Source organism: Schistocerca cancellata, unplaced genomic scaffold (assembly GCF_023864275.1).
Source record: "Schistocerca cancellata isolate TAMUIC-IGC-003103 unplaced genomic scaffold, iqSchCanc2.1 HiC_scaffold_1075, whole genome shotgun sequence".
Taxonomy (NCBI): Eukaryota; Metazoa; Arthropoda; class Insecta; order Orthoptera; family Acrididae; genus Schistocerca; species Schistocerca cancellata.
In genome coordinates, this window is record NW_026047074.1 from 583,916 (window position 1) to 656,004 (window position 72,089).

General features: G+C 44.4%; 1 protein-coding gene across 1 annotated transcript; it reads left to right on the forward strand.

The window, feature by feature from the left end:
• Positions 1–34,077: 34,077 nt before the first annotated feature.
• LOC126151608 (uncharacterized PE-PGRS family protein PE_PGRS54-like) lies at positions 34,078–57,848 on the forward strand (the record flags this gene model as incomplete). Its single annotated transcript, XM_049915953.1, has 2 exons — positions 34,078–34,104; positions 56,984–57,848. Coding segments are annotated over exons 1-2 (892 nt in total), but the record flags the coding sequence as incomplete, so codon positions are not given.
• Between the last annotated feature and the right edge of the window lie 14,241 nt (positions 57,849–72,089).

A 72,089-nucleotide genomic window follows, 5' to 3' on the forward strand; every position in this document is an offset into this window, starting at 1 on the left:
TCGTAAATTACGCACTATTCTCGAGGTGCTAGAAACATGTAAACCACTGTCTGGTGTACTTTGGTTATATATATATTCAAGAATTAACAATGACTGGAAGTACTGCACAGTCACCTACAGGGTGATCAAAAAGTCAGTATAAATTTGAAAACTGAATAAATCACGGAAAAATGTAGATAGAGAGGTACAAATTCGCACACATACTTGGAGTTACATGGATTTTATTAGAACCAAAAAAAATACAAAAGTTAAAAAAATGTCCGACAGATGGCGCTTCATCTGATCAGAATAGCAATAATTAGCATAACAAAGTAAAACAAAGCAAAGATGATGTTCTTTACAGGAAATGCTCAATATGCCACCATCATTCCTCAACAATAGCTGTAGTCGAGGAATAATGTTGTGAACAGCACTGTAAAGCATGTCCCGAGTTACGGTGAGGCATTGGCGTCGGATGTTGTCTTTCAGCATCCCTAGAGATGTCGGTCGATCACGATACACTAGCGACTTCATTTAACCCTAAAGCCAATAATCGCACGGACTGAGATCTGGGGACCTGGGAGGCCAAGCATGACGTAGGTGGCGGCTGAGTACACGATCACCACCAAACAACGCGCGCTAGAGATCTTTCACGTAACTAGCAATATGGGGTGGTTCTAATAAAACCCCATGTCATTCCAAGCATGTGTGTCAATTTTTACCTATCTACATTATTCCGTGGTTTATTAAGTTTTCAAATTTATACTGACTTTTTGATCACCCATACTACATTCGCAATGGTACTCGCAAAGTAGAGGAGGTGTGCTTTAGCGATGATAGTGAAACTGGGAAGCATGATTTTGCAGCATTGGTCGGTTTTGACTTTATTCAATTGCTGAAATTGTTTGTACTATCAACTGTGGTGCTTACTATTACAGTACATCGGCGGTGTCTCTTCCATCCAATCTGTCCACTGGTACACTGTTGATTACCACATAATAATTGACTAACATCACTTGATTGAGATGGAGAAAGTGTCTTGGTAGAGGGGAACATCTTCTGGGTAACGCTCAGTGATCGCGCAAATGACTGCAATATGAGGAATCATTCGAAATGGAACTTTGAGCCATCATCTATTCTGTCACTGTGCCAGATGACTTTAAATGTAGAGGCTGTCAATCACGTTTGGACAGCAGTTTGGAAAGGATCCACAATGCTGCAAAACTCTTTCAGTTTTCTTTTGTTGTGACTGTCTTATTCAAAATCATCCAGTGTGTGTGTGTGTGTGTGTGTGTGTGTGTGTGTGTGTGTAGTGGAACAAGGCAGGCGTCACCCTACTCCCCACCTGTTGCCGATGTATCCAAGATGGCGGCGATGACGTCATCCAATATGGCGGCGATGACGTTATCCAAGATAGCGGATTTTGGTGGGAACTTTGAAATTTGGTGGGAAGAAGAAGGTCAATTGGGAATTTCGGTGTATATTCGGTCAATTTATGCCTATTCCCTCGTCATTTTTCGCATTTCTATCGATTTTATGTCAGATCTATCCATATGATCATGACATAACCTCTGGTTCCATGTTTTGAAATTGCTTGTAAATGTAGCACAGCTGCCAACACCTAGCCCAAATGCAGTGATCAAGACCGCGCGGGATTAGTCGAGCGGTCTGAGGCACTGCAGTCATGGACTGTGCAGCTGGTCCTGGCGGAGATTCGAGTGCTCCCTTGGGCATGGGTGTGTGTGTGTGTTTGTCCTTAGGATAATTTAGGTTAAGTAGTGTGTAATCTTAGGGATTGATGACCTTAGCAGTTAAGTCTCATAAGATTTCACACACATTTGAACATTTTTTTTAGAGTGATAAGGAGGCGTAATATAGCACTGTACTCGAATGTATCCAGTCACCTCCACATTCGGAGAGCGTTTGCTCTGTTTTCTGTATGTCTGTGTATATGCATGCCTCGCAAAAGGCTCCCAGGACCCTAAGTAGACCCGAGTTAGTGTTTGAATGTGGATCTGCCACACATTATATCCAGAGCAATGTTGAGATGCGGATCCACAATTTGCGTCGCACGGGATAGGGTTTGAGGGTGGAGTCGCCACGCACAATGTACAAAGTGCTGTCTTGGTGCAGATCCACAATATACCACATCCAAGTTTGCGTATGGGTGTGGATCTGTCACAGACTATATACATCCACACCTATGTTCGGAGGTGGATCTACCACATATCACATCTGTGATAGAGTTCACGGTGACCAAACATGTGTTATGTCTGGACACGTATTCTATGTTCGAAGTTTGGTCCACAACCTTGGGGGGAGGGGGTGGGGGGGGGGGGAAGCTGGGTCCTGGGGGCCGTCTGTGAGGCATGAATCTACACAGACATACAGAAAACAGAGCAAACGCACTCTGAATGTGGAGGTGACTGTACGTAGTCTAGTACAGTGCTATATTACGCCTCCCAATCAGTGCATTTGGGCTAGGTGTTGGCAGTTGTGAGGTTATGTCATAATCGCAAGGATAGATCTGACATAAAATCGGTAGAATTGCGAAAAATAACGAGGGAATAGGTATAAATTTACCGAATATAAACCGAAATGCGGGGTAATTGAGGAAGTACTTGGGTTTCTTCTGGTTCGCACAGAACAATTTGTACATGGGAACAAGTATGTGGAAAAAAGAATTATCTGAGAAAAGTCGACTTCAAAATGAAGGGAATCAGGGAGGCAGTCAATTTTTTCCATCGAGGCTGCATTATATTGTATGTCTATTGTGGTAGTTTATTATAGTGAAACCGGGAAGAAAGATGTATGTCATCCGCTTGAAATATATTTCTTACATTGGAGTATTAACAGCACTACATTCCATACTACTGATAGGCTGGAGAAGCAGGCGAGGTACTCTAATAATAAGCATCACAGTTGATAGTGTGAATAATTTTAGCAATTTTACAGCAATTTTACAGCAATTTCAACACCAACCAATGATCTGACAGCACATTTTCCAATTTCAGTATCATAGCTAAAGCTATAATGTTATTGTAGCCCACTTTAAATGCAGAACGTTGTAGCCTTAGGAGTGTATGTGTTTATGTTCTCTCTTACCGATACCTTCCAGAAACCGATACTAGACTCTAGCACATTAGTTTAGAGTTGATAAAAATGGCTCTAAGCACTACAAGACTTAAGATCTGAGGTCATCAGTCCCCTAGAACTTAGAACTACTTAAACATAACTAACCTAAGGAAATCTCACACATCCATGCCCCTGGCAGGATTCGAACCTGCGACCGCAGCAGCTGCATGGTTCCAGGCTGAAGCTCCTAGAACCGTATGGCCACTGCGGCTGGCTTTAGAGTTGATAGCTTGGTTTATTTAGGTAAAAATGCATCGAACTCCATCCATCTGGATCTCCATCGCGGATCAAAATCATTCGTTTCTTGTTCTTCTTAACTGTGTAGTATTACAACATGACCTCTGGAAATCTGTTACTATACATCGATAAGGAGTGCTAAGCTCCTTGACATGGGTGCATCTCGAGAAATATTGTGCACTTGGCCTGGCGAGGACTTGGTACGCTCCATTCATTCTTGAGATGTGGAATGTAGCGACCTATTTCTGGTAGGATGCAGATTAAATCAGTAGAAGTGCTGCAGGGTGGGTTGGTCAACGACAGTGCGAGAGGGTCTTTCACAATATGATTTTACCCTAATACAACGATAATGCTCTGTGACATCACCATAAATTGTGCACTATCCTCAGGGTGTTAGAAATATGTAGAGCATTTTCTGATATACTGTGATGATGTATGTGCTCGAGAATTAACATTGAATGGACGTATTGCACAGTCATCTGTCTACATTTGCTGTGATACTCATAATCTGGAGAAAGGGCGCTTTAGCTATGATACTGAAATTGGGAAATGTGCTGTCGGATCACTGGTTGGTGTTTAAATTGCTGTAAAGTTGCTAAAATGGTTCACACTATCAACTATGATGCTTATTATTAGAGTACATCGATGTTGTCTTTTCCATCCCATCTTTCCACTGTACACTATTGGTTACCACATAATGATTGACTGACATCGCTTGTTTGAGATGGAGAGAGAGTTTTGCCAGCTGGGCTACACCATCTGGGGTGGATAGCACCGAAACAGTGATCACGTACATGTCTGCAATATGAGGAATCAGTCGAAATGGAATGTAGAGTTATCAGCTATTCCGTCAGTGTGAGAGACGAATCTAAATGTAGAGCTCGAGAATCGCCTTTTGACTATAGTTTGGAGACTCTACACACTGCAAACGCTCTTTTCCTAAGTCCTCATGTTGTAACTGTCTTTTATTTAAAATCAGCCGATGTGTGGCATGTTATGGTATCTGCTGTAACAACATGATTTACACTGTGCAATGTCTAGTTTCCTGTAAAAGGCTGTGGATCAGAACTTCTTAATGTCAGTTTAGAATCTGGCACAGGCTTCGAAGCCGTGGCGGAAAAACAAAATGTTTGGCAATGTACAAAAGCGTGTTGGAAAACAGTGTTTGAAACAACTAAACATGACCAGAGAGAGCGTCTTTTGCGACTTAGTATAATCTGTGGGATTCGATCATTCACCTAGAGTATAGGTGATGAAACTTTAAAGTGGACTCTGCAGTGTCTTTATTCGGTGAGGGACGGGGTTTACCGTTAGGAATGCTTGGAAGGCTGCATGCTGCGCTATTCTGGGGAGCATTGTGAAATCTCCCTCCACACGCTGGAGCCCCACCACAGCCTTGCGTCATTGCACGAGCAAAGGTGAGTAGATCAGTTCTGTATCGGATGAAGTTAGTGGAGCTTCTATAGTTCTTAATTTTTCTCTTTTTGTGGGTAGAGAATAACGATGATAGCATGTTGGGCTGGTAGATTTGAATCGACACGGATCTGCTTCGGTCTGTAGTATCTGTATCTAGTTCGGAGATGTACCACATTGCACACATTTCCACCGAATGGTCAAAACACAGTCTGTTCCACTAACTCAGGTCGTTATGTTTCTACACGGGTTGCAGAAGCTTGTGGGTATGTCTTTCTCCGACTTCTGCTCAGTTCCGACTTAAACTGGAACGATCACTTGCGCTAGGCTGTAGAAATGGGAGCAGTTGCGAGATGTGTTGGAATTTTACTGAAGCAGGTAGGTTTAGGAATGGTGACTCATTTTGAGATATGGGAGTGCCAGAAATCTGACTGAGTAGTGGTTGTAATGATTAAAGGAATTGTCAATAGGATCCAACATATGTATGTGCTTCAATGGAAAGAGCTGATTCCACATCATGGGTATCATTTCTAGCGGATAGCACAACAATATATATCTGAGAAGCTAGTGTACATTTACTTATGACCTCATTAGCACACCATCTACTAATGTTTGTGATCCTTCTCAATCAACCATGGTCTATAGCTCAGGGGATATAAAGCGGAACCTCTGATATGGTCTCGAGACAGAATGCAATATAAATACCATAGAATTATCTAGCTGGGGTGGTGGGAGGGAGTCACAAATACTGCTTACATACCACGTTCCTTAGCCGAATCACTTTCAAAATGCAGTACTTTTATCACTTGTTTGGTTCGTGGGCTACGTGTTGGTCTGATAACACACATTCCTATGATCACCATCACGGCATTTGTCCGGAAAAAAAAACCACCTCATTCAGAGGTAATGTCGTACCTTGATTCGTAAAGTGGGTATAGTTTTTAACATGGATATTTGTGTGCACCTGTAGAACCAACATCGCTTGTGACAGTAACATACAGTAGTTGTTGGGATCGAGTTTTTTTAACATCTGGTCGATAACGTCTCTCTTTCTAAGACACAGTGGTAGCACTCGCAAGAGAAACCTAAGAGACATGTCCACCCATCGTTGATTTTCGGTCAGTATTTCGTATCATAGGCAATCACCTATTGACGAAGTATTGTACTTAGTAGTAGGGGGTGCATGATCGGTTCACCTTGAGCCTAAGGCTTATAAAATATGTGTTTGTCTTTTGACATATGCAAAGGAAATGACTATGTCCATTCATGAGGAAGGTGTGGATTTGACGTCTAGTACTGTGATAGCAAAGGGTCATAAGAATGGTACTGATAATTCTATTTCCAGAGCCATAGCCATCAGAAGGGTGTATTTCCGAAACTGCACTCATTGTCGAATGTCATTCAACTGAGACCGCGATCTTAACATTTAGTTGTAAGTAGAGGGATTAAAGACATATGTGACCGATTTCTTAGGATGAATGATTTATAAATTGTTCAGTTGACTGCTTCTGCACATTTTGCGGTTTTATTTAATTGAGAGAAGATCGATTGTGGGGTGTGCATCTAGCATGGGAAAGACATGTTTTCCTCTGCTCTAGACATGAGGAACACCTTAGTTGATCTTATAAATTATAGGGATGATTTCGAATCTGTTACATCCCCAAGATTGGTATTTGCGTGCGGAAATCTCATTTTTCGTCTGTTTGTTTTTAGTTACTCAGTGGTCTAGAACATGCTCCACGTAGCTAAAGTTTCGAGTTTGTACAGAAATAATTCCCCATCTATATCTCTGGAATTATGTTGCTTGAGCGATCGATAGGATACTGCTGTGTGCGAACCAAGCGAAATTAGATATGTTCTTGTAATACCAGAGTCTGGAGATGGGTGTAGCAATGCGAGCAAGCTGACAGGTCTGGACCAGAAACAGTAACGCATTTGTACCGAGGGGGGCAATGAGCCAGTCTTTGCACAACTGTTCTGAGAGTGACTTAGATCCACTGATGGATTTTGTATGGCCAAGGATACGAATTGTATGTTTACTACATCAAGACGGTACGCAGTGATATACTGCTGGGTTGGAGATTGGTTTCACGCTCTAATATTCAAGCTCCTGTTCTCATTGGGATAGCAGTGTAATTGAGTAAGATTCTTTCCATATTTGACGATATGTATGGGACTTTGCGAGGTTTAGTTGTCAGTGCAATATGGCGATCAGTGTAAAATAGTTTATTGCGGCTGTATGTCCATCTGTAGAAAGAAAGAAATGGTAGACGCTGCTTCCCTAGAACTGAGGAGCATCGTGACATAGAACCAGTGTGAGTGTAGGCACACAATTTTTTTGGGTGCTGTGCAGATATAAAATATAACTGCGCTGTGTGTGAACATACATATTGCATTGTAAAGTTACTGTGGCTTATGTTGTGTAAAATGTATATATATTGCATTGCATAGTTACTGTGGTTTATGTTGTGGCATGACTAGAGAGGATGACTGTGAGGGACGTATAGATTTAGCACATCCATAACCATGAGGGTATGAGAGAGATTTTTTATGTGGAAAATTATGTACGCTATAGATACTGACATTACTTCCAAAAGCACAGCTGTCAAGAGGAGACATTACCTGCACATCAATCGATCTCAGACTGTAGCTGCCATTGTAATATTTAACTGTGGTTACACTGGTGAGTATGTTCCTGGCTTCCAATATTAGAGTGAGTATCGTATGTATTTGATGCTCTGTAGACAACTTTCCGGGTTTAACTGTAAATGCTATTTAGCGGTCTGTGCAAAATAATTTCACCACTGAAAGTCCTGCCTGCAGAAAGAAAGAAAAGGTGGACGGTGCTTCGATACTGACGGCATCAGTTATCGGAGAGTAAATTTTGATAAGAGCCAAATATTATGCTCGATTCATTCACATCACGTGTGCTGAGATATAGGAACCTCTGCATAGCTGTGGGAACGTTTGTGTGTCTTGAAAGAAGGAAGAGTAACACATGATGGACTGAGGTATGACGTTAGGACCGCTGGGAAGAGTGCATTCGATATTATTCTGCGCTATTTGCAGTTAAGCACGGTTAGACATGTCTCATGTCACGCTAGGAGCAATGCTACTCAGTCATCAACGGTAAAGACACTTGCTGCCTTGAGGCGTCTCATTTACGAGACCAGCGTGAGCGTGCCTTGGAGTTATGTGATGTCAGTAAAACACTGGATGTGTACTTGAAAATAGAGACAACTTCCTCCTGCATCCGGCGGCGGCTCGTGGCTGTGACAGCGCTCGCCTCTTGAGCGTCTTCAGTCCTGCCCGATCGCGTCAGCAATGGTGCCTAGGTGAACACATATTTGGAGAGGAATTTCTCAAGTTTCAAGTATGATATGGATGTCGCCGCCTAATGTGTGTGGGCATCTGTACGTGGTTTAGCAGCTGACGGCCGCGTCACATCGCAGGGCTGCAAGTAGCCTTATTTGCGGTCTGCAGGGGGTGGCAAGATGGTGTCTGCATACATTTTTTGCACGTTTGTTGCATTTTTTTGCAAGCAGGTCTGTAGACTGTGCTATGTATTATTTGGGTAGTTTATGGGTTGATTTCGTGTCTGCACATCTGTATACTGCATTATTTAGGAGGACTCTGCATGTCTGCACTGAAATTATTTCGGTAAATTAGGAGTTGTTTGCATGTCTGCAGAGCATTATTTAGGAGTAGTTTACAGGTCTGTGGGCTGTGTAGCATGACCCCAAACATGTGTTTCATATCTGTGATAAATATACTCCCTAAGTAAATTGTTCCAAAATAAATGAAGTACATTCCTTCCTCTCTCCAGCAACCCAGTGCAGGCTGAGTCCTTTTCCCACTCCTTCCTTACTCTGTCCAGCAGCCCAGTGCAGGCTGAGTCATTTTCGCGCCATTTTACTCCTCCAGACCATCTTGGATTACTTCACAGGACGGATGACAGCACCCTCTGGTGGCAGTATTGTGTACTAGGCCAGTTGGAGTCTAGATCTGTGGTGGAGATATTGTCTGCAAAATAAAGACTTATATCCAGGACAGGGAGAGTCATTTTCCCATCATTTCCCACCCACCATCTTTGATTACATCACAGAATCGACGACAGTGACCTCTGGTGGTGGTACTGTGTGCTAGGTCAGTTGGAGTGCGGACCTCCTGGTGAACACACTGGATGTTGATGCTGTCTCTAATTGTTTAAATAAAGACTGGTGCATGATTTCGACAATTGACAATTACCAAGCATGTTTGCAGAGTCCTTTATATGGATTATTATTTTGACAATTTGCGAATTGTTTGGCTCTCTGTACGTAAATATATTGCATTATTTACGAGTGGTTTGCATGTCTGTACACAGTGGAATGCGTTATTTTGACAGTTTACAATTGGAAAGCGCATATGCAAAGCATTATACATGAGTTATTTAGGATTAGTTTGCCGGTCTTTATGGTGTGTGGCATGTCAGAGCGTGTGATCTGTATCACTGTGATAAATATACTCCATCCCTAAATAAATTGTTCTAAAATAAATACACACCTTACCCCACGAATCCCTAGGAAGAGGTGCTGGTTGAGTGATTGAGTTTAGTGGAGGTGAGCTTTGTTTCCCACAATTTTCTTAGGTTGGCAGAGATAGCCGAAGTGACCTTTTTTTTACTGCCAAAATTCAAACTTGGCGCCAGTTCATAGGATGAGGTGACAGTCAGGTGACTTAGGTTAGTGGAGGTAGCCCAAGTGTCTGATCTTCACTATTCAAAATTAAATCTAACTTTGGCACAGAAAGGGGTGAATTATACTGGCACTAAAGTCTTTGGTCACTTACCAAATAGTATCAAAAGTCTGACAGATAACCAACAAGTATTTAAGAAGAAATTAAAAGAATTTCTGAATGACAACTCCTTCTACTCCATAGAGGAATTTTTACATATAAATTAAAAAAAAATATTAAAAAATAAAAATAAAAAAATAAAGAAAAACAAAAAAACACAAAAATTAAGTTGTTATATTAACTTAAGTATGTTGTTAAATTAACCTAATTATGTCATGTACTGGAAAATTCGACTCGTTCCACATCATTACGAAATATCATATTCATGATCCATGGAACTAGTATTAATCCTAATCTAATCTAATCTTTCCCACCATTTTCTTAGGTTAGTAGAAGTTGCATTGGTCTGATGGAATTTGAACTTCCCAGCTGTGGGAGCTTGGCAGGGGGGAGTGGCAAGGGGGCGTGGCACTTTCCCGCCATTTTGGATAACGGTAATTTGCGTCAGAATCACCCTTGGGGTTGGGTGACGTCATGGATGCCATCTTGGATAATGGTACTTTACGCCAGAATCCCCCTTGCCGCAGTACTTATGTGTGGTGTTGTGGCAGCAGCAACAACAACATAATTTACACTGTGTGACGTCTAGTTTTCTGTGAGAGGCAATGGATCAGAACGTGTTAGTGTCAGTTTTGAACCTGACACAGACCCTGAAGTCATGGCAGAAAAAACAATATATATGACAGTGTAGAAAGTGTTACAGCAGAAAAAAACAACCTTTCAAACAATTACACAAGGTCGCAGAGAGTTTCTCTTGCTACTGGTGGCATAGTGTGTGGGATACGGTCGTCGTCCTACAGTATAGGCGTTGACAGTTTACACTGGTCTGTGCAATGGACCAAAACTTGTATATTTAATAGGGTCGCCACATGTGCTCGATGCAGGAAGACAATATTTGTTTTCGATTTATGGGAAGAGGGAGATGCCGTAGAAACTTTATCGAGTTCTCTATCGGATGAAGTTTAGCAGAGCTTTTATAGTTTATCATTTTTCTGTATTGAATGGTACAGAATAAGGACGGTAGAACGTTGGGGTGATAGAAGTGAATGGACCCTGAGAGACGCACATCTGCTTCAACTGCAGAACCTGTATGATGTTGAGTCTTCCCAATTTTCCCGATAAGAAACACACCCGTAACTGTTTGTACAGTCTTTATAGTATCTCGTGCGTGTGCGTGTGCGTGTGCGTGTGCGCGCTCATAGTCCGCACGGATTCAGAAAACATCGTTCTTTTGGAACACAACTAGCTCTTTATACCCGTGAAGTAATGACGGCTATCAACAGGGGATATCAATAGATTCCATATTATTAGATTTCCAGAAGGCTTTCAACACCGTTCTTCACAAGCATCTTGTAATCGAATTACGTGCCTATGGAATATCGCCCAGTTGTGCGACTGGATTCGTGATTTCCTGTCAGAAAGGTCACAGTTCGTAGTAATAGACGGAAAGCCATCGAGTAAAACAAAACTATTACCCGGCGTTCCCAAAAAAAGTGTTATAGGCCCTCCATTGTTCCTGATCTATATTAACGACAGGAAAAATCTGAAGAGCCTTATTGCATTATTTGCAGATGACGCTGTCATTTGCCGTCTTGTAATGTCATAAGATGACGAAAACGAATTGCAAAATGATGTAGTTAGGGTATCTGTATGGCGCGAAAAGCGGCAATTCACCCTGAATAAAGAAAAGTGTGAAGTTATTCACATGAGTGCTAAAAGAAATCCACTAAATTTCAATTACAGGAAAAGTCACACAAGTCTTAATGCTGTAAATTCAACTAAATACACACATCAAAGAAAGTTTTGCATCAACCCGGTTAACATAACGCCTGAAGATAGATCGACTGTGGATATTGTAACACAGACCCTTTGACTATTCAGAGATGTCACTAAACCCGCCTAAAGATGTAAAAAACCATACATGAGCAGCGCCTATTTGACAGAGGGGGTGCTACAGCCGATCAGTTCCAGTCATTCCACCAGGTAGGACGTACACAGCTCGTGTTGTCTGTAGTTCAACCGTGCCTAGACGGTCAATACCGCGGTTCGATCGCATCCACATTGTTACTTTTTGTGCTGGAAAGGGCTCTCAACAATGGGAGTGTTCAGGCGTCTCGGAGTGAACCAAAGCAATGTTGTTCGGGAATGGAGGAGATACACAGAGACAGGAACTTTCGATGAAATGCCTCGATCAGGCCGCGCAAGGGCTACTACTGCAATGGATGACCGCTACGTACGGATTATGGCTGGGAGGAACCCTGACAGCAACGCCACGATGTTCAATAATGCTTTTCGTGCAGCCACAGGACGTCGTGTTATGACTCAAACTGTGCGCAGTAGGCTGCATGATGCACTGACGACCATGCCGAGGTCCATCTTTGCAACCACGGCACCACGCAGTGCGATACAGATGGGCCCAACGACATGCCCAATGAATCACTCAGGATTGGCATAATGTTCTCTTCATTGACGAGTGTCGCATATGCCTTCAACCAGACAATCGTCAGAGACATGTTTGGAGGCAACACGGTCAGGCTGAACGCCTTAGACACACTGTCCAGCGAGTGCTGCAACGTGGAGGTACCCTGCAGTTTTGGGATGGCATTATGTGGGGCTAATGTACGCCGCTGGTGGTCATGGAAGGTGCGATAACAGCTGTACGATACGTGGATGCCATCCTCCGACCGATAATGCAACCATATTGACGAGGCATTTGTCTTCATGGACGACAATTCGCACCCCTATCGTGCACATCTTGTGAACGATTTCCTTCAGGATAACGACATCGCTCGACTAGAGTGGCCAATATGTTCTGCAGACATGTACCCTATCGAACATGCTTGGGGTAGTTTGATAAGAGCTATTTATGGACCACGTGACCCTCAAACCACTGTGAGGGATCTACACCAAATCACCGTTGATGTGTTGGACAATCTGTAGCAACAATGCCTTGATGAACTTGGGGGCTGTATGCCAAGACGATTATAGGCATGCATCAATGTAAGAGGACGTGCTACTGGGTATTATAGGTACCGGTGTGCACAGCAGTCTGGACCACCACCTCTGAAAGTCTCGCTATATGGTGGTACGACATGCAACCTGTGGTTTTCGCGAGCAATAAGAAGGGCGGAAATGATGTTTATGTTGACCTCTATTCCAATTTTCTGTACAGGTTCCAGAACTCTCGGAACAGAGGTGATGCAAAAGTTTTTTGATGTGTGTACTTAGGGATTACAATTACAAATAGCCTAAATTGGAACGATCACATGGACAATGTTATGGCTAGAGCAAACCAAAGACTGCGATTCTTTGGCAGAACATTTAGAAGGAGCAACACGTCTACTACGGAGATTGCTTACACCACGCATGTCCACCCTATTCCGGAGTATTGCTGTGTGGTGTGGCATCCGCAACAGGTGGGACCGACGGATGACATCGAAAAAGTTCAAAGGAAGGGAGGCTCGTTTTGTATTATCACGAAATAGATGTGAGAGTGCCACAGATATGATACGTGAATTAGAGTGGCAATCATTTAAAAAATAAAAGGCGTTTTTCGTTGCGACGGGATCTTCTCATGAAATTTCAATCGCCAGTTTTCTCCTCCGATTGCGAAAACATTCTGTTGGCACCCAACTGCATAGGGAGAAATGATGATCACGATAAAATAAATCAGGGCTCGTACAGAAAAAATGAAATGCTCGGGTTTCCCGCGCGCAGTTTGATTTTGTATGGCGCAGGGTACGAATGGCGTGTTTACTACATTGATAGGGTCTGCGGTGATCTATAGCTGGGTTGAAGATCGGTGTCACGCTGACATATTCAAGCCTTCATCGTTGATACTGTTAGTAACAAGTAATACTTTAAGATCTGATTTGGGGATTGGTGGCATGGATGTGAACGTAGTTTCTTAGAGTTCCGTTCGAATGGCTGTAGATCAGTGACTGGACAGGTCTGTACTTAGGATTCGTGAGACGCCCCTGAGCTAAAATATCTCTGCTGCTTCACCCCCACCACCCATCCAACCACCCACCGATATGAAATACAGGTATTTATTGAAGGTTGACTTGCAAACTTAAGAGTTATTTTTACAAAAATACAAACACAAGAAATTAATGTACTTTCACGCAATAAATATTAATGTAAACATTGAAATTGTGCTTTTACTGAAATTAAACAGAAACAATACAAACAATTTGTATTAAATTTAGAAAGGTATCAGGATGCAAAACACTGATTACTGGAATAAGGAGTAGTTTTGTTTTTGCTCTGTCATTTGCAAACAAATTTACGATTTTTGCGTACTTGAGTTTCACTGTCAAGTCTGATTCCATAGCAGAGCCACCGATATAATTAAGACGATCCTGTTTTTGTAAAAAATACCTTACTGCTGAGTGTTCTCGAGTGTATTTGAAGAGCAATGTTCAGTTTTGGCTAAAGATTCGCCAACTTGCTACCTTTTGGCATGTCGCAGAATCCTGAAAGAGTGTGACTCACTTTTATTCCTTACTTGAGAGGTGTAGCGTAAGAAGTGCAGTAACTTGAGTACAAATGCTTGTGGGAACGACGACGTCGCTGACCAGCTAGGGCAGCTGTGTGGACTCGCTCTGACTGTTTAGTGCGCTCAATCCTCGGTCGTGTCCACATGTCCCGTGACACTTGTGTCGACAACATCATTATTACTATATGTACGGAGTGTGTACCGCGTGTATTGGGTACTAACTGGGGTCCTAGAAACGACGGAGAGGCTTCTTGCCGCCGTAACCCTCAGTGGTTCACAACCCCACAGCATCACAGCAGTCCACCAACCTTGCCACCGCCCCTCACCGAACCCAGAGTTACTGTGCTGTTCGGCCCCCAGTGGACACCCCCCGCCCCCCCCCCCCCCCCACCCCCAGGAACGTCTCATACCAGACGAGTGCGAGTGGAACCCCAAATGTGTGCTTGGTAGTGTAATGAGGGTGTACGTGTGCGTGGAGACAGTGTTTGCGTAGCAATCGCCGACATAGTGTAACTAGGCGGAATAGGGGGAACCAGCACGAATTCGCCGAGGTAGATGGAAAACCGCCTTAAAAACCATCCACAGCCTGGCCAGCAAACCGGACGTGACACGAATCGGCCGGAGTGATTCGTGCCGGGGACCGGCACGCCCTCCCGCTCGGGAAGCACGGCGTTAGCCCGCGCGGCTAGCCGGGGGCGGGCGTGTACCTCGTACTGCACACCCGTCCGTGTCCGAGTTCCTCCACTGGTGGCCCACAACGCAACACGCGAGCCGCCACGGCAGCCACTGCGACCCGCCCACACCTCCTTCCTCGAAATCAATGTATGTGGTTGTGTGTACATGGACACGTTGGTGAATTATGCCATACCCCATCTATGGGATATACAAGACACTATCATCTATCAGCGAGATGGCGCTCCCCATAATTGGGCTCGAGAAGCCCGGGGTTTCCTTAATGAAAGCTTCCCCAACAGGTGGATAGCCAGAGACATCCCAGTTCCGTGGCTCCCTAGATCACCTGACATTACCCCCTTAGATTTCTTTCTTTGGCGATATGTCTACAAAACAGCAGTTCCTGATATTGTGACAATGCAACACCGCATCAGAGAAGCCATTAGAACAATCACACCAAAGGTGTTGCCGAATGTGTGGCAAGAGATTGAATACTGCCTTGATATTTGGCGTGTTACCAGTAGCGCACATGGTGAAGTTATTTCAGTGTAATGTTCGAAAATGAATGAGTAGAGACCTATGTGGTATAACAAATGTTTCATTTGTTGTATTCAATGAACAGTTACATTGTTTTGGTATCAAGGTAAACGTTGATGGATTTATCAGAAAATCTCAAAAAAGAAGTGGAATGATTACAACATTTTGCTGTACTTTAGCCCACTAAATAGAATATGTGCTGAATAAGGAATATAGCGAGTGTAGAGAGAGACAGTTTTAATTATAGTTTGCATGCCAGGGTAAATATTGGGTGGTTATAATTAAAGTGCAATGTCTTATGGAGGTCCATTGCGGGCTGTAATTATCGTATGGCAACTAAACTTGTAGATATCTTAATGCGTTAATGTGCAGCCGATTTAAACGGGAAAAATAGTTTCAGTTTTCTCCTCCAGGTGCAAATCTGGCGCTGTAAACTGTATGACGGTGTGACATCCACGCTGTCATCTGACAAGCCGTAACGTGAGTGAACAGTGTGGCTATCGAGACGAGAGACGTGCACTGTGAGTGAAATTGAAATTTGCTGCCGCTCGCATGTTGCACTGAGATAGTATCGCTGACGGAAAGGTCTGGGGACAGGCCTGTTGCCAATACATGGTATAATGAAGATGGTAATAAAATTCGAAAACACGGCTGTGTTGCAACTTCCTGGCAGATTAAAACTGTGTGCCGGACCGAGACTCGAACTTGGGACCTTTGCCTTTCGCGGCCAAGAACTCTACCGACTGAGCTACCCAAGCACGACTCACGGCCCGTCCACACAACTTTAATTCCGCCAGTACCTCGTCTCCTACCTTCCAAAATTCACAGAAGCTCTCCTGCTAACGGCTGAGCTTGATGTGGCATCTGGAAGGAGAAGGCCTCCTATACAGTGGACGTTACTGGTTACGTTGCTGTTGCTGTAACTGACCACGCAGTATGTGCTGTGGGAAGTGCTAGTGCAGTTGCAGTGTCACGAGAATCATCCATCCCATGATCAACAGTACAGAAAGTTTTGCGATATATTTATACCCTCTAATCCCCTCCCATGAACCACACACCTTGCACATGGTGCGGATGCTTACGTGCCTCAGGGATACAGATAGCCATACCGTATGTGCAGCCACAACGAAAGGGTATCTGTTGAGAGGCCAGACAAACGTGTGGTTCTTGAAGAGGGGTAGCAGCCTTTTCAGTAGTTGCAGGGGCAACAGTCATGATGTTTGACTGATCTGGCCTTGTAACATCAGGCAAAACGGCCTTTCTGTGCTGGTACTGCGAACGGCTGCAAACAAGAGACTACAGCCGTAATTTTTCCCGATGGGATGCAGTTTTACTGTATGGTTAAATGATGGCGTCCTCTTGGGTAAAATATTCCAGAAGTCAAACAGTCCCCCAATCGGATCTCTGGGCGGGGACTACTCAGCAGGATGTCGTTATCAGGAGAAAGGAAACTGGCGTTCTACGAATTGGAGCGTGGAATGTCATATCCTTTAATCAGGCATGCAAGTGAAAAAATTTAAAAAGGGAAATGGATAGGTTAAAGGTAAATATGTTACAGTGAAAACCCGTTTTTAGTTAGAACGCGTTCTTACTAGTTAAAACTAGTGCATACTGAGCCAGTTCATCAAACCGCGTTTTGCCTAGTTAAAACTAGTTTTTTAAATGACTTTCGCTTTTTACCAGCAGTCAATTCTACATGTAACTAAGGCTATCAGTATCAACTAGTTTCAACTAGTACGAACGCTTCTTAACTAGACAGAACTAGTTTTCACTAAATTTATTTAGGGGCAAATATTAAAAGTAACTACTTCTCCGTTGAAATAAAAAAAATTGTATTGCGCAATATTTATTGAGAATATTGATAATACATCTAAGTCGTTAATATTAACTACAGGAATACAAAAATAACCACACACTGAAGAAACATTTTAAGGAAAATTACAGAGCCATTTTAACAGTATTAGTTACGAAAGTGGAAACAAAGTAATCATACAGTGAAAGTATATAAATTACTGATACATTTGACAGAAGTTGCCACAGTCTTAATAAAGGAGAAACGTGCCAAAAAAATTTAACAATTAAATTTTGATTATTTGTTATTGCAAGGCAAACTGTCGTGACATTTTGAGTTACAAAGTTTTCCTTTTTTCCTACAATAGCACCTTTTTGAAATATATGCCTTCTTACACACACACACACACACACACACACACACACACAGCGAACAAAGTCTTGTCCTGATCCTAAGGCTGCCAACTTGACAGCAGTTCTTAATGGTACCTTTGTCTGTGGCACGTCTTCCAGCAGCTAGAATTTCTCTTTGGACACGTCGAATTCGGATCTGGAAGAGAACTTTTAATTGGTTTGTTTGAAAGGCGATTAGGTACTTAATACATATAAAGTCTATTACAATGTAAGTATTCAATCTTAAAATATGAATGAATTACTTGAATAGTCAGCGACGTTTTCGGAGCATTAAATCAATTAAGTAATGAATGTCTGACATTTGTCCTTTATTATTGAAATCAATTCAGAAATACATACCTGCAATACAATTTGTCGAGTATCCCATATTTCTTTCTAATCTTGTGCAAGCGCTGTTTATCATTCTGAAGAACAACTTCAATAAGATTGGGGAGATCTGCTTTCGTGCTGTCGATAACAGGAATCGGTATAATTATATTGTCACTGATTTCTACAATGGCGTGTATTCAATCTGAAGCCATCTTCATCCTTCTAGCCTGTTTCGTCAGGTTTTCATGAGCGTTTTCTCTAGTTGTTCGTATTTGAGATTGTCGTTTCGTAATAGCTTCAGCTTCTGGATCTTCGTGACAAGCTGGAGTTATCTGAGGCTCTGCACTCGTACTAGCTACGGCTTCTGGATCCTCTTGCTTGGCTGCTGCCGCTGTTGTTGTTGTTGTTGTTGTTGTTGTTGGAGACTGTGTACTTGTACTGGGCAAAGCTTCTGCATCTTCTTGTCTGGCTGCAGCTTCTAGCGTCAAAAGGTTTTTTTGGCTTTTAACATTTAACCAAATATAACATTGATGTTGATAATTCATGGCAATGTTTGCCGACAAGATAAAGAATGCAACCTTTTAACACTAGATTGCGTACTCACGGCAGTTCTCCTTGGCCGTTTCTTGGTACGACTTGGAAAAAGAGAAAAATTAATGAATGATCGATGATGCGTCGGTTCTCGATTGTGTTTAGGAGACGTACGGATTGATTGCGTGAAAATAGTTTCTCAAATGACCTCTTAACCCGGATTGCTTTCACGCAATCAGACTCTTCAATGAAATTACCTAAGGGACCTATTTGAATAATAAAAAAAATGCAAAACAGTAAAATTTTGTAAAAAAAAGTTGTCAGATCGGAAGCTGAACACATTAATGGTCTCCCAAATACAATCGACACACCGCGATAAAGAGCGAACCTGTAACAAAGTTCATTTAAACAAACATTATTTGTGGTTAATTTAAAGAAAAGAATAAGCATAGATTTTCTGTATAGTGAAGGAAAAGTATATTCTCAAAGAAGAAAGGCGTTAAACTATAAACATTACCAAATTTACAATGAATACAAAACTTACATTTTTATGTTTTTCTCATACATGGAGCAGTCCAACAATCGCTGCTTCTGTATCTGTGATATTTTGTAAAAATTAAATGTCCTGGCGTGCGCGTAAGTATTTTTTATCGTCACAAAGTTTACAAAAGCGTTTTTGTTTTCTTGGTGATAACGTGGTTTTTCACATCAAAAGAAATATAACTTGTAGCGGTGCTACACAACACGTCTTAACAAGTCGGCAACCAAACATCAAAGGTAATGAAGTACATGTTAACATATCGGCGACCAGAAGTACAACCAACTATAAAGACTCTAGAATTTTCCTAACAAATGATAAATTGTTCTTTCTTCTGTTTCGCAGCTTCTTGCTATCAAGCGCTGCGGCAATGATTTTAAATATCTGCGCCCAGCGAGTCATAGTGTTTAAAAGTACCTTTTAAACGCTGGCCGCGCGTCTTGGTATAGGCGCACATTATAAACAGATTTTGTTTCTTTACTCTCGCGTTGTCATGCTTAGTATCATTACAAACTACAGCTTGGTGGCTGTCCTTTTCTCATATGCAAAATGTCTGAAATCCAATAATATCACATTGCTTCCCGCGTGAGGAGCAATGACTCCGTCAGGATCATCGAGACTCACGCGTAGTCGTGATATTATTGATTTCGTGAAACAAGTTAGTATTACTTGCAAAAATTCTTTACAACATTTTACACACTGCATCAGACAAAGTGGTTAACATACAGAGTATCAGGTAAGTATATTCGTACGACTGAAATTGATAGTAATTTGTCCATAGGGTAACTACATGACAATTGAACTGTGCCCTTTCTAATGTATTGTACAAGGATAACAAATGTTCATTTCTCGGTAAAAGATAATGAAATTAAGATAAAGAGACACATACATAGATACATTATACATGGCATAATAAATATAAAAAAAAAACAAAGAAATAAATTACTTGACTTCGCAGGAAGTCTGGGTGCTGTGTGCACTCGTGGAAAAAATATGTTACAAAAAATTGACATTCTTGTTTTACAGTGACATACTACAGGAATATTTTTGTCGTTGTTTCGTCGAAGATTTCTTGCAGTAAATACGTAGCACTTTACTTATTTGTGGCTTTTATGACCTGCAAAAAAAATGTTTCACTAGACTTGGGTAGGTATGAGTTGCACTGGGAGTGGTAGAACTTCGGGTATAAATGATAGCACTGCACTTGAGTGGGGAAATTGATTACACTTTCACAGTGGAGGAAAAGTAGGGCATCACTTTCACTGTGGAAGTTGGAGTAGTTGTCGGGGTGTGATGTTGCGTTGGAAATACGTCGTGGGTCAGGAACTGGAAGACTGGTTCTGCAACATGTTGAGCCGTATGGTGGCGGTCTCTATTTCACTTGACACTTGTCCGTGCTTCCATTTATATTTTCGTACATGAAAAATACAGAAAAAAAATCTGTATTAGAATGTGCTTACTTACTAATAACTTAGTCTAAAAGAAAATTGGGTTAGGTAAGGATAACAATTGTTTATGTACATAAGGTCTCATTCTCTTAGGAATGCTTAGTTCTCATATTTATCTATTTTCCTGGTTTTATTTGGTTCGACACGTTTTCGTCATTACTCGGCCTGGTCAGTAAATTCGGTAGCAATTGTCAAAATCGAGCTTAAGACTCTTCCGGTTAGTGTCTTTATAATTTCACGAGCCTACTGAATTAATAGAACAGATTTCTAATCACAAAATTCTTCTTATGAAAGATCCTGTACATCGGAGTTACTTTCTGCGTCTTTGCCGTCAAATGAATACTCTTCAAGACACAGATCGCAATTGGCTAGAAATTAAACAGCTTCTTCAAGACAACCCTGATCACTCGTTGTCAAAATTTTATAAAGTACACAATGGAGTTTTGTTTCACCGAACTTCTATGTTGACAGGAAGGTGGTGTGTCTGTATTCCTAAAGATTATGTTGAACATCTCATTTGGTACACTCACCTCTCCTGGGGTCACTATGGCCCAGAAAAATGCAAACGCAAGATTTCAACATACTGCTATGTACCTAATCTTCACAAGAAGGTGCACCTATTATTAAGAAATTGTTCCATTTGCCAAAAGGCGAAACCTTTCAACTTGTCAAATGCCTTACCTTTAAACCCGATACGTACAGAAAGACCAAACCAAATCGTCAGTTTGGATTATGCAGGTCCACTTCCTCAGGGAAGAGGAGGTGTCAAGTATCTGGTCGTATTGTTAGATCTTTTTACCAAACACGTGAGACTCTATGCAATGAAGTCATCTAATATACTTCCACTAATTAGACGTATTGAGAAAGACTATTTTCCTCGCTTTGGCAAGCCTGAAGCCATGTTATCTGATAACGCATCAACTTTCGTGGGGAAACGATGGAGAAATTTCCTTGCAACCAACGACATCAGACAAATTTTGATATCCCGGTATCGACCGCAAAGTAATCCCACAGAAAGAGTATTCAAAGAGTTCAATCGTTTCATACGAACGTATATTCCAAACCAGCAGACACGATGGATTGATTTCGTCACACCCTTTGAAGAGATTGTTAATAACTTACCTCACACATCAACTGGTTTCACACCATCAGAACTAGTCTCTAAACGACTAGAAAGAAATGAATGGGTAGACCCCATCCCAAAATTACAACAGTCTGAAGTAACATTAGACGACAAGTTAAGACAAGCTCTCATATCTTTAACCACTCATGCCAACCTTTTTCTAAGGTTGAAGGCACAGTGTTAATGACGTATGATATGATGAGCTTAACATAAATTATCACCTTAGTTTTTCATGACAAATAGTATAATTAAATTTTCACACTAAACTTGTAGCGGTGCTACACAACACGTCTTAACAAGTCGGCAACCAAACATCAAAGGTAATGAAGTACATGTTAACATATCGGCGACCAGAAGTACAACCAACTATAAAGACTCTAGAATTTTCCTAACAAATGATAAATTGTTCTTTCTTCTGTTTCGCAGCTTCTTACTATCAAGCGCTGCGGCAACGATTTTAAATATCTGCGCCCAGCGAGTCATAGTGTTTAAAAGTACCTTTTAAACGCTGGCCGCGCGTCTTGGTATAGGCGCACATTATAAACAGATTTTGTTTCTTTACTCTCGCGTTGTCATGCTTAGTATCATTACAAACTACAGCTTGGTGGCTGTCCTTTTCTCATATGCAAAATGTCTGAAATCCAATAATATCACAAGCTGTAACCCGTCCATTGCCACTAACCATAACCGCTATCTCCTCTGAGTCGTGTGAGGGTTCCAGTTCATCAGGTCTCTCATTTACTGCGTCTACCACATTAATTTTATTTAAATCCTCTTTAAGATCATCTTTTATCTCCTTAATAACGTCTAGAGCCAAACTCGAAGTCGTAGGCCCTACTCGTGGTTCTCTGCCAAACACAGCTACGTAAGGTGTTTGTTTGATACCAGAATAATATGTTCGATTTTTCATAAACTGTACAAAGCGAAGACCGTTTGACCAGTTGGTGGTAATGTTGTCTTTCATACATGAAGCCAATATTTTTTCAGTGTCTTTGTTGGCGCGTTCAACAAAACCTTGCCTTTGGCTGTGCGTCTGTGGTCCGTGAACCAATTTACACTCAGGCCAAAATACAGCCAGCTCGTTTATGACAGAACTAACATATTCTGTGCCACCGTCAGAGTGTAAAATACAAGGAGCACCAAATGTCAAAAATTTCGGCTAAATGATGTGCCATTTCCTCTGCCTTTTTGCTTTGCAGTGCACGTAACAAAATAAATTTTGTCATGTGGTCCTGATACACCATTATATACTTAAATCCGCGATCTTCTTGAGTCTCCATGTCGATCAGGTCAACTTGGCAACGACTCTTCATTTCTGAATGAAGTTTCGACATGTGCCCCCTTTTCTTAATGCTCCTTTCGCGCTGACAAGTTTCACACATAGATAAATGTGTATCGTGTCCACTTTTATGTTTGCGTACTTTCTTGAAGTTTCAACGTTTAGTCTGTCTCCACCTCCATGACCGACGGCCTGATGAGCTGCTTCAATAATGTCGAAAGTTTCTTCAACACGTAATGTAGTACTCCACAGGCTCGTTTCTTGTCACTGACTTGCTGGTCCCACAAATATTAATAACCTTGAATCGATTTAATCTTCTGTACTGCTTCTGTGTCTTTTTCTTATCTGATTGTGCTTCTTCAATATCGTCCACTAATTTATCATAAGATTCTTTTGTCGTAACATTGAAGTGGTTTCCTCTTTTGCCGTGTTCTTGAATTTGTAACATCCTTCTCACAAATCCTTCTTTCCATCGACTTTCTTCATTTAAATGTGCCATGATAAATACGTACAAACTGATCTGTACGTGCTTAACCCCTCTACGGTGTTGTTTGTTGTGGCGAAAAGCGCCCAGTGGTGGGCTATTGTCTGTCGCTGCAGCTTTGCTCGGCGGGGGGGTTTTGGCGCCTGGAACTGTTCGTGTCGGCGCCTTCATGTTTTCACTACATGGAATGTGTTTGGATGTATGATGAAAATTCCAATAAATATTACGTTGCACAATACAAAAAAGCTATTTTTATTGCAATCAACACGTAGTTGCTCTTAATTTTAATATTCGCCTCTAAATAAATTTACTGAAAACTACTTCTGTCTAGTTTAGTTAGGAAGCGTTCTTACTAGTTGAAACTAGTTGATACTGATAGCCTTAGTTACAACTAAAATTTACTGCTGGTCAAAAGCGAAATCCAGATACAACAAGAATGAGATTTTCACTCTGCAGCGGAATGTGCGCTGATATGAAACTTCCTGGCAGATTAAAACTGTGTGCCGGACCGAGACTCGAAATCGGGACCTTTGCCTTTCGCAGGCAAGTGCTCTACCAACTGAGTCACCCAAGCACGACAAGCACGACTCACGCCCCGTCCTCACGTCTCCTACCTTCCAAACTTTACAAAGCTCTTCTCTGCAAATCTTGCAGGAGAGCTTTTGTAAAGTTTGGAAGGTAGGAGACGAGGTACTGGCAGAAGTAAAGCTGTGAGGACGGAGCGTGAGTCGTGCTTGGGTAGCTCAGTTGGTAGAGCACTTGGCCGCGAAAGGCAATGGTCCCGAGTTCGAGTCTCGGTCCGGCACAGTTTTAATCTGCCAGGGAGTTTCAGTTAAAAATGGTTTTAACTAGGCAAAACACGTTTTGATGAAGTGGCCCAGTAAAAACTAGTTTTAACTAATAAGAACGGGTTCTAACTAAAAACGGGTTTCGACTGGAAAAGATATCTTGTGGATTAGTGAAGTTCAGTGGCAGGAGGAACAAGACTTCTGGTCACGTGGATACAGCGTGGTGGTTATTGTTGTGGTCTTCAGTCCTGAGACTGGTTTGATGCAGCTCTCCATGCTACTAATTCCTGTGCAAGCTGCTTCACCTCCCAGTACCTACTTCAACCTACATCCTTCTGAATCTGCTTAGTGTATTCAACTCTTGGTCTCCCTCTACGATTTTTACCCACCCCACTGCCCTCCAATACTAAATTGGTGATCCCTCGATGTCTCAGGACATGTCCTACCAACCGATCCCTTATTCTAGTCAAGTTGTCCCACAAGCTCCTCTTCTCCCCAATTCTACTCAATACCTCCTCATTAGTTATGTGATCTACCCATCTAATCTTCAGCATTCTTCTGTAGCACCACATTTCGAAAGCTTCTATTCTCTTCATGTCTAAACTATTTATCGTCCACGTTTCACTTCCATACATGGCTACACTCCATACAAATACTTTGAGAAACGACTTCCTGACACTTAAACCAATACTCGATGTTAACAAATTTCTCTTCTTCAGAAACTCTTTCCTTGCCATTGCCAGTCTACATTTTATATCCTATCTACTCCGACCATCATCAGTTATTTTGCTCCCAAAATACCAAAATTCCTTTACTACTGTAAGTGTCTCATTTGCTAATCTAATTCCCTCAGCATCACCCGACTTAATTCGACTACATTCTATTATCCTCGTTTTGCTTTTGTTGATGTTCATCTTATACCCCCCTTTCAAGACACTGTCCACTCCGTTCAACTGCTATTCCAAGTCCTTTGCTGTCTCCGACAGAATTACAATGTCATCGGCGAACCTCAAAGTTTTTATTTCTTCTCCATGGATTTTAATACCTACTCCGAACTTTTGTCTCCTTTATTGCTTGCTCAATATACAGACTGAATAACATCGGGGATAGGCAACAGCCCTGTCTCACTCCCTTCCCAACCACTGCTTCCCTTTCATACCCCTCGACTCATAACTGTCATCTGCTTTCTGTACAAATTGTAAATAGCCTTTCGCTCCCTGTATTTTACCCCTGCCACCTTCAGAATTTGAAAGAGTATTCCAATCAACATTGTCAAAAGCTTTCTCTAAGTCTACAAAAGCTAGAAACGTAGGTTTGTCTTTCCTTAATCTTTCTTCTAAGATAAGTCGTAGGGTCAGTATTCAATCACGTGTTCCAACATTTCTACGGAATCCAAATTGATCTTCCCCGAGGTTGGCTTCTATCAGTTTTTCCATTCGTCTGTAAAGAATTCGCGTTAGTATTTTGCAGCTGTGGCTTATTAAACTGATAGTTCGATAATTTTCACATCTATCAACACCTGCTTTCTTTGGGATTGGAAATATTATATTCTTCTTGAAGTCTGAGGATATTTCGCCTGTCTCATACATCTTGCTCACCAATTGGTAGAGTTTTGTCAGGACTGGCTCTCCCAAGGCTGTCAGTAGTTCTAATGAAATGTTGTCTACTCCGGGGGCCTTGTTTCGACTCAGGTCTTTCAGTGCTCTGTCAAACTCTTCACGCAGTATCATATCTCCCATTTCATCTTCATCTACATCCTCTTCCATTTCCATGATATTGTCCTCAAGTACATCGCCCTTGTATAGACCCTCTATATACTCCTTCCACCTTTCCGCTTTCCCTTCTTTGCTTAGAACTGGGTTTCCATCAAAGCTCTTGATATTCATGCAAGTGGTTCTCCTTTCTACAAAAGTCTCTTATTTTCCGGTAGGCAGTATCTGTGTTATCCCTAGTGAGATAAGCCTCTACATCTTTACATTTGTCCTCTAGCCATCCCCGCTTAGCCATTTTGCACTTTCTGTCGATCTCATTTCTGAGACGTTTGTATTCCTTTTGCCTGCCTCATTTACTGCGTTTTTATAATTTCTCCTTTCATCAATTAAATTCAATATTTATTCCGTTAGCCAAGGATTTCTACTAGCCCTCGGCTTTTTACCTACTCGATCCTCTGCTGCCTTTACTACTTCATCCCTCAGAGCTACCCATTCTTCTTATACTCCAGGGTTCTTCCATGTATACCACCTTATTTCATGATTCTTGAACCAAGTGTTAGCTATGATTGAGTTATGCTCTGCACAAAATTCTACCAGGCGGCTTTCTCTTTCATTTCTCTCCCCCAACCCATATTGACCTATGTTTCCTTCTCTCCCTTTTCCTACTCTCGAATTCCAGTCACCCATGACTATTAAATTTTCGTCTCCTTTCACTACCTGAATAATTTCTTTTATCTCATCATACATTTCATCAATTTCTTCATCATCTGCAGAGCTACTTGGCATATAAACTTGTACTACTGTAGTAGGCGTGGGCTTCGTGTCTATCTTGAACACAATAATGCGTTCACTATGCTGTTTGTAGTAGCTTACCCGTACGCCTATTTTTTTATTTATTATTAAACCTACTCCTGCATTACCCCTATTTTATTTTGTAATTATAACCCTGTGTTCACCTTGCAAAAAGTCTTGTTCCTCCTGCCACCGAACTTCACTAATTCCCACTATATCTAACTTTAACCAATCCATTTCCCGTTTTAGATTTTCTTACCTACCTGACCGATTAAGGGATCTGACATTCCACGCTCCGATCCGTAGAACACCAGTTTTCTTTCTCCTGATAACGACGTCCACCTGAGTAGTCCCGGCCCGGAAATCTGAATGGGGGCCTATTTTATCTCCGGAATATTTTACCCACGAGGATGCCATCATTTAATCATAAAGTAAAGCTGCATGCCCTCGGGAAAAATTACGGCTGTCGCTTCCCCTAGCTTTCAGCCGTTCGCAGTACCAGAACAGCAAGGTCATTTTGGTTAGTGTTACAAGGCCAAATCAGTCAGTCATCCAGACTGTTGCCCCTGCAACTACTGAAAAGGCTGCTGCCCCTTTTCAAGAACCACACGTTTGTCTGGCCTCTCAACAGATACCCCTCCGCTGTGGTTGCACCTACGGTACGGCTATCTGTGTCGTTGAGGCACGCAAGCCTCCCCACCAACGACAAGGTCCATCTTTCATGGGGGGAGGAATACATGGTTATAAATACAAAATCAAATCGGGGTAATGCAGTAGGTTTAATAATGAATAAAAAAAATAGGAACGCGGATAAGCTACTACGAAGAGCAGAGTGAACCTATTAATGTAGCCGAGATGAACATGAAGCCCACACCTACCACAGTACAAGTTTATATGCCAACTACCACTGCAGATGATTAAGAGCCTGAAGAAATGTGTAATGCGATAAAAGCAATTATTCAACTAGTCAAGGGAGACGAAAATTTAATGGTCATTTGGGAAAGGAATTCGTTAGTAGGAAAAGGAAGGAAAAGCAGTCGGTGAATGTGGATTGGGGGTCAGGAATGAAAGGGGAAGCCGCCTCGCAGAATTTTGCACAAAGCATAACTTGATCATAGCTAACACTTGGTTCAAGAATCATGAAAGAAGGTGGTATACACGGAAGAGGCCTGGAGACACTGGAAGATTTCATATAGATTATAAAATGGTACGACAGTGATTCTGGAACCAGATTTTAAATTTTAAGACAATTCCAGGGGCAGATGTCTATGACCACAATATATTGGTTTTGAACTGTAGATTAAAATTGAAGAAACTGCAAAAAGGTAGGAATTTACGGAGATGGAACCAGCATAAACTGAACGAGACAGAGGTTATAGAGAGTTTCAGAGAGAGTATTAGTGAGCGATTGACAAGAACAGGGAAAAGAAATACAGTGGAAGAAAAATGAGTAGCTTTGAAAGAAGGAATAGTGAAGGCACCAGGTAAAAAGACGAGGGCTAGTAGAAATTCTTGGGTAACAAAAGATATTGAATTTAATTGACGATAGGATAAAATACAAAAATGCAGTAAATGAAGCAGGCAAAAAGGAATATAAACGTCTCAAAAGTGAGATCGACAGGAAGTGCAAAATTGCTAAGCAAGGATGGCTAGACGACAAATGTAAGAAGCATGTAGAAGCATGCATCACTACGAGTAAGATAGATACTGCCAACTGGAAAATTAAGGAGACTTTTTAGGAAAGAGAACCACCTGTATGATTATCATGATTCCTGAGATGGAAGACCCATCCTAAGCAAAGAAGGGAGAACATAAACGAGGAAGGAGTATATAGAGGGTCTTCAAAGGGGCGGTGTACTTGACAGTATTATGGAAACAAAAGAGGACGTAGATGAAGATGAAATGAGAGATATGATACTGCGTGAAGAATTTGACAGAGCACTAAAAGACCTAAATCGAAACAAGGCCCCTTGGGGACGACCAGCCATGATAAAAACTCATCTACAAGGGTTGGAACTTTAATAGTGGCAACTATTTATTTACAGCTCGTAGAAAATTGAAATATGTATCTAAGTTTTACTGACCTTCAAAGTAGCCACCAGCATTGTGTATAACCCGTTGCCAGCGATGTGGAAATCGTAGGATACTCTTAGCAGTGCCAGTTGTGTTGGCAGAGCGGAGCGGTCTATTGCTGGACAAATTTGTAGCAGTTCTGAAGCGAATGCCATGGAGTGTTTCCTTCAATTTAGAAATCGAATTGAACTCACAAGGGCTTAAATCAAGGGAGTGCAGTAGGTGGTATAGCACTTAGCAGCCCCATCAGTCAAACAAATCAGTAACATCTTGCACTGTACATGCTTGAGCATTGTCCTGCAGGCAGAAGGTGTCATCGCTTCTGTCACTATGCTGTTCAATTTGGAACAACCTACAACCAGCTTAGAGACAGAAGCGATGACACCTTCTGCCTGCAGGACAATGCTCAAGCACGTACAGTGCAAGATGTTACTGATTTGTTTGACTGATGGGGCTGCTAAGTGCTATACCACCTACTGCACTCCCCTGATTTAAGCCCTTGTGAGTTCAATTCGATTTCTAAATTGAAGGGAACACTCCATGGCATTCGCTTCAGAACTGCTACAAATTTGTCCAGCAATAGACCGCTCCGCTCTGTCAACACAACTGGCACTGCTAAGAGTATCGTAAGACTTCCACATCGCTGGCAACGCGTTATACACAATCCTGGTGACTACTATCAAGGTCAGTTAAACTTTGAAACACGTATCTATTTTGTACGAACTATAAATAACTATTTGCCACTATTAAAGTTGAGTGTGTGCTTTAGTTTTCTTAGGTCTGTCCACATTCGTTCCTTTTAATGTGTGTCAGGGCACTGATAACTTCGATGTTGAGCGCCCATAAGCCCCAACACACCACCACACCACCACTATTAAAGTTCCAACCCTCGTATTTAGTGAGCAAGATGTAAGAGACAGGCGAAATACCCTCAGACTCCAAGAAGAATGTAATAATTTCAATCACAAAGAAAGCAGGTTTTGACAGGTGTGAAAATTACCAATCTATCAGTTTAATAAGTCACAGTTGCAAAATACTAACACGAATTCTTCACAGACGAATGGAAAAACTAGTAGAGGCCGACCTCGGGGTGCATCAGTTTGGATTCTGTAGAAATGTTAGAACACGTGGGGCAATACTGACCCTACGACTTCTCTTAGAACAAAGATTAAGGAAAGGGAAACCAACGTTTCTAGCATTTGTAGACTTAGAGAAAGCTTTTGACAATATTGACTGGAACACACTCTTTCAAATTCTGAAGGTGGCACCGGTTAACAACTTTTTACTCGAGTACCATTGCAGGAATCGTCGTTGCTCATTAGCGAGAAGCTGGATGGGGAACTTTCAGACTTATTCCAACATGTGCTCACCTCGACTTACTTTTTATTTAATGGACAATACTTTGAACAGACTGACGGCGTCGCAATGGGTAGTCCCCTGTCACCCATTGTGGCTAATCTTTTCATGGAAGACTTCGAGGAGAGAGGCCTCCAGACGTCGGATTTGAAACCTACGTGTTTTTGGCGATATGTGGACGACACCTTTGTTATCTGGCCTCACGGCTTTGTATCGTTGAACGTTTTTCTTCAGCATCATAACTCGCTTCATCCCGCATCAAGTTCACGATGGAGATGGAGAAAAACGGCGAACTTCCATTCCTGGACGTGTTGGTACGGAGAAAAGAAGATGGCACATTAGGTCACGCAGTGTACCGTAAACCAACGCACACGGACTTATACTTACAGGCCACCAACTGTCACCATCCTTCGCAACGAAGTGGCGTACTGAGGACGTTGGTCCACAGAGCACGAGCCTTATCAGACTCTGACAGCTTATCCAATGAGCTACTCCATCTGCGTACCGCTTTCCAACAAAATTGATACTCCGAATGGGAAATTCGCCGTGCCTTACAACCGAAGCGGGTTACCCAATGTGAAGAAGTGGAAGAAGGCGAAGAAAAAAGGGGAATGGTCATCTTGCCATACATCGGTGGTCTCTCTTCAAAAATAGGAAGATTATTGAAGAGGCATAACGTTAAATGTGTCTTTCGTCCGCCGGCAAAAACTCAGAGCTCTCTTGCGCTCATCTAAGGACAGCCTTGGCCTAAGAAGACCCGGTGTTTACGAGATTCCTTGTAGATGTGGCATGCCGCATATCGGACAAACTTGTCGCACTCTAGAAGATAGATGTAAACACCGACGCTACATTCGTTTGGAGCAACCAGGAAAGTCTGCAGTGGCCCAGCATTGTCTCAGTACAGGCCATTCTATGAATTATCAACATACAAAAATTCTCGCATCGGCGAGTTCGTACTGTGACAGTGTTATTAAGGAAGCAGTGGAAATACGTAGCTCGACGAATCTTGTAAACAGAGACACGGGCTTTCAGCTTAGTACAGCTTGGGATCCAGCACTGGCCATATTGAAGTCGCTTCGAGCAGAGGAGTACTATTGGTCATAAGACGAATGACGATTCGCCACCAACATAAATTTTTCTGTTGACAACGGGAGGATAATCAAGGCGCCTACGTGGACGCGCATTTTTGCTTGCGGCTTCCGACAGAGATCGCTGGGGCGGCCGATGGCAGCGCAGAGCAGCGGCGGCAGCCTCCGCGCGTGCGTCGAAGTCTTTGGTTCTTCATCCTGTAGGTGGCGTTGCTGTCCTTCCAGCTATCGGTTGATATCGTCGCTATTGGCCATCGAATTTGGCGCCTCCACGCCTGCGCACTTCCTGCCCAAGACTGGCATAAAAAGGGAGCTCTGGTCCTGCCTTAGAAGCGTGTTCGTCGCACCTGAAGATGTCGGCCAGTTGCGCTGACGAAATATTGTGGCGTTTTCACTATGACATTCGACGTCTCGCCTGAGAACCATATATACAACATGTCCGTCGGGAAAGTCTGAAGCAACACAGGGTTATACCTATCACCGATGTTATTGAATCTGTATATTCAGCAAGCGTAAAAGAAACAAAAGATAAATTTGAAGTAAGAATTAAAACCCATAGAGAAGAAACAAAAACTCTGAGATTTGCCAACGACATTGTAATTCTGTCAGGGACAGCAAAGGACTTGGAAGAGCAGCTGAACGGAATGGACAGTGCCTTGAAAAAGTGGATATAAGATGAACTTCAACAGAAGTAAAAAGAGGATACTGGAATGTAGTCTAATTAAATCACGTGATGCTGAGAGAATTAGATTAGGAAATGAGACAAAGCAGTAGATGAGTTTTGCTATTTGGGGGGCAAAATAACTGATGATGGTCGAAGTAGAGAGGATGAAAATTTAGACTGGCTTTGGCAAGGAAAGCGTTTCTGAAGAAGGAACATTTGTTAACATCGGGTATAGATTTAAGTGTCAGGAAGTCGTTTCTGAAAGTATCTGTATAGAGTGTAGCCATGTATGCAAGTGAAACATGGACGATAAACAGTTTAGACAAGAAGAGAATAGAACCTTTCGAAATGTGATGCTGCAGAAGAATGCTGAAGGTTAGATGGGTAGATCACATAACTAATGATGAGGTATTAAATAGAATTAGGGAGAATAGAAATTTGTGGCACACCTTGACTAGAATAAGGGATTGGTTGGTAGGACATGTTCTGAGGCATCAAGGTATCACCAGTTTAGTAATGGAGGGAAGCGTGGAGCAAAAAATCGTAGAGGGAGACCAAGAGATGAATACGTTTAACAGACTCAGAAGGATGGAGGTTGAAGTTATTCGGAGATGATGAGGCTTGCACATGATAGAGAAGCGTGGAGAGCTGCATCAAAACAGTCTCTGAACTGGAGATCACAACGACAGCAACCACAGTAACACCCATACAGGATTCAGAAGTTGCAGCATCTGAAACCTCACGATCCACAGCAACGTTCTGAATTTTTTCTTGGGTTTCTGGCACAGATCGAAGTTGATATGACATGTGGCCAGACAATATTCAGTGTAATGACGAAGCACATTTTACTTTACAGGGAGCAATGAATAAACAGAACTGCTGAATTTGGGGCGATGTTAAAACGTGTGTTGTGTACGTAGAGCCGCTGCACTCGTCGTATGTGACTGGATGGTGTCGTTTCTTGACCCGTTCTTCTTTTCAAGAGAGTACACCAAGAGGGCCTGTCCGGTGTACTATGGCGTCTGCACGTTATCGAAACCTGCTGGTAGACAGAGCATGTCATTCCTGCTGTGGAAGAGCGCACCCATGTGGAAACCACTGTTTTCATGCAAGATGGAATAACCTCATGTCGCTCGCCCAGTGAAAGATCTGCTTAATGCAACATTCCAATAACGTGTTGTTTTCACAGGTTTTCCAGATACTTGGCCTGCAAGATCACCTGATCTGAATCCGTATGACTTTCTGCTCTTGGGGGTTATCCACAAGAACGCCCTTACGAGTTGAAAATCGGGTTTCTACATAATAAGGAGGCCATTACACAGGAACACATGGCTTAGATTCCACCAGGACTGCTGCGAGCACCTGATGTTGACGTTATATTATGGATGTAGCCTCTCTTCGTCCTCTCCAGTGCTCATATTGAACAAATTGTGTAAGCAGCAGTTAATAATAAGATCAACATTATGGCTTCCTGACTTGTTTGACCTCGTCTGCCCACATTCCGTTCCTAATCCACTACACTTCTATTCGTATTTCTTGCAGATTTGCACCTATGGGTAAAACTGGAATTAATGCCTTTCCGTTGTAAACCGGCTCCGCATTAACGCATTGGAATATCTATCAAATTCCACCGCCGTATGACAATTACAGCGCACACTGGAAGTCTGTGAGCAGCTGCACTTTAATAATACCCAAACAGTACCTGACAAGTTTGGTGCATTGACCTCAACAGTTCCTTATGTCCAATCCTTATCTGTCAAGAAAGTGGAGTACCGCGTCAGCCAGCTCCTCGCCACCATGTCGTGAATCGGCTATCAATTCAGCAATACGTTCTACTGCTAACCATAGTTATTTGATATAGCACCACAGCTTAACTAATCATTGTGCGCAATATGAAGACTGGGGTCAACAATAACAATGTAATATTTAGCTGCAAAAGTTACTGTCACTATTTGTTCAACTACTCTTCCCCATGATCCTTATTAAATCCTCTTATGTAGTGAAAGTCAAGTATGGCGTTTTTACCTTCCCAGAATCTTTCTTTGTGACAGATGCCTGGCAAGAAATAATCCAAATTCAGCAATACGTTCCACGCCCATTAAGAAGCTGCCCTTCTGAACACTTTCACCATCACCACCACCACCACCACCACCACCACCACCACCACCACCACCATCACGACGGAAAGGCAGAATTCGGGTACAAAGTTTGTTAACAACAGTAGTAACTCCATGTAACATACGTTTTTATTTTAACGAATCATTCTCTTTATTTTGTTTTATCCCATTCATAGCAACGTAGTTCCATATTTTTCAGATTTAAAAAAAAAAACAAAAAAGAAAGAAAGGAAAGTATCAGCACCGTGAAACGTTCCTCAACAATGCTGGGCAGTCCATTTTCCAATTACGTATGGTGAAAATGTAGTGTGTTCATCTTTAGTGTGTTTCCTCCTAGTCTTCTACAATTTCACTTGGAGAGTGCGTTTATTGTCTACCTGAATTCTTTGAGGATTTTATAAAAACGTCGAGAAAATATCTTCAATGCTTACTTTCTTTTCCTTTTGCTGGAGATCAATACTGAGCCCCACTTAATCGTTTCTTCAGTGATTACCAAAATATTGTAAAGCAGCACCCATTACCCCTGCCACCCTGGGCAGTTGCCTAGTTTGCACCACCCACCTCATCCCCTAAACACGACCGTGACCATGTGCATTCGCAGGTTGACGGTTGCCAGGTGCGTTAGAAGAAAGGAAGAGGGTGGTAACCTGAATATGCGACATCATTCTGGAGCAGCAGCTCACGACCGGTGGATATTTTCTTTCAGTGATTAGCCCTCCATTCTTCAACGCACGACATATTCAGCAAGTTTTAAGCTTCACTGTTATCAGCAGGACAGTCATTCGTCTTCTAAGGAAAGCAGAACTGAGAGCAAGAAACACTGTTCTCAGACAGACATTGTCTACTTGCTACAGAGAAGCCTGCCCAGCCTTTGCTCCTGTTAATAGCGACACAACCCTCCACTTTTGGAGACGAGTGGTTTTCACTGGCGAAAACTTTCCTTTGTGGCATCGACGGGAAAAGTACTTCTTTACCAGCCAAAAGGTGCTAATTATGATCCAAAATATATACTATAAGACAGAAAAAGACGCATCACGAAGTGGTTATCGGAATAGGACAGAAATCGGCAGATGTGTCGTACAAGTACAGACAAACAAATGAGTACTGTTACAGAAAACTTGGATAATATAATCAAGAGAAAGAGCTTCACGAACTGAGAAAGTCAGTAATGCGTTGGTCTACGTCTGGCCCTTATGCAAGCAGTTATTCGGCTTGCCACTGATAGACTTTCTAGATGTCATCCTGAAGGACATCGTGTCAAATTCTGTCACACCGGCACGTTAGATCGTCAAAATCCTGAGCTGGTTGGAGGGCCCTGCGTGTAATGCTGTGAACGTTCTCTGCTGACGAGACATCTGACGACCTTGCTGGCCAATGTACGGTTCGGAAGGCGCGAAGACAGGCCGTAGAAACTCTCGCCTATGAGGGCGGGCATTATCTTGCTGAAATGTAAACCCAGAGTGGCATGCCAGGAAGAGGAACAACACAGAGCACACAGTGTGTGTCGGCGCACCGCTGTGCCGTAAGGGTGTCACGGTTGACAACCGAAAGGGTTCTGCTATGAAGTGAAATGAAATGCCACCCAGACCACCACTTCTGGTAGGTAGGCTGCGTGGCGGGCGGCAGTCAAGTTGGTATCCCATCACTGTCCAGGGCGTCGTCAGACACGTCTTCGCTGTTCATTCGGGCCTGGAATCTCACTGACCGGAGTAGAATTGTCTTCAGTGAGGAGTCCCAATTCGAACTAAGTCCCGATGGCCAGCGAGTACACATCTTGAGACACCCTGGAGTGTAGTGGTATATCGACCTGTCTTCCACACTCCGTACAGTCTGACACAGTGATAGCCTGGAATGACAATTTCGTAGCAGGAGCCCTTTCGTTGTCACCTGTGACACCCTTACAGCACAATGGCACGTCGACTATACAGGCCTATTACAAATTATTGAAGCGATTTCATAAATTACCAGTAGCTCCATTCATTGACATATGGTCACGACACACTACAGACACAGAGAAACTCAAAATTTTGTTCGGCTGAAGCCGCACTTCAGGTTTCTGCCGCCAGAGCGCTCGAGAGCGCAGTGAGACAAAATGGCGACAGGAGCCGAGAAAGCGTATGTCGTGCTTGAAATGCACTCACATCAGTCAGTCATAACAGTGCAACGACACTTCAGGACGAAGTTCAACAAATATCCACCAACTGCTAACTCCATTCGGCGATGGTATGCGCAGTTTAAAGCTTCTGGATGCCTCTGTAAGGGGAAATCAACGGGTCGGCCTGCAGTGAGCGAAGAAACCGTTGAACGCGTGCGGGCAAGTTTCACGCGTAGCTCGCGGAAGTCGACGAATAAAGCAAGCAGGGAGCTAAACGTACCACAGCCGACGGTTTGGAAAATCTTACGGACAAGGCTAAAGCAGAAGCCTTACCGTTTACAATTGCTACAAGCCCTGACACCCGATGACAGAGTCAAACGCTTTGAATTTTCGGCGCGGTTGCAACAGCTCATGGAAGAGGATGCGTTCAGTGCAAAACTTGTTTCCAGTGATGAAGCAACATTTTTTCTTATTGGTGAAGTGAACAGACAATGTGCGAATCTGGGCGGTAGAGAATGCTCACGCATTCGTGCAGCAAATTCGAAATTCACGAAAAGTTAACGTGTTTTGTGCAATCTCACGGTTTAAAGTTTACGGCCCCTTTTTCTTCTGCGAAAAAAACGTTACAGGACACGTGTATCTGGACATGCTGGAAAATTGGCTCATGCCACAACTGGAGACCGACAGCGCCGACTTCATCTTTCAACAGGATGGTGCTCCACCGCACTTCCATCACGATGTTCGGCATTTCTTAAACAGAAGATTGGAAAACCGATGGCTCGGTCGTGGTGGAAATCATGATCAGCAATTCATGTCATAGCCTCCACGCTCTCCCGACTTAACCCCATGCGATTTCTTTCTGTGGGGTTATGTGAAAGATTCAGTGTTTAAACCTCCTCTACCAAGAAACGTGCCAGAACTGCGGGCTCGCATCAACGATGCTTTCGAACTCATTGATGGGGACATGTTGCGCCGAGTGTGGGAGGAACTTCATTATCGGCTTGATGTCTGCCGAATCACTAAAGGGGCACATATCGAACATTTGTGAATGCCTAAAAAAACTTTTTGAGTTTTTGTATGTGTGTGCAAAGTATTGTGAAAATATCTCAAATAATAAAGTTATTGTAGAGCTGTGAAATCGCTTCAATCATTTGTAATAACCCTGTATTCTATTCCCCTTTCGTCTGACCTTCGTGGCAAGCTATTCTGTACTTGCATTTCAGCAAAATGACCTGCATGCAGGTAGAGTCTCTGTTACTTGTATCGTGTTTTCCAAACCCTACCTGGGTCAGCAAGGTCACCTGATCTCTCCCCAGTGGAGAAAGTTTGGAGTATTATGGGCAGCGCCTTCCTAGCAGCTCGGTATTTTGACGATCTAACGCATAATTGGAAAGAATTTGGCTCGATATTCCTCAGGAGGACTCTATCGTTCCATGCCACGCTGAATAACTTCGCATAACGGCCAGAGGTGTACTAACGCGTTACTGACTTGCTCAGTTTGCGAAACTTGTGTGTGTGTGTGTGTGTGTGTGTGTGTGTGTGTGTGTGTGTGTGTGTGCGCGCGCGCGCGCGTGCGCGTTTTTGGGATGTCATGGTGTATGAATATCAACAAAAGCAAAACGAGAGTAATGGAATGTAGTCGAATTAAGTCGGGTGATGCTGAGGGAATTAGATTAGGAAATGATACATTTAAAGTAGTAAAGGAGTTTTGCTATTTGGGGAGCAAAATAACTCATGATCGTCGAAGTAGAGACGATATCAAATGTATTGGGGGTCATAGTATTTTCATGCAGCACTCGACTGTTGATAACTTATTCAATCTAGACATGGCAGTAACTAGTACTAAATACATGGCGCCCATGTGTTCAAGCTGTTTACAGTAACATCATTAACTGGCTTCAGACATGTAGCATTCACATAGAAGATATAGACCATTGTCTTAGCACCTGTATAACGGCAGAGCCGAAGTCTTGTGCTATTCCTCAAATAAGTGTTGTGAATGTTGAACTCAAATTTACTGATGGGATACCCAACTATTTCAATGGGTCTATAACATTATGAGATACATGCGCCGAATTTGAGGGATATAAGAAACAACTCTTTTCGAAATACTGTACTTCTGTTGCACCATTTGAAAAAGAATGAACTTATTGTTTTCCATGCTGATCATAATTTTATGTCTTGAGTAAATAAATATATTTATAATATTAAATTTCTCTTTGTCTTTTTCATTTCTCTAGTCAAAAATGTCACAATTGTTAATGCACGTTAGTACACCTTTATGTACGTTAATGTATGTGACACACTTCCCTTTAAATACACCATGTGGAATTCATTCTGTCGTGTAGCCGTTTTAGTTCAGTTGGTAAGGTGATTGCACTATAGTGGCTACACACACACACACACACACACACACACACACACACACACACACACACACTATCATATAAAAGCCTATTGCACGCCATTACATAGCACAATAGGTATCATGGCAGGCTGGGTGATGCACACTTGCTGCAAGGACTTTGTTGTTGGTGACTGGTCATGTGATGATCAAGACCAGAAGACCAAGTAGTAGTAGTAGAAGTAGAAGAAGAAGAAGAAGAAGAAGAATGGAGCACTCCTTCGCAACAGCATACGAGCTATAATTGTAGGTCCTTCCAACTGTGGTTAGACAAATGTCTTGATGGCTCTGTTAACACACAGACTGAGTCCGCTTCAAGCACCTTTCCGTCTACTCTGAAACACTGCTTAAACCCAAGTACCAGTTACTGCAGAAAATGTTAGATGGGGTAGACGTTTTTTTTGTGGTTTTAGGGCGCACAACTTCAATGGTCATTAGCGCCCAGACTGTTAGGAATGCACCGCGAGGCACAAGTTTAAAACAGCAACTAAAATGGAAAACATGATAAAAGACAGATTGACAGGCATAGGATTAAAAAACAGCATAATCAAATGTCCTTAGACAGGTTTGTCAAGTTGATGAAATGAAGAACGCGAGTAGCTGCTCCTGGGTCATGCGCTAAAATGGCATCTAGAGTACATTGCAGGCCAAGATCAAGATGCAGTGTATTAAAATCCGGACAGGACGTTAAAATGTGGCGGACCGTCATGGGCAGAACGGCGCCGGCGCAGCCGTCAGCAGATGGCGATGGGTAAACCGGCAGTGTCCAATTCGTAACCGGGCCAAAACTACCTCCTCCCGCCGAGAAGGGCGTGAGAAGGACGTCCAAGTCGCGGGAAGAGGTTTCAAGGCCCGAAGCTTGTTGTCCGTAAGTGCAGCCCAATCGGCATGCCACAGCGATAAAATGCGCCGACAAATGACCCTGCTACAATCTGATGAAGGGACACAACAAGAAGCTGTCCGAGGCTGGAGGACCGCACCCTTGGCCGCGGCATCTGCAGCTTCGTTCCCAGGGATACCGACATGGCCAGGAACCCACATAAAGCTAACCGGAGAACCGTCGACCACCAGCTGCTGAGGAGAGCGTTGGATCAGGTGCACGAAAGGGTGAACCGGATACGGATCACTGAGGCTCTGGATGGCGCTCAGGGGAATCAGAGCAGATGACATAAGCAGAATGTCGGTGGTAGAGGGCAAAGAGCTCAGCTGTGAAGACTGAACAATGGCCATGGAGCCAGTATTTGAAACTTTGTGCCCCGACAATAAAAGAACACCCAACCCCGTCATTGGTCTTAGAGCCATCTGTATAAATGAAGGTCATATTAATGAACTTCGAACGAAGTTCGACAAAATGGGAGTGGTATACCGAACAGGGGGTAACCCCCTCTGGGAGCGAGCTGAGGTCAAGGTGAACGCGAACCTGGGCCTGGAGCCAAGGTGGTGTGGGGCTCTCGCCCACTCTAAAGGTTGCAGGGATTGAAAAATCAAGGTGTTGAAGGAGGCGACGAAAGCGAACTCCAGGGGGTAGCAGGGCAGAGACATACAACCCGTATTGACGGTCGAGAGAGTCGTCAAAAAAGGAACGATAAGACGGGTGGTTGGGCACTGACAGTAGCGGACAGGCATACCCTCAAAGCAGTATATCGCGCCGGTAGGTGAGTGGCAATTCACCGGCTTCAGCATGAAGACTCTCGATGGGACTAGTGTAAAACGCTCCGATCCCAAGACGTAAACCTTGATGCTGTATGGAATTGAGGCGGTGTAAGATTGACGGCTGTGCAGAGGAGTATACGAAGCTCCCATAATCCAGCTTGGAGTGGACAATCGACCGATATAGGCGAAGTAGGACCGTTCGATCCGCTCCCCACGACATACCACTGAGAACACGGAGGACATTTAGAGAATGGGTACAACGGGCGGCCAAATAAGACATGTGGAGACCAGCTAGGTTTCCTGTCAAATGTAAGACCTAAAAATTTTGTTGTCTCCACGAATGGGAGAGCAACAGGACCGAGTCGTTAGGACGGTGGGGGAAACTATCAACAGAAGTTAATACAGACCGTCTTCTCGGCAGAAAAACGGAAGCCATTGGCGACACTCCAGGAGTAAATGTGGTCAAGAGACCGCTGAAGACAGCGCTCCAGGACACATGTACGCTGCGCGCTGCAATAGATGGTAAAATCGTCCACGAAAAGGGAGCCTGATACATCAGGTGGGAGGCAATCCATTATTGGATTGATCGCTATGGCGAACAGAGCGACGCTCAAAACTGAGCCCTGTGGCATCCCATTCTCCTGGCGAAAGGTGTCGGACAGGACAGAACCCACACGTTTCCTGAACTGTCGATCCATTAAAAAGGAACAAATAAAACGATGGAGGCGACCGCAAAGGCCCCATGTATGTATGGTGCGGAGAATACTCGCCCTCCAACAGGTGTCGTAAGCCTTCTCCAAATCAAAGAACACAGCCGCGGTTGGGCGCTTCCGCAAGAAGTTATTCATAATGAAGGTCGACAAGGTAACCAGATGGTCAACAGCAGACCGGCGCCTACGAAATCCACATTGTACATTGGCAAGTAGGCGTCGAGATTCAAGCAGCCAAACGAAACGAGTTAACCATTCGCTCCATCACCTTACAGAGACAGCTGGTAAGCGAGATCTGTCGATAACTGGAAGGCAAGTGCTTGTTCTCCCCCGGCTTAGGAATCGGTACAACAATAGACTCACGCCAGCATGCGGGAACATGGCCCTCAATCCAGATGCGATTATAAGTATGAAGAAGGAAACCCTTACCCGCAGGAGAAAGGTTCTTCAGCATCTGAATATGAATAGAATCAGGCCCTGGAGCGGAGGACCGTGACCGGACAAGTGCATTTTCGAGTTCCCGCATGGTGAAAGGGGCATTATAACTTTCATGATTCGAGGAGTGGGAGTTAGGTGGCCTAGACTCCTCTGCCTGTTTTCGGGGCAGGAAGGCAGGGTGGTGATGAGAGGAGCTCGAAACCTCTGCGAAAAAGCGGCCGAAGGCATTGGAGACATCCGCAGGGGCCACAAGGACGTCATTCGCGACCTTCAAGCCTGAAACTGGTGAGTGGACCTTAGTGCCAGATAGCCGGCGCAGGCTACCCCAGACAACAGAAGGAGTAAAACTGTTGAAGGTGCTTGTGAAAGCAGCTCAGCTGGCTTTCTTGCTTTCTTTAATAATATGACGGCACTGCGCATGTAATCGTTTATAATTGATACAATTCGCCAGTGTAGGGTGGCGTTTAAAGGTGCATAAAGCACGTCGACGAGCACGTAAAGCATTTCTACATGCTGCGTTCCACCAGGGGACCGGTACGTGACGTGGAGAAGAAGTAGTTGAGGGATGGAATATTCAGCAGCAGAGAGAATGACTATTGCAGCTTGTGAAGGTCTGATCCTGAAAGGTAGCCCTGGAAGAGAAGAGCCCCCAGTCTGCTTTGGAGATGTTCCAACTAGTTGAGCATGGAGAGGGGGTATGCTGCAGGAGATGGATAACAGACAGGAAGTGGTAGCTCGAATATGTACCAGAAAGTGCATACCACTCAAACTGGCATGCAAGTTGGGTAGTACATATAGAGAGGTCTAAATGGGAATAGGTGTGAGATATGTCCGAAAGAGAAGTAGGGGCGCCAGTATTGAGGCAGACAAGATTAAGCTGGTTCAAAAGGTCTGCTATCATGGAGCCCCTTGGGCAAGATGCTGGAGAGCCCCAAAGGGGATGGTGGGCATTGAAGTCTCCAGTTAACAAAAATGGTGCAGGTAGCTGAGCAATAATTTGCATCATGTCTGCCCTGGTAACGGCAGACGACGATGGAGTGTAAACGGTAGAAATGGAAAATGTAAAAGTGGGGAGAGTAATTCGGACGGCAGCTGCCTGCAGGCCGGTGTGCAATGTGATGGGATCGTAGTAAATATCATCCCAGACCAGCAACATAACCCCTCCATGAGCCGGAATACCTACCACAGGGGGTAGGTCAAAACGGACAACGGTGTAGTGTGCCAAGGCAATTTGATCGCATGGGCATAGCTTCGTTTCCTGGAGGGCTACGACGAGCGGACGGTGCAAGCGGGAGCTGCAACTTCAAGTCGTCTCGGGTGGAGCGAATGCTGCGAATATTCCAGTGAATAAGTGCCATCGTGAGAAGAAAAGGAAGATGAAAGAAGGGGTCACCTTGAAGGCCGCTGAGGGCCTGGCTTCGAGCGAGCACTGCCGCCGCTATCAGTAGGCGGACAGTCATCGTCCATTGGTTCTATAGGTTCATCGGCCATCTTAACGAGATGGCCGATGGAGGGGGAGCTTCCTCTGCAGGTGAACGGCCAGATATTCGGCTACAAGTGGTGCGGCCAGGCGAAACAGATGACGGCCTGGGGCAGCAAACGCTGGGTGGCGCAGGAGAAGAAATGTGCCGTGGCGGAGAAGGAGAACTGTGCTTCCTATGAGCCTTCTTGGAAGGTCGTTTAGTGGAAGTACTGGTCGATGGCTGGGAGTTCAAGGTACGTAGGAAGTCTGCACGGGACGGTTCCTTCTTGAAGGCCCGTGCATCTGACTTCTGGGTCTTCGTCTTGGCAGAAGCTGATGGAGGTGCTTGTGTCTGAGGGGTGACGGGAGGAAGAGGAGACGTCGACCGAGCGATCTTAGCACTGGCCGAACGGACGACCGTGGTGCTGAAGGTCAGATTGCATGTCTGCGTCGCCGCCTCCCTGGTAGTCAGTGGAGAGGCGAGGGCAGTACTGTATTTCCCGCTGGGGCAGCGTGGGCTTCCTACTAGCAAATAGCTTGCGAGCAGCCGAAGTGGACACTTTCTCTTTGACCCGAATTTCTTGGATACAGCGTTCATCCTTGTATATGGGACAGTCGCGGGAGGACGCTGCATGGTCACCCTCACAGTTCACAGAACGAGGAGATGGAGGTGGACAGTCACCCTCATGGGCAACCCTGCCACAAGAGACATTTAGCCGCATTGGAACAAGACTGGCGAGTGTGATTAAAATGCTGACACTGGTAGCAGCGCGTAGGTGTCGGGACATAGGGGCCAACAGAAATAACCTCAGCCCGCTTTGATACGCGACAGCAATTGAACACTATCAAAGGTCAAGGAAAGTGTCCGGGTCGGTAAAAGGTCATTGACCTTTTTCATGACCCTATGGACAGCCGTCACGCCCTGCTCAGCGAGGAAAGACTGAGTCTCCTCGTCAGTCAATCCGTCGAGTGATCGAGTATATACCACACCACGAGACGAATTCAAAGTGCGGTAAGCCTCCACCCGGACAGGGAACATGTACAGGAGTGTGGCCCGAAGCAATTTTTTGTGCCGGAAAGGCGCTCTCAGTTTCTAGTCACAAGGTACCATTATGCAACCTGGTACACGACTTGACAGATCCAGCTATGGCATCTACGCCCTTCTGGATAACGAAAGGGTAGACAGAGGAAAAATTCTTGCCGTCCTCAGATCAAGAAACTACGAGGAACTGTGGGGCAGGCGGTAGTACTTTTGTTACTGGTGGCTGGTGAAGTTTCCGTTTATGGGCAGAAGGCGAGAGAGAGGAAGAAGTGAAATCCATTGCGGATGAATCCCCCATGATTGCCAGCATCTCCGATGGCGCCCGCCTTAGGTGAATGTTTACACCTCAGGTCACACCTCCCGAGAAACAGACGGAGGGACCAATCGGCATGGTCAGAAGGTATCAGCTCAGGCAATCACCCCTCCCTGGGCCTGGCCTTTACCAGGGGGTACGTGCGTGCCTTACTTGTCTACCCAGGGCAGGGAATTACGCGTTACCCCGTCACCGTCTACGTGTGCGAACGCGTGGGTTGGCCTTCAGATGCGCACAGGGAGGAAGGAAGAAGAGGAAAAAGAAGAGAGAGAGGACTGACTGTCTCAAACACTGAGGCGGAAACAGGGGTACGCAAGGAGGGGTACGCAAGGAGGGGTACGCAAGGAGGGGTACGCAAGGAGGGGTACGCAAGGAGGGGTACGCAAGGAGGGGTACGCAAGGAGGGGTACGCAAGGAGGGGTACGCAAGGAGGGGTACGCAAGGAGGGGTACGCAAGGAGGGGTACGCAAGGAGGGGTACGCAAGGAGGGGTACGCAAGGAGGGGTACGCAAGGAGGGGTACGCAAGGAGGGGTACGCAAGGAGGGGTACGCAAGGAGGGGTACGCAAGGAGGGGTACGCAAGGAGGGGTACGCAAGGAGGGGTACGCAAGGAGGGGTACGCAAGGAGGGGTACGCAAGGAGGGGTACGCAAGGAGGGGTACGCAAGGAGGGGTACGCAAGGAGGGGTACGCAAGGAGGGGTACGCAAGGAGGGGTACGCAAGGAGGGGTACGCAAGGAGGGGTACGCAAGGAGGGGTACGCAAGGAGGGGTACGCAAGGAGGGGTACGCAAGGAGGGGTACGCAAGGAGGGGTACGCAAGGAGGGGTACGCAAGGAGGGGTACGCAAGGAGGGGTACGCAAGGAGGGGTACGCAAGGAGGGGTACGCAAGGAGGGGTACGCAAGGAGGGGTACGCAAGGAGGGGTACGCAAGGAGGGGTACGCAAGGAGGGGTACGCAAGGAGGGGTACGCAAGGAGGGGTACGCAAGGAGGGGTACGCAAGGAGGGGTACGCAAGGAGGGGTACGCAAGGAGGGGTACGCAAGGAGGGGTACGCAAGGAGGGGTACGCAAGGAGGGGTACGCAAGGAGGGGTACGCAAGGAGGGGTACGCAAGGAGGGGTAGGCAAGGAGGGGTAGGCAAGGAGGGGTAGGCAAGGAGGGGTAGGCAAGGAGGGGTAGGCAAGGAGGGGTAGGCAAGGAGGGGTAGGCAAGGAGGGGTAGGCAAGGAGGGGTAGGCAAGGAGGGGTAGGCAAGGAGGGGTAGGCAAGGAGGGGTAGGCAAGGAGGGGTAGGCAAGGAGGGGTAGGCAAGGAGGGGTAGGCAAGGAGGGGTAGGCAAGGAGGGGTAGGCAAGGAGGGGTAGGCAAGGAGGGGTAGGCAAGGAGGGGTAGGCAAGGAGGGGTAGGCAAGGAGGGGTAGGCTAGAGAATAGATTTAGCACAATTGGAGAGAAGATAGAAGCTGAGGTGGTTGTTATTGAAGGAGGAGGTGTAGGGAAGAAAAAGAATGACAAAGCATATATAAAACCACGTGATATGCACAGCTCTGATTAGTATGCTCTGTGATGTCGACAAAGCATAAAGTCATTCAGCCACGCAAAGCAGTTCCAGAGAAATTACGTTAGCTGAGGATGGGGCATATGGGTTGCGAGCAAACATTAAGAGAAACGATTAAACCTGTTACCGAATCTATCAGTAAGATGGCTTCGAATGATAATGATTCAATCGCAGAATTCACCAACCAGTATTGAGCGGGTAAGATAGAACATTTGGTGTCAGTGGGGAGAGACTGTAGATGCTAGGCTCAAACTGTAAGTTTATATGATAGCACGACATGCATCGGGGATACAGAGTTTAAAAGAACACCTGGCTTAATGAATTATCTTCCTAAGGCCCTCAAAAAACTTAAAATACTCTACCAATAATCGCAAAGTGTATGGTGAAATACTGCAATTGACTGAGCTGTATAAAATTCCTGACAGAACACTGAGAAACCTGCAAAACTCTAAATACAGAGCCATTATACAACCTTTACTGAATGAGCATCCTAAAAGCATTGGTGAGGGTTTAGACTTTCAGCATAAAGCAATCGACTCCCACAGTATATATATTACGATGAGCCGGATGAACTAATAGGCTTCGACTGTTGATGGCTTCGGCTGCTGCAGGCAGCACAGCTCATTCGAATGAGGTTTTTTCGATAATCTCTGAGCTTTGAGAGAGAGGTATTATTTAATAAGTATGGAGACGGTAGTTCGAGAATTGCACAAGCCACCACGCGAAACATATCCTCTGAGGCATGTTATGATTAAGCGGCTGGATGACTTGTGACAGGCCAATCTTGTAGACATAAGTCAATATTCACTTAAGAATAATGGATTCAAATACATTTTAATGGTTATTGATACATACTCTAAATTCGCATGGGCATTACCTGTCAAAACTAAAACCGGTAGAGATGTTGCTGTAGTGTTTGAGCGTTTCCTGCATACAGGATGGAATCGATGCCCAGACAATCTTGAAACCGATCATGGTGGTGAGTTTTACAATGAACATTTCGAGACTGATGGAGCGGTACGGGATACACGACTACTCGACGTTTACCCACCTGAAAGCTAGCTTCGTGGACAGTGAACAGAATGGTCAAAGCTCAAATGTGAATACCTTTTAATCTTCGCGGTTCTTACAAGTTGCTAGATATCATCCCACAAATAATTGCGCGGTATAATAGAACCAAACATAGTACAATAAAAATGAGACCGACCGATGTTCGCTATAATTCACCCATGGACAAAGTATATTTCCACATTAAATGCTGGACCCGCGCAAAAAGAGGTTCAATGTAGTCGACTTAGTACATATTTCAAAATACAAGTCAGCGTTCGAGAAATCTTACTTACCAAACTGGTCAGCGGAGATATTCACAGTATCCAAAGTGCACAGAACGAACCCTAGGACATATATCCTAAAGGATGGCAAGGGTGAAGAAATTGCTGGATGCTTTTACACAGAGGAATTGCAGAAGAGTTCAGAACCAGATGTATTTCTCATCGAACGTGTGATAAGACGTCGCGGGAATAGAGCGCTAGTTAAATTGTTAGGATTTCCATAATCAGAAAACAGTTGGATTGACGCTGACGAGTTAGTATATAACAGGAAGCGTAGACCTCTATCTCCTCAGTAGCGTACCATGCATGATAGGCAGCACACCATAAGAGGTGGAGGTGGTATTTTTGAAAAATTGCCTGTTGAATTACACATTCCGGGGTACAACTTCTGTGGGCCTGAGAAAGCTTCAGAAACGCCTGGCACGCGGTGGTAGCGGTATTAACCTACTACACGAAGTCTGCCTTGAACACGACCTCGCATTCGCTGCAAATAAAGATCTCCCAGCATGCCACGTTGCCGACCGAATATCAGCCGATAGAGCTAAGCAAATAAGACGAAGAAAAGATCTCTGAATATGTCAACACGTTGCTGCATTCGTAGTTGATAAAACCATGCGTGGAAAAATTAAATTGGACATGGGGGTGATGAATTACAAACGAATTATGAATGCAGCGCGAACAGCTTTCGGGGCGAAGAAGGAGGAACCAGGTTCTTTGAAAAACTGTATTCTCACTTCGATGTGTGCAGCTAAACGTGTGTTGAAGGGGGGGGGGGGCGGGGAGGCCAAGAAGAAGACTGCAATTAAACCACCTAGAGTCCTACCACTACCAAACACATCAGATGGAATTATTCCGTTCCTCGTTCCAGACTTTTGCAGCTCTGTCGGCGGTAGGTTCACTCACAGGTCGGGGCTGCAGCTGTAGCCAGAGCGTCAAAAAATGCACGGGCGCATCTAGAGGAAGCCAGAAGACATAATCGGGCCACGGAAGCAGCAGCTATCGGAAAGGGTCTCTACTTTAAACCATACAGAAAAGGACTAGGTCTCTTCATAAATAAAAAAGTTCGTTAGTTATCCTACCTGATCGAGTACTTACGAATAAAGATATTATTAATATTGTTAAAGAGAAACATCACATTCCTGGATTCCGTGGCGTCTTTATGCGGGATACATTACCGGAGACTATGTGGCGGACTAATGAGTGCGGAATTTTAAATTTAGATGTTGCTGGGAGTCCAGAAATCCATTGGGTGGCGTATGTTAAGAAAAGTGCTAATACAGTACAATATTTCGATTCATTTGGGGATTTACAGCCGCCTGAAGATTCACAGCGCTACTTCACCAGCAAAAGTTGTGTTTTCTACAATCTACGGCGATGTCAGGACTTTAACACATACCTGTGCGGGCACCTCCGCATTATGTTCCTCATCACAGCCATGGCAAATTAGCCTTCGCCTGCATCAACGAACTTCTGGAATGCGCGCTATATTTAGACCGAACGGTGAGAAGTGTGGAATGCGCGCTTCCTCCTCTCCTTGTCAGAGCCGGTGTGCGAACATCCACACACATGAAAGAGCCATAACTGAACGCACGCCCATCATTTGAGGTTTAGATGCTATGTCATACACACTGACTTTAAAAGAGCGAGTGTCAGCATTACGTGCAGATTACTTTCCGCCGATTTAAGTGCAGGGGACTGGCGTATTGCTCTGATTGGTCTGGAGGCGTATAACAGCATTCCAAATATCACGAAGAGCATCTGGAAATTGACGGTCGGAAGGAGAGTCTACAAATACAACTTGGTGCCTACGATATTGATGATTTAAACGAAGTGTTAAAACAGTCAGGAAAAGATATTGAACTGCGGGCAAACATTAATATCCGTAAATCAAATACGGGCAGAGAGCTACGATCGACTTTAGACAGATTCAATAGGTCCACTGCTAGGTTTTGCAAATGATCGTGTTTTGGTGAGGGACGCCAGTAAATTTTATGCATCGGATCAAGCTGTAGATATACTACCAGTCAGCACAATCCACGTTGAGAGCAATATTGCCACAAACTCATACCACAACGATAAGTTGATTCATCCCTACAGTCGGCACTGGGTATAAAATAGTTCAAGCCCACACAAACTATATATGTCCCAGTAACAGTTCAGATACTGGATTACCTAGAATTGCGTGTTGTTGACCAGAGTAATCAGCTTGTTAGCTTTCGAGGAGAAGAGATCATTGTACGCTTGCTCAATTATTGGAAGTATCACAACACATGGTGCAGAGTTGTGGGAACTAACTCAGAGGCAGAAAGATCGCCTGATGGCTGTCGAGATGGATTTCTGGAGGCGAAGTTGTGGATACTTCAGACTTGACCATATTACAAGTGATAGGATCAGAGAGGTTATGAATGTCAAAAGCACAATCCTAGACTAGATAGAAAGGAAGCGCCTACTCTGGTATAGTCACTTACAGCGTATTCCAGACAAGATGGCCAAAACGGGTATGGTAATGGACTCCACATCAAAGAAGGAAGCGCTGTAGACCTGCGAGATGTTGGAAAGACGACGTCAACGAAGCAACGGCGGCGAGAAGTCTTAATGAAGGAGACTGGATAGACCGTGAACGATGGAGGTTGGGATAAGAGAGGGGGCGGCAGCCGTAGAAACCTCGCTCATCTATTTATGAACACCTAATAATGCCTAACCGGAGAATAAACGCGGGATAACTAAACCGTTGATTGTGGCAGGGTTAGTGAAGCTAACCGGAGAATAACTTACGTAATTAGTCACGACAAGAATGTTTATTAGAACGAAGGAGCAGAAACGGGGACATCACACAAATTATGTAAGAATAAGACGATTCCAAAAAAATGTTGAAGTATGTGTGAAATCTTATGGAACTTAACTGCTAAGGTCATCAGTCCCTAAGCTTACATACTAAACCCAAATTTAGCCTAAGGACACACACACACACACACACACACACACACACACACACACACACACACACACACACACACAGGAGGACTAACCTCCGCCGGGACCAGCCACACAGTCCATGATTGCAGCGCCCATAGACCGCTTGGTTACTCCCGAGCAGCGACGATTCCAATTTTACACAAAAATTTCGTACTACTACTTTCGATCTCATGCTTGGGAAGCTGGAGCATATGAATGAAATGTGAAACTACTTCCGAACATGAAGCTTTTTGCTTGTAGTAGGCTTGATAAGCATTTGATATTGGTACTTCGTGAATTATATTTTCTCGTGTTGTAAAAATGACTATTTGTGCCAAAACTGCCTCGTTTATTTGGTGTTAAGATAGCTACAATATTAGACAGGCTTATTTTGTTTTATCTAGCAGTGACAAACACGTAATCAGATTGAGAAATCACCAAGTCTTTGGTATTTTATGTACTAACGGCTTTTTCAGTATTAGCCAAATAATTTCTTTTTTCATGTAGCAAAACATTTGACAATCTTTGATGAGGTAATAGATTCTTTCCCAGAAAGGAAAGCACGTCATGTAAATCTGTAACAAAGTTAGAGAGTAAAAATGCTAGGTTTAATGTCTGACGAAATGTACTGTCTTGCTTGTCTCTTCTACTGGTTTGATGTATCCTATATTTAATTTTATATCACACAAAAAAACGAGTTATTAGCTATAGGCAATAAATAATGCAAATTTTCTGAAGAGTTCTTGTTCTCCCGGTTACAAATTATCCCATCCAATATTGATTGCGAGTTTTTTTCTGATGCGCAAAGCAGTCTCAGTTATAGTGGGAAAGGTGATAATCTTCACGCGACCGACGTTTACGTTCAGTGATTTTGCTGTTTTCTCTTCGTTTATTGCTCTCACGTCAAGTGAAAACAAAATGGATTTCTGTGGCTGAGAGCTATCAAGTGAATTAAAATACATTGACACGAGTACGGAAGGCTAAAATATGTTATTAGTTTCCGATTTTATTTTATTTCCATCTTTCTGACAGTCAAGCATTAATAGCCTTACAGAACAATGAAGTTATATTTGTCGAAGAGATTTGGCTTTCATTAATCTTTTCCACTGAGGCAGTCTATTTGAAACGAAGTGTGTAATTCCACACTACTGGCTGGTTTCAACGGTTTGCTGCATTTCAAAAGTGCATGTTTTCATCTTCTAGCACGTATGAAATTATGTCATAATGAAGAACCAAAGATGAAATAATACATTACTGGTACTCCAAGAAAATTTACATCCGAATCTGGACATAGGAATGTTCACTTCAAGCCGAATTACGCGTTTTAGTGTGGTTCACGAAATTACGATGCACTTTGAGTATACTCTGATGTCTTTTCCTTTTATGACAATGTAAGATCGTTTAATGTCTTACACCTACGAACATACGAGCTTCCAGAATCCTAGTAGCTGCGCAAGCGCGGTGACGCCTGTTATCTGGCGCTCTGGCAACTACTGAGGCGAACCTATTTCTAACAGGTCGCGGGAAAATATTGCGAATGGTTGTTTGAAAATCGTTACTTTCAAAGTAAATTTCCTTTTATGTAAGATGTACTATGTGCGAGAATTTACGATGAACTCCTTAAATCACAGAGCGTTTGACTCATTTAAAAATCAAGTCTGGTACGAACATTTAGAAAAATTTCGAGCTCAGAAGATCAGTCATGTCCTTTGTGGGAAGTGTAAGTGTAACGCGCAAAAAATCAACATGATATGTGAAAGCTTAGCTTCTCTTGCAGCTTATTAATCTTAGAGACCAAGATTATATGTGAAAACATTGCTTTTCTTGTAGTAACAAGATGTATATTAATTTGAACCATTATTAACGTTTCCTATCTGTGAACCCGCTACTGAACAGTGGTATTGCTATCACGTGTCCTATGCTCGAATATCCGCTGTCATCGCCTGGCGAGATCACGTGACATGAGCTATGACTGGCTACAAAAGCGCATTGCAATCTTTATTTCAACGCTTCAGAAAGTGACATGCGGCGTTTGGTGGAATTTAAATTTACACTTCCGTAATACGAAAATATGTAGCGTACACGTTTCCAAATTCATTTATTTTTTTTACTGAATGTGGCTTTCTAAAGGGCCGAGAAGTACTACGCTGGTGTATAAAGCCATAACCATTCAAAGGATTGATAAATTTTAAAGGTTCGAGGAAAAGTACCCTGTCACTTAACAAGGAAAAAGTGTATTTTCACCCTGGAGAAAGTCTAATTTTAACCGAGAAATCCTGGAATTTTTTTTCTGGTCCTCGTATACACCCTGTATTTACTCCTGTCAGCTTAACGTCTGGGAATTCGGTTATAAATTGAATGTTATTCACAAGAGACCAATATGTGCTTATGTGCTGTGTCAAATAATGCGCCTTTTATACGAATCAGTCCACGTATATCAACCGTCGTAGAGAATTTTGTATTAATAATTTTATAACAGAAGATTATAATACGGTTTCGGACTGCAAGAAGCCTCTTCTTTGACATGCATACTTACAGTAGAAATATTTGACGTAACATCTGAAACGCCGACTTCTCGATAATTTGCACCTAGATGAATTAATTCTTAGCCTATTTCTTTGGAACTGTCATCAGAAACACCTCTCACCTCTAAAAGGTGTCACCTTTTTAGCACACATTGCAACAAACTTGGCTGTTTTTTATTACAACCTACATTCCTGAAGGAGATAGTGGGGGATTTCATACAACTGTATTTCTTTAAATGAGTGTTCGCAACTGGAAACACAGAAACGATCAGTTTACGCGTGACACATGCTGTAGAATGTCTGTTTCAGTTTACAACAAATATTTATTCCTTACTTCGCTTTTTGGACACTCCCGCTTCCTCTACGTTTACGCATTGGTTTCAGTTTTACTTGTTACTGCAAATACTTCCTCACTCTGCATGATTACAAATACATCACGAATGAGAATCCTGTGGTGGATGTAGTTGCGCAGGGATGAAGGTACGTTTGACGTTTTTGGAGTCTAACATTACGTATGACTTGGCCATGGCCTCTACGCTCGGCCACTGGTGCGGGCAGGCTGTCTATGTAGGCTGTGCTCAGCACACCCCTCATGTTGTGCTCTATTACTCCGTCATGCAAAACTAGCCCGCCCCAACATCAACCGCTCTACTACACAGTTTATTGACCGACCGACAAATTTCGTAACAGTCTACACAACACACGTCCCGACCGACTACATGATTTCAGCGCCCCCCTGCTCCTAGAGCTGGTTATGACGTTCTGTTCTACGCGATACCGCTTAATATTCCACAGGTAAATAATTGGGATTTGGCTTGGCTGTTCGAACTAACAAGGCCAGAAAAAGCCGTGATAAAACTGTAGGAAAAGAAATGGCTAGTGCATTGGACCAAATGCACCTACGCTTTCTTACTTACGGAGCTGAGACCGGAGGATTTTCGGAATTATTTAAGAATGGATGAAAAATGCTTTTCGGAGCTCCTGAACGTCGTCATACGATAGCTAATACGATTTCTAGCCACTGGCGGAATTTACGAGGACCTCAGATTCAGCGCAATTAATCCCCAAAATTATCTAAAAGGATTCATGAAATCTGCAAGGTGATTAATAGTTGCTTGAGGAAATACTCGTGATAAAGCTGAAGCGAAACGATAATTAAAATATATTTTTGTAAACTTTATGAATTTATGTTCGAATGTAATAATATCCCCTGTAAGTTCAAGAAATTCATTTCAGATTAGAAGGACGACTGCAAATGGCGGCGGCGCGTATCATGTAATAAATTCAGCAACATATTCATAAGAAATGAAGCACTTAACAGTTGTTAGAACTTGAGAAAAGCTCTTCACTTTGCTCTTCATAGCAGGAGGGGCGACGATAGGTTGAATTTTTGTAACACTTCTAATAATGAACCAAATGTGTCTATAATTCGGTTTTTAGTTTTTATTTTCGCTACGTATCGGAAATTAAATAAAAATCCAATCTGTCTGTATTTAAGATTATCAGACTTCCTTTCCGATGAGTATAGGAAGTAAAATCGAGAAACAGACAGACGACTAACAGTTATTCACAAAAATGTGCATTTTAATTTCTCTGTTTGCCACATGAAACTACTACAGATTCGTTAAAAATGAAAGAAGCACTTCACTTCTTACCCTCTATTGCTATACTGCTCGCACGGCATGTCCCACAGACGTCTGAAGACACGAAAACTTTCCAGGAACTCTCTCATACAAATTTCGTCTGCCTCGCACACTGCCATGTTAGCCACATTCGGAGTGCGCTGAACCCCGCGCGTGGTGACTGAAAAGGAACTGTTGTGGGGCGGCTTGCACGACAGACTACACGATTTGCACGGCGAATGGGGTCGCGGGCAGGCGGGTGCGGCTGTCTGCTACTCTTAGCCAACCAACCCACCGCAAAGAAAAATCTCTCTTCAGACCAACAAGCCTACAGGCGTACTGTTAGTCGGTCGGTCGGTCAACAAGCTACACGGGCACAATTTATCGGTCGGTCGGTAAACCGGCGCATGTGTAGGGTAGGGTCCTTTACTGACAGCGAGACACTGATAGTAACTCAATGAGAGAAAGAGCTCGAAAATCTAGATTTCGCAATAGCAGATTCCGATGTCTCATAACAGGCTTCCGACTTCAGCGTTGAAGGATTTCAATACTATATGTAGTATACCGAAGCAACATTACGACAGATCACTGGCGACACACTATGGGGAGTTACTGGCAATGCTTGAGGAAAGTTCGGTTTAGTGGCTGACCACGATTTCTCGCGGAGGTTTGCTTCTAACCTCAGAATCGCTCCTTCAAACTACTATGAAATTATCGAGTGAGATAACCCAGTGGTTAGCACACTGGACTCGCATTCGGCAGGTTTACAGTGCAAACCTGCGTCCGGCCATTTAGGTATAGGATTTCCGTCATTTCCCTAAATTGCTTACTGCAAATGTCGGGATGGTTCCTGTGAAAGGGCACGGCCGACTTCCTAGACCACCCTTCCACAGTCCGAGCTTGTGCTCCGTCTCTAATGGCTTCGCTGTCGACGGCACGTTAAACTCTAACCTCCACCTCCCAGCTACGAATTTTTTTTTGTCCAGATCTATGGAACCACAATTTGTCCACGGAAATTGGTGTCACTAAGAACCTGTGCTCCATACTTTGGGAACAATTGTCCATTTTTCATCCGGAAGTAATTAAAATTTGCGCCAGAGCGAAAACATCTATCCAGCTGCGCTGGCTGTCATCAAAGACCAGGCAAAGGAAACAGAGGCAGCTCAGCGTCGAGAAGCAGAAAATACGGATTTGTCATCGGTTTAGGGTCTCAATGAACAGTATTTGCGTATACAAGGCTCCTACACACACACAAATTTATCGGATGACAGAATGACCAAATTGGTCGCAGCCTACACACGTCCGAACCGACTGTACTCGGCGATTATAGTGCCGCCCTGTTGTTTGTTTTATCTCCAGTTAATTCCGTTTTTGTTCTACGAGATCTCGCCTGGTTTTTAAGAAAAATAATAACGCGGTTTGCTTTGGGTGTTTTAAAGGTGAGAAGGGAAAAAAACAGAGAAAGCTGTGGGCAAAGAAGTGGCCAACGCAAGGGAAGAAATTCACCCATGTTCAGGCTGGGAGCTTATAATTTTCCTGATTATTTAAGAAGGGGTGAATCATGCATTTCGGGGCTGCTGGACTTAAAGGAGAAATAATGCAGTCCTGAGAGAGGTGCTAAACTCCGAGGAGAGACTGTTAGTTGCATTACGATTTCTCGTCACTGGCGGCAGACCTAAGATTCAGTACTGTCATACCGCTGCAATTATTACCTAAAATTATTCCTGAAACGTGCAACGTGATCTATAGTTGACAGAGGTAATAAATCATGATAAAATAAATAAAACAAAACGTTATTAATTTATTTACGGATGCTACACAAAAGATGATCTGCAAATTTCAGAAACTCATATCATATTTGAACAAGAAAGACTACACATGACGGTGGCGCGCATCATCTAGTAAATACAATGGATACGTAAGAAATGAAACATTTAGCGACTGTTAGAATTGCTCGGTTGGGTTGTTTGGGGGAAGAGACCAAACAGCGAGGTCATCGATCTCGGCCGTGCCCTTTCAAAGGAACCATCCCGGAATATGCCTGGAGCGATTTAGGGAAATCACGGAAAACCTAAATCAGGATGGCCGGACGCGGGATTGAACCGTCGTCCTTCCGAATGCGAGTCCAGTGTGCTAACCACTGCAACAACTCGCTCAGCGTTAGAATTGCAATAAATAAATAATTAAAAATTAAAGATGCCACATTTGGTCTACAGGGAAATTAAAATCTAAAAACATAAATAAAGAAGATCAACAGACTTAATCTCGTGTTGCACATAGAGAAACCGTTATGGATTCGTTAAAAAATGAAATAAGTGCTTCATTTCTTGCACCTCTATTGTTATACTCCTCACACTATGTGTCGCGAAAAGATGTACAGTCTTTGAATTTCTCTAAAAACTCTGTCCTTAAAGTTTCGTCCGCCTCGGACGTAGAAATGTATATTACAACAGTATTTAATTCCGAGAGCTGTGTCAGAACTGGAGTTTTAGTCATGCGTTTGTCACGATCGCGATACACACGACACAATTTCTTGGGTCAGTTGTCGACTGGTCGGACGCGCCCGACTACCCGACGATAAAAATTCGTCGGTCGGTCAGTCAAAACACCGACACACAGCCAATTTGTCAGACGGATGGTTGGTGGGGTGCCACGAGAGGCGCTGCTATCGAGTCATGTGATCTGCCTGACGGCTGCAACGGATGATACGAACAGCTGAGGGTTATTCGTCGTACTTGATTAGATGTATTCACATTGAGTATTGCGCACTGATTTGGCAGGAGTTGTTGTTGCTGTTGCTTTGGGAGGAGAGTTGTTTTGTCTCGAGGGGAGTTGTTTTGTCTCGAGGGGAGTTGTTTTGTCTCGAGGGGAGTTGTTTTGTCTCGAGGGGAGTTGTTTTGTCTCGAGGGGAGTTGTTTTGTCTCGAGGGGAGTTGTTTTGTCTCGAGGGGAGTTGTTTTGTCTCGAGGGGAGTTGTTTTGTCTCGAGGGGAGTTGTTTTGTCTCGAGGGGAGTTGTTTTGTCTCGAGGGGAGTTGTTTTGTTTCGAGGGGAGTTGTTTTGTGGAGGGTGCGAGTGGTTTTGTGGAGGGTGCGAGTGGTTTTGTGGAGGGTGCGAGTGGTTTTGTGGAGGGTGCGAGTGGTTTTGTGGAGGGTGCGAGTGGTTTTGTGGAGGGTGCGAGTGGTTTTGTGGAGGGTGCGAGTGGTTTTGTGGAGGGTGCGAGTGGTTTTGTGGAGGGTGCGAGTGGTTTTGTGGAGGGTGCGAGTGGTTTTGTGGAGGGTGCGAGTGGTTTTGTGGAGGGTGCGAGTGGTTTTGTGGAGGGTGCGAGTGGTTTTGTGGAGGGTGCGAGTGGTTTTGTGGAGGGTGCGAGTGGTTTTGTGGAGGGTGCGAGTGGTTTTGTGGAGGGTGCGAGTGGTTTTGTGGAGGGTGCGAGTGGTTTTGTGGAGGGTGCGAGTGGTTTTGTGGAGGGTGCGAGTGGTTTTGTGGAGGGTGCGAGTGGTTTTGTGGAGGGTGCGAGTGGTTTTGTGGAGGGTGCGAGTGGTTTTGTGGAGGGTGCGAGTGGTTTTGTGGAGGGTGCGAGTGGTTTTGTGGAGGGTGCGAGTGGTTTTGTGGAGGGTGCGAGTGGTTTTGTGGAGGGTGCGAGTGGTTTTGTGGAGGGTGCGAGTGGTTTTGTGGAGGGTGCGAGTGGTTTTGTGGAGGGTGCGAGTGGTTTTGAGGAGGGTGCGAGTGGTTTTGAGGAGGGTGCGAGTGGTTTTGAGGAGGGTGCGAGTGGTTTTGAGGAGGGTGCGAGTGGTTTTGAGGAGGGTGCGAGTGGTTTTGAGGAGGGTGCGAGTGGTTTTGAGGAGGGTGCGAGTGGTTTTGAGGAGAGTGCGAGTGGTTTTGAGGAGTGTGTGTTTGCTTTGGGAGGAGAGTGCCATCAAGATAACAGCCATGGTAAGTGAACTCTGATATTTTTTGTAAATTGTATTTTGCTGGGATGTTAAGTTTTAAGAAAATGACAGTGTTCATATTTCATTTGATGTTCTTATTAACATGTTATGCATGTAAAATGAAAGTCCCCTATATTTATATATATCTCTCTCTCATTAAAACGTCCCTCTGATACAATTTGTATAATAGCATGCTCATTGCGATTATTTTTTTACAGTAAACATCAAAAACAGACTTTTTACATTATTATTTTGCCTGTTTCGACTCTATACATTGTTGATTTTTTAATCTGCAGTGGCTGCGCTGTTTACTTTCGCATTAGAGGATTTCCTTCAGTCATCTGACTTCATATTTCGTATCCATCAAACTCGAAAAGCTCTGGGTGAAGGGTGTGAGAAGATAAGTTTAGAAACCCACCAAACGTTGCATAATACGTTTTCAGAATTTTCAGGAAGAGGACAGGTAATTCATATAAAATTCGTTGTCTGTGATAAGGAAATTTACGAGTAGGTCATTGCTTCCTGCAGTGGGAGAAGTTGTTTGTGATAAGTTTCCAGCAGCTGTTTCGACCAATAACGAACGATTCTTTCCATTAATTTAAGGTGTTTTCTTGTTAGTGTTTGGCAAGAATTTCTACTTCTCGTGGTTGGCCCGTTAATTCGAGTTTTTAGTAGTGATTATTGCGCATGTTCAGTTTGTTCGCGGATGCAATGAGTGGCACTATGAGGGACATATTCTTTATGCTTGAAACCCAGATGTGGGATCGCAACCTATTGGTAATCCCGTAAACAGTGCTGTGCAATGAACATTAAAACTATACTGGTACATGCTTACATCCTGTTACTTTAAGCACAAGGTTTGCAATTGTAGTTCAGGGATTATACGCTCTCGTGTTCTATAAATTGCAAGTAATAGGTTGGGGTGAATGTAACGGTTGCTGCTCTAGTGGATCAAAGATACGTTCTAGACGTTCAAGAAAACGGAGGGGGGATGGAAGAGACTGCCGATTTACTTCGATACACAGCTCTCAAGGGTCTTGTACGAAGAGTTCATAGTGAGTAGAAAGATAGTGAAAATCAGAAATTTTTTCCCTTCATTGGAACTTTGAAGGAAGGATCTGTCTTAGGAAAAACGTGAACCTAAACGGGAAAAATGAACACCTCACGGTACACCAAATAATATCCTTATAACCTTAGCAATATGGTGGAATGCCTCACATGAAGTGAAAGAAGCCCAGTATTTTGTTCTAATGTTTGAAGAGTCAAAAGGGTTTTCGAAAACTGAGAAAATATAGTCATTCGGTGCTATTTAGGTGGTAACGTATACGAAACGTCCCTAGTCTTCGAACCTATAAAAACTTGGTCGCCTACATTAAGAAAAAACTACCAACCGTAATTTAAATTTCTGTTGCACAATCACATGACGGAGCTGCTCCTACGAGTGATTTTTATGGACGTATTCAAGCTGTTTTAAGCAAACAAATCCCACAAGCCACCTACACACACTATCATCGTCCTTTAAAGGATGAGGCTGTTGCCTGTTACGACCTTTGAAACAAACTCATACCCATCTTTATCCAGGCCTTCCAATATCTCCCATTTCTGCTTGTAGTTCACAATCGTATGAGGAATTCTGTGACCTGGAATTATCATGAGGTGTTTGCTCCCAATCTTCACGATATTTTTTTTAACTTTTTCATTCATGATGGAAATATTTCTCTTCTAATTCTTCGTTTTCAATCATATCTTCTTGTGCAGCTCTTTGTCTTTCTCAGGAACCCCATTTCTTCTGTTTGAATTTTATTTTCTTGTGGTAAACAAACTTTCGATTGTGTAAGATAACACCGGAACCGCCGTTACTTTATAGAATATCACGACTGTTTGTTTTTGTGCTTTATAAGCCAGTGTTCTGCTAGCGGCGCCACAGAGAGCTTGAAATTTCTGTATTTAATTTTCAATATCAGGGTCCAAATCAAAACTTCCAGCGGATCCTAAATAAGAGTTGAGACACTTGTTCTAAAACTCAATTATCCAAAACAATTTTTGACCTGACTGGAGATTTTCCTCAGAATGCCATTATTTTTGTTTTGTTACTAGAAATTCTAAAGATGTACTTCCGTTCTGCTGATATATTGATCTTTGTTAGCTGGTACACTGATCTTTGGAGGTCAGTCTGAAATACATTCAGATATTGCTCATTCGTTATGTTAATTCCTTTGTTTACTTTACATTTGTATTTGCGGTAATGTCATTGTAGTATTAAAAAGGATAGGTGACAGTCCACATCCTTATCTAACCCGTTGGTTAATAATTATTTCATCTGTTCGATTCCTACCTGTGTTTACTGCATTGCATGTGCTATTGTAAAGACTTTTCACTACCTCAGTTAGGTGGTACGTATATCAATATTTGGACATAATCTTCCATAGGCTATCACGGCTCACGCGTCCAAAAGCCTTCTGAAGATCGGTAAGACCATATGGGTTTGTACATTAAACTCAGTGTTTTTCCTATCATGTTTTTAATTACAACCACAATGACTGTGCATAAACGACCTAAAACCATTATGTTCCTCAGAAATAATAGTTTCTGTAATATTCTGCATGTCGTCATTGATCTATCTATATAGTATGTAGCCAGTGTTTGGAAGACTTACGCCGCGATAGCTCCTACAATCACTGTGTTTCCCTTTCCTGGAGAGAGATCACTTCTGCTATGTACCAATGGTCTGGGATCTTACATTTCGACCAACATTCATTTGTTAATTGTAAAGTCTTATTTAGTGGTAACCCTCCATATTTAATTAGCTCTGCATGTATTCCATCTATTCTTTTTTTTCCTGTATTTCATGCCTTTCAAAGCGTATTGTAGTTCGTCCGTAGTAATTGCGCTACTGATTCATTGTTCATACTTTCTCGAGTGTCATTTTCAGCATTCAGTGTACACCACTGATCTGTCTAATTTATCCATTGCTTATAATGTTTAGTAAGGCAGCGTCTTTTTCTTTCTTGTTGAGCGCTTTCATGACCTCGTATGCACATTGCTGTCTGCCATGTACATCGTGTTCTAAGACGCTTATGAATGTAGTAGACTGTTGGTGAGATTTGCACAGTAATTGTTGGGCAGCATTCCGCTTTATTCCGTACGTCTGCAAACTTTCTGACGTTTTCATCTGTAGAAACTTCGACAAGCTACGTATTGTTCTTTAATCACTTCTTTAATTTCTGTGTTCCAAATTGAGTATTTTCCCCATCTGTTTTCTTCCTTCTACCAAGTGCTTGTAGGGCTTCTTCAATTATGCCGGTTTTGATATTCAGTTCTATATTGTCTTTATTGACTGGTAATAAAAGAAGCTTTCCTTGGAGTCAGTACTGATGAAGTTTCCTAATACTGTATTCCGACAGAAGATGTATTTTGAACAACTCGTGGTGTGGTTTCTTTAGGAGTTTGTCTCCTTTCATTTTGGCAGTAGCCTTATCTTACTGCGTAGAGGGAAGTGGTCACTACCTATGTCTCGTCCTCTACAAACAAATATATCTTACATCAGATTATTCATTTTATCATTAATCAGTGTGTAATCAATCACAGACATTAATCTTCGTGCACTCCACGTAAACTTGTTCTGTCTTTGTCTGCAAAATGTGGTAGTAATTTTAAAATTGTTGGAAACAACTGTGCGTAGTTCATTTCCATTATTATCAAAGATCTTTCCTCCAAATAAGCCTGATATTACTGGTGTAGGTAGATTTCCAGCTCTGCATTACAATCACCAGCGATGACAACATGGTCTGTCGTGTTGATTTTTATTCACTTTCTGAGGATCATCCTTTCCTCCTCTGGGCTGTAGACAGCTTTTAGATAATCTCTTGGAATTTGAAATGGTCCATTATTCATAAGGTTGAATTGACGAACCTGCCCTCTCCATTTATCATTGACTGAAATTGACACTCCAGCACTGGCTCGTTTTCTTTGTGGGAACACACTGTAAGCTATCGTGTAGTCAGTCACATCTTTTGTTTCTCTTGGTTTTTCTTAGTTTCTCTTGTTACAGTGTATACTTCCCTCTCCTTGCGTACTTAGTTTAACTCGTTTTCTGTGTTGGTCAGTCGTCTAACATTCCACATTGCCAAAGACACACAACCTGCGCACGTGATGGGGCTGCCACCTCTTGCTTGATTTTCTGTCGGGGTTGTCTGGCTTGGGAAGCTGGATGCACAGCGCCTCTAGAGCCCTCCCTACCCTATGTATGAACCATGACTTGGTATGGTGACATGTAGACGGATCAAGTCGGCTGTAGATATTTGACACTGCAGTACTGTTTTTACAAGTGATTCGGCAGCGCATTTAATTTTGATTAAAAAATGAGAATAAAGACTTCTGAGAGAGACGTTAAAAAGGGACACTAAATAGGTCTGTCAGTATGGTTCACGAATGGCTTTGAAGTTGACAGTTTAACTCTGCTGAACATTCAGGCAGAAAATTCGGAACGAGCTGCAGAAGCATCAACATTTAGTGCAGAATTTTTCATTTATGTCTGTTCACAAGTTTTCTAGAAATGTGTGAGTTAATACTAAATTCCATTCAGGGGCTCGACTGTTACATTGTTGCTATAATCTTATTAGTAGGAGTAAATGAGATTATTTTTAACCAAATGTGTGGGTCAGACTCAGGTTTCATTTATGAATTGAAAGGAAATGGTGGGTAGATGTGGCAACAAAGTAGGTGCTGATATTCCCACAGCTTCGCGTTCTTTTCAAGGGTTCCGAAGTTGCCAAAATGTCTTGGGTAATATGTAGGTGAAATGGCGAATAAAAATGACCTTTCAAGATTTCGCTGTCAGTAGGGTGTGAGCGTGGATACTAGAAGGCACGGCAGGGATCACGAGGTGTGTCCACAGTAGCGAGCCCGGACAGCGCCTAGCAGCCCGGGACTGCCGCTATGTTCTGTGTTGTAATTGCGTTTCCGAGCGAAAACAAGGTTGCTTGCGTCAATGTGAATTTTTGTTACTAACTGGTGATTGAATACAGAGTTACGGCTTAATTATCGGCATGTTGAGGGATTTTTAGAGAAAGTTCTTAAGTGAAAAATAATGATTTGCTACGAGCCCTAGAAGCGGTGAGACAAAAAGAAAATAGACAAGTGTTTGAGACTTGCAGATTCGCTTCCAGTTGAAAATGCTCTTGTGGGTTGCGATTACGGAAGAGATTTGAAAAGAACTGTGGACTACTCGTTCTAAATGCAGGTAGAGTGATGCTGTTCCAATTCTAAATCCATCCACTGCTGATTCAGGCCGTAGTAATGAGCCTAATAATGAGAGAAATATTCGGGCACGAAAATGGAGCTATCGCAAGGAATTAGAAAATATTTTCCAGGAAAATAGAGGTAAATTAACGACTAAGGAAGAAATTGCTACTAGACAAAACGTTAACGACGAAAACCCACTGCTGTGTGACTGTCAATGCGTGCCTGCGCAAGTAAATAGAAATTATGAAAATAGAAACAAAGGATCTTCAGACAAAAGAATACAGGATATAGCACTGAGTTACGGAAATTAAAACATGTTCAAAAAGTGATTCAGGGCTCTTTCTGTATCAACAACTGTTTATGGAGGGACAGCATACTAACTGGTCACTTTAAGATATTCCATAGTATGCGAATTTACGTTGCCTATCTTATAAGGCGTTACCTTTTCTCTGATCTTTCCTGGAATGTTACACAAGGGCACGCATTTTCTTCAGAATTAGAGCTATCAACAAGGAAAAAAATGTAATGGTAAGTGAACTGAGAGGAGACAGAAACTGAAAAATGAAAGGTTATGTTATAACCTTCCAGAATAGCAAAGAAAACTTAATACAGTTATGGTTTAAAATGACAATATAGGGGGTTTCTCCGTACCACAGATTTGGGGTCTAAGGCTGTGTGAGCCTTTTTTTTTTAAATCTTTATTCATCAAAACAATTATTATACATAATAACCCACCAACTAAAACATTAGTGGGTCCTAAGTACATACAATGTACTGATTACCAAGCAGCATTTACTATTCTTTTATCTACTAAATATTAACTACAGGATGGAAAGCTAGCTACTGTATGGGAAAGCCTACTATTCAACCTACTACTCTACCAAGCTACGTCCTGCAGCGTTAAGTGTGCCAGCAAAATACAAACCTCTTTCTTGGCCGTGCCCACTGAGCTAATCCCAGTGGGCGTACCCCTGACACTGGGCTGGCCTTAACTGGAAATCGCTGCAGGTCTTTCTAAATTATCCAGAAAAGTATATTCTACCAATGAATCCTAACTACTAGGGTCATAAACAGTGTGCAGTGTCTAATTTTGGTAAGTTCACACCATCCCCATAATCCAGGACGTGGCGGATTCCAATCGTCACGGCGGTCGGCCAGTCCGCGCGCCATCGATGTGGGATGGTTGTGGGATGTTGATTCATTGCTCGCCACTCTCTCTCTCTCTCTCTCCCTTCGGTATACATGCAGGACGTTGGTGGATACCTCGCTGGCAAGTCTGTCAATGATGTTACAGGTGACCGGATTCCTGATCAAGTGAAATGTCTGTCTTGGGTAGTTGGTTCCTTAATTCCGTGGCAACATCATCAAACAAGGGGCACTTGTGGACGACGTGGTCCGGTGTACCTATCCCGGCACCACAGTCACACGAAGGGATTGCCCTTTTCCCAAACCGGCAGAGATATGCCGGATACGGACAATGTCCAATGAGGAAGTGCAGTAGTCCCTTAATAGGTTGAAAACGTTTAATTTGAAGACATTCCTTGATGTTTGGAAGTAACTGGTAGGTTCTTCTGCCTGTCTCGTCCCTATCTCAGAAGTACTGCCATAATTCTTCCCCCTTCTTCTAATCGACGGTTTGTCCCCCACTCGCACCCCCAAAATCCCCCCTGCGGGTCCGGGGATTAGAATAGGCCCGAGGTATTCCTGCCTGTCGTAAGAGGCGACTAAAAGGAGTCCATCCCCCTCACGGGGGTAGTTAGCGCCTGCGTCCGGAGACGGACGATCTTCACGACCTATAATCGTGGTCTTTTTGGTTTTACACTTCTCGTTTCTTCCTTCCTTTTGTTGGTCCCTTTCTTTGCTCTTCTCCACCTCACTGTCTTCCTTACTCTTTCCCTTGACTTCTCCTTGCCTTCTCATTGCCTTTTTCTCCTTGCCTTCTCATTGCCTTTTTCTCCTTGCCTTCTCATTGCCTTTTTCTCCTTGCCTTCTCCTTGCCTTCTCATTGCCTTTTTCTCCTTGCCTTCTCATTGCCTTCTTCTCCTTGCCTTCTCTGGTCTCCGCCTCGGCGTTTGAGACAGTCTGTCCTCTTTCTCCCTCTCTCTCTTCTTTTTCCTCTTCTTCCTTCCTCCCTGTGCGTGTCTGAAGGCCGACCCACGCGTTCGCACGCGTAGCCGGTGACGGGGTAACGCGTAAGTCCCCGCCCTGGGTAGACATGTAAGGCACGCGCGTACCCCCTGGTAAAGGCCAGGCCCGGGGAGGGGTGATTGCCTGAGCTGATACCTTCTGACCATGCCGATTGGTCCCTCCGTCTGTTTCTCGGGAGGTGTGACCTGAGGTGTAAACATTCACCTAAGGCGGGAGTGCCCTCTGAGAGGGTCCCCACAAGGAAGGAGCGCGCCATCGGAGACGCTGGCAATCATGGGGGATTCCTCCGCAATGGATTCTACTCCATCGCTTTCGACTTCGACCCAAAAACGGAAACGTGACCAGCCAACAGTGACAAAAGTACTACCGCCTGCCCCACAGTTCCTCGTAGTTTCTCGCACTGAGGACGGAAAGGATTTTTCCTCTGTCAACCCTTTTGTTATTCAGAAGGGCGTTGATGCCATAGCCGGATCTGTCAAATCTTGTACCAGGTTGCGTAACGGCACCTTATTACTAGAAACTGAGAATGCCTTTCAGGCACAAAAACTGCTTCGGGCCACCCTCCTGTACACGTTCCCTGTCCGGGTGGAGGCCCACCGAACTTTGAATTCGTCTCGTGGTGTAGTGTATACTAGCTCCCTCGACGGATTGACTGACGAGGAGCTTCAATCTTTCCTCGCTGAGCAGGGCGTGACGGCTGTCCATCGGGTCATGAAAAAGGTCAACAACGACCTTGTACCGACCCGGACACTCTTCTTGACCTTCGATAGTGTTAAGCTGCCATCGCGCATCAAAGCGGGCTACGAGGTTATTTCTGTTCGCCCCTATGTCCCGACACCTACGCGCTGCTACCAGTGTCAGCGTTTCAATCACACTCGACAGTCTTGTTCCAATGCGGCTAAATGTGTCACTTGTGGCAGGGATGCCCATGAGGGTGACTGTCCACCTCCGTCTCCTCATTGTGTGAACTGTCAGGGTGACCATGCCGCATCCTCCCGCGACTGTCCTGTCTATAAGGACGAACGTTGCATCCAAGAAATTCGTGTCACAGAGAAAGTGTCAACCTCGGCTGCTCGCAAGCTATTGGCTAGTAGGAAGCCCACGCTGCTCCCAGCGGGGAAATATAGTACTGTCCTCGCCTCTCCTCGGACTACCCGGGAGGTCGCAACCCAGACATGCGATCTGACCTTCAGCACCACGGTCGTCCGTTCGGCCAGTGCTAAGATCGCGCGGTCGACGTCTCCTCTTCCTCCCATCACACCACAGACACCAGCCACTTCCTCAGCTTCTGCTAAGTCGAAGACACCGAAGTCAGATGCACGGTCCTTCAAGAAGGAACCATCCCGTGCAGACTTCCTCCGTCCCTCGACCTCCCAGCCTTCGACCGATACTTCCACCAAACGTCCTTCCAAAAAGGCGCATAGGAAGCACAGTTCTCCTTCTCCGCCACGGCGCATCTCTTCTCCTGCGCCACCCAGCGGTTGCCGCCCCAGGCCGTCCTCCGTTTCGCCTGGCCGCACCGCCGGTAGCCGTACATCTGGCCGTTCACCGGCGGAGGAAGCTCCCCCTCCCGGCCATCCTCCCGAGATGGCCGATGACCCTATAGACCCCATGGACGATGACTGTCCGCCTACTGATAGCGGCGGCAGTGCTCGCTCGAAGCCAGGCCCTAAGCGGCCTTCGAGGTGACCCCTTCTCTCATCTTCCTTTTCTTACGATGGCACTTATTCACTGGAATATTCGCAGCATTCGCTCCAACCGAGAGGACTTGAAGTTGCTGCTCCGCTTGCATCGTCCGCTCGTCGTAGCCCTCCAGGAAACGAAGCTACGCCCATGCGATCACATTGCCTTGGCACACTACACCTCTGTGCGTTTTGACCTACCCCCTATGGTAGGTATCCCAGCTCATGGAGGGGTTATGTTGCTGGTCCGGGATGATATTTACTACGATCCCATCACGTTGCACACCGGCCTGCAGGCAGTCGCCATCCGCATTACTCTCCCCACTTTTACGTTTTCCTTTTGTACCGTTTACACTCCCTCGTCATCTGCCGTTACCAGGGCAGACATGATGCAACTTATTGCTCAGCTACCTGCACCGTTTTTGTTAACTGGAGACTTCAATGCCCACCATCCCCTTTGGGGTTCTCCAGCCTCCTGCCCGAGGGGCTCCTTGTTAGCAGACCTTTTCAACCAGCTCAATCTTGTCTGCCTTAATACTGGCGCCCCTACTTTTCTTTCGGACACATCTCATACCTATTCCCATTTAGACCTCTCTATATGTACTCCCCAACTTGCACGCCGGTTTGAGTGGTATGCACTTGCTGATACATATTCGAGCGACCACTTCCCGTGTGTTATCCATCTCCTGCAGCATACTCCCTCTCCGTGCTCCTCTAGTTGGACCATCTCCAAGGCAGACTGGGGGCTCTTTTCTTCCAGGGCGACCTTTCAGGATCAAACCTTCACAAGCTGCGATCGTCAGGTCGCACACCTCACGGAAGTCATTCTCGCTGCTGCTGAATATTCCATCCCTCACCCTACTTCTTCTCCACGTCGCGTACCGGTCCCCTGGTGGACCGCAGCATGTAGAGACGCTTTACGTGCTCGTCGACGTGCTTTACGCACCTTTAAACGCCACCCTACAGTGGCGAATTGTATTAATTATAAACGATTACGTGCTCAGTGTCGTCGTATTATTAACGAAAGCAAGAAAGCCAGCTGGGCTGCTTTCACAAGCACCTTCAACAGTTTTACTCCTTCTTCTGTTGTCTGGGGTGGCCTGCGCCGGCTATCTGGCACTAAGGTCCACTCCCCAGTTTCTGGCTTGAAGGTCGCGAATGAAGTCCTTGTGGCCCCTGAGGCTGTCTCCAATGCCTTCGGCCGCTTTTTCGCCGAGGTTTCGAGCTCCGCTCATTACCACCCTGCCTTCCTCCCCCGCAAACAGGCAGAGGAGGCTAGGCCACCTGACTTTTGCTCCTCGAATTGTGAAAGTTATAATGCCCCATTCACCATGCGGGAACTCGAAACCGCACTTGGCCGATCACGGTCCTCCGCTCCAGGGCCTGATTCTATTCATATTCAGATGCTGAAGAACCTTTCTCCTGCGGGTAAAGGTTTTCTTCTTCGTACATACAACCGCATCTGGATTGAGGGACATGTTCCCGCATGCTGGCGCGAGTCTATTGTTGTCCCGATTCCTAAGCCGGGGAAGGACAAGCACTTGCCTTCCAGTTATCGACCTATCTCACTTACCAGCTGTGTCTGTAAAGTGATGGAGCGAATGGTTAACTCTCGATTGGTTTGGCTGCTTGAGTCTCGACGCCTACTTACAAATGTACAATGTGGATTTCGTAGGCGCCGCTCTGCTGTTGACCATCTGGTTACCTTGTCGACCTTCATTATGAATAACTTCTTGCGGAAGCGCCCGACCGCGGCTGTGTTCTTTGATTTGGAGAAGGCTTACGACACCTGTTGGAGGGCGGGCATTCTCCGCACCATGCATACATGGGGCCTTCGCGGTCGCCTCCCTCTTTTTATTCGTTCCTTTTTAATGGATCGACAGTTCAGGGTACGTGTGGGTTCTGTCCTGTCCGACACCTTTCGCCAGGAGAATGGGGTGCCACAGGGCTCAGTTTTGAGCGTCGCTCTGTTCGCCATCGCGATCAATCCAATAATGGATTGCCTCCCAGCTGATGTATCAGGCTCCCTTTTTGTGGACGACTTTACCATCTATTGCAGCGCGCAGCGTACACGTGTCCTGGAGCGCTGTCTTCAGCGTTCTCTTGACCGTCTTTACTCCTGGAGTGTCGCCAATGGCTTCCGTTTTTCTGCCGAGAAGACGGTCTGTATTAACTTCTGGCGCTACAAAGAGTTTCTCCCACCGTCCTTACGACTCGGTCCCGTTGCTCTCCCAATCGTGGAGACAACCAAATTTTTAGGCCTTACCTTTGACAGGAAACTTAGCTGGTCTCCACATGTGTCATATTTGGCCACCCGTTGTACCCGTTCTTTAAATGTCCTCCGTGTTCTCAGTGGTATGTCGTGGGGAGCGGATCGAACCGTCCTACTTCGTCTATATCGGTCGATCGTCCGCTCCAAGCTGGATTATGGGAGCTTCGTATACTCCTCTGCACGGCCATCCATCTTACGCCGCCTCAACTCCATACAACATCGGGGTTTACGACTTGCGATCGGAGCATTTTATACCAGTCCCGTAGAGAGTCTTCATGCTGACGCTGGCGAATTGCCGCTCACTTACCGGCGCGATATACTGCTTTGTCGGTATGCCTGTCGGCTACTGTCAATGCCCGACCATCCGTCTTATCGTTCCTTTTTTGACGACTCTCTCGACCGTCAATACGGGTTGTATGTCTCTGCCCTGCTACCCCCTGGAGTTCGCTTTCGTCGCCTCCTTCAACACCTTCATTTTTCACTCCCTGCAACCTTTCGAGTGGGCGAGAGCCACACGCCACCTTGGCTCCAGGCTCAGGTCCGCGTTCACCTTGACCTCAGCTCGCTCCCAAAAGAGGTCACCCCCAGTTCGGTCTACCACTCCCGTTTTTTGGAACTTCGTTCGAAGTTCATCACCATGACTTTCATTTATACAGATGGCTCTAAGACCAATGACGGGGTTGGGTGTTCCTTTATAGTCGGGGCACAAAGTTTCCAATACCGGCTCCATGACCATTGTTCGGTCTTCACAGCTGAGCTCTTTGCCCTCTACCAGGCTGTTCTTTACATCTGCCGCCACCGACATTCTGCTTATGTCATCTGCTCAGATTCCCTGAGCGCCATCCAGAGCCTCAGTGATCCGTACCCGGTTCACCCTTTCGTACACCGGATCCAACGCTCTCTTCAGCGGCTGGTGGACGTCGGTCCGCCGGTTAGCTTTATGTGGGTTCCCGGCCATGTCGGTATCCCTGGGAACGAAGCTGCAGATGCCGCGGCCAAGGCTGCGGTCCTCCAGCCTCGGACAGCTTCTTGTTGTGTCCCTTCATCCGATCTTAGCAGGGTCATTTGTCGGCGCGTTGTGTCGCTGTGGCATGCCGATTGGGCTGCACTTACCGACAACAAGCTTCGGGCCTTAAAACCTCTTCCCGTGGCTTGGACGTCCTCCTCACGCCCTTCTCGGCGGGAGGAGGTCGTTTTAGCAAGGTTAAGGATTGGACACTGCCGGTTCAGCCATCGCCATCTGCTGACGGCTGCGCCGGCGCCGTTCTGCCCATGTGGGCACTTGCTGACGGTTAGACACATTTTAATGTCCTGTCCCGATCTTAACCAACTGCGCCTCGATCTTAACCTGCCTATTACTTTCGATGCCGTTTTAGCGGATGACCCACGAGCAGCTGCTCGTGTTCTTTGTTTTATCAATTTGACACACCTTGCTAAGGACATTTGATGAAGTTTTTTAATCCTATGCCTGTCAGTCTGTCTTTTATTGTGTTTTTCCTTTTAGTTGTTGTTGTCAACTTGTGGCTCGCGGTGCATTTTTAGAGTAGTCAGGGCGCTAATGACCATTGAAGTTGTGCGCCCTCAAACCACAAAAAAAAAAAAAAAAAAAAAAAAACCCAAAATGCCCTCCATCTTTTCAACTTGTCCCCTTTTTGCCCAACAGCACGCAGCCTGCTCTCTGATTGTAACGTCTAGGGGGTACAGCCTCATGAAAATCAGCAATGCTCCCCCTGGGGATGTGCGGTAGGCTCCAATCGATCGCAGTAGCATGTTGCGCTGCACCCTCCTCACTGCCAAAGCAGGAACGACCCTTGTGAGCCCAGACTCCAGACCTGTAGCCCTCGATGGAAACAAGGATGGTGTTATGGTATAATTTGATGAGTTGTGGAGGAAGATGAAATCGCCTGTGCCCAATCATTATAAGGTTGTTAAAGACCTCTAGCGACCTATGAGATGCCACTTCAGTGTGTCGGGCGAAGCTCCATCTCTCATCCAGAATAACACCCAGGTATCGTGCCTCTCGATGGTGCATAACTAGTGTGCCCTCAATCCTGACGGTTGGGTTCCTGGTCAATTGGCATTTTAAAAGCAAGCAAGTAAATTGACTAGTTTGGCGCCATTTTAAGTTTGATCCTGTAGCACCATTGCGACAATATGGTCATAGTTCTCCCGATGTTGGGTTCTAGTTCCTCTCGGCTTCAGCTGCCAACCAACAGGAGGTGGTCGTCAGCGTAGGCTATCACCGCTAGCACATCAGCGCTGCTCTCAAAGTTGTCTAGGAGAGGCTCCGTATTGATGTCCCAAAAGAGTGACCCCAGGACAGAGAGAGACCTGTGGATACTCCTTCGTTATCCACTTACCCACTCTCCCACTAGGGGATGATAGCCAGACCTCCCTTTCCACAAAATTGCTCCTAAGACACCCATAAAGAGGCCCTTGGCACTCTCCCTCCCACAAGCGGCAGAAGAGCGAAGGCCACCACAGGTTGTCGAAGGTGCCACTGATATCTATCGTGATGCTAACTAACAAGGGAACCTCCCAATCGCACCCCCCTCAGATTTAGTTATAAGTTGGCACAGTGGATAGGCCTTAATAAACTGAACACAGATCAATTGAGAAAACAGGAAGAAGTTGTGTGGAACTGTGAAAAAATAAGCAAAATATACAAACTGAGTAGCCCATGGGCGACATAGGCAATATCATGGAGACAATTTGCACACGAGCGCTGTGGTCTCGTGGTAGCGTGAGGAGCTGCAGAAGGAGAGGTGCTTGGTTCAAGTCTTCCCATCAAGTGAATATTTTACTTTCTTTATTTTTGCATAGTGTTTATCTGTCCGTTCGTTCATTGACGTCTCTGTTCACTGTAATAAGTTTAGTGTCTGTGTTTTGCGGCCGCATC